This window comes from Mus musculus, chromosome 4 (genome assembly GCF_000001635.26).
Source record: "Mus musculus strain C57BL/6J chromosome 4, GRCm38.p6 C57BL/6J".
NCBI lineage: Eukaryota > Metazoa > Chordata > Mammalia > Rodentia > Muridae > Mus > Mus musculus.
The window spans coordinates 4,053,199-4,110,436 of NC_000070.6; the positions used below are offsets into that span (position 1 = coordinate 4,053,199).

General features: G+C 39.1%; 1 protein-coding gene and 1 long non-coding RNA gene across 3 annotated transcripts; one reads left to right on the forward strand and one right to left on the reverse strand.

The window, feature by feature from the left end:
* The first annotated feature begins 2,332 nt into the window (after positions 1-2,332).
* On the forward strand, positions 2,333-3,768 carry Gm52721. The gene is made up of 3 exons (XR_003955365.1): positions 2,333-2,429; positions 2,764-2,855; positions 3,613-3,768. It is a non-coding gene; the product is annotated as a predicted gene, 52721 (long non-coding RNA).
* Positions 2,728-24,316, reverse strand: Sdr16c6 (short chain dehydrogenase/reductase family 16C, member 6). 2 transcript variants are annotated; one of them, NM_001080710.2, is made up of 7 exons: positions 24,226-24,316; positions 23,379-23,725; positions 16,688-16,819; positions 10,023-10,122; positions 9,421-9,565; positions 5,563-5,688; positions 3,467-3,706 (listed from the first exon to the last, which is right to left on the reverse strand). In NM_001080710.2, exons 2-7 carry the CDS (start codon positions 23,697-23,699, stop codon positions 3,580-3,582), a joined length of 951 nt encoding a protein of 316 aa, NP_001074179.1. In that variant the 5' UTR covers positions 23,700-23,725; positions 24,226-24,316; the 3' UTR covers positions 3,467-3,579. The 2 variants fall into 2 exon arrangements, with proteins under 2 accessions (XP_017175682.1, NP_001074179.1); XM_017320193.2 differs by lacking the exons at positions 23,379-23,725; positions 24,226-24,316 and adding an exon at positions 22,162-22,605 and having other exon boundaries at positions 2,728-3,706.
* Between the last annotated feature and the right edge of the window lie 32,922 nt (positions 24,317-57,238).

Genomic DNA, 57,238 nt, shown 5'->3' on the forward strand with positions numbered 1-57,238 from the left:
TTAATAGCTGAGTAGTACTCCATTGTGTAAATGTACCACATTTTCTGTATCCATTCCTCTGTTGAGGGGCATCTGGGTTCTTTCCAGCTTCTGGCTATTATAAATAGGGCTGCTATGAACATAGTGGAGCATGTGTCCTTCTTACCGGTTGGGACCTCTTCTGGATATATGCCCAGGAGAGGTATTGCGGGATCCTCCGGTAGTACTATGTCCAATTTTCTGAGGAACCGCCAGACTGATTTCCAGAACCCACACACCTATGGTCACTTGATCTTCGACAAGGGAGCTAAAACCATCCAGTGGAAGAAAAGACAGCATTTTCAACAAATGGTGTTGGCACAACTGGCGGTTAACATGTAGAAGAATGCGAATTGATCCATTCCTATCTCCTTGTACTCAGGTCAAATCTAAGTCGATCAAGGAACTCCACATAAAACCAGAGACACTGAAACTTATAGAGGAGAAAGTGGGGAAAAGCCTCGAAGATATGGGCACTGGGGAAAAATTCCCAAATAGAACAGCAATGGTTTGTGCTGTAAGATTGAGAATCGAAAAATGGGACCTCATGAAACTGCAAAGCTTCTGCATGGCAAAAGACACTGTCAATAAGACAAAAAGGCCACCAACAGATTGGGCAAGGATCTTTACCAATCCTAAATCAGATAGGGGACTAATATCCAATCTATATTAAGAACTCAAGAAGGTGGACTCCAGAAAATCAAATAACCCCATTAAAAATGGGGCTCAGAGCTAAACAAAGAATTCTCACCTGAGGAATACCGAATGGCTGAAAAGCAGCTGAAAAAATGTTCAACATCCTTAATCATCAGAGAAATGCAAATCAAAACAACCCTGAGATTCTACCTCACATCATTCAGAATGGCTAATATCAAAAATTCAGGTGACAGGAGATGCTGGTGAGGATGTGGAGAAAGAGGAACACCCCTCCATTGCTGGTGGGATTGCAAGCTTGTACAACCACACAGAATATTTTAAGTACACTTACTTACTTTTTGAGAAGTTGATAGGAAAAAAAAATCACGTGACCAAGTTTCAGGCCCACTCAATTCAGTGTTGATGAACTTGTTAGATTTCAAGGTCAAATGTAAAACTTTGGGAAACATTACCCATGTGCCTGCCATCCATAGTTGGCCCTTCTATTTCAAAAGTAAATACCTTGAGACAAAATTGATTTGGAAAAGAAGGTTCCAGAAGCCCAAAGGGTGAAACTTTAGTTTACCACATTTGAATACTCTGCTTACTTCACACTGGGGTGATGAAGCCTTGTATTAGGTATTAGTGTTCCTCTGGAGATAGTTTAAGACACATGGGAGGATGTTAATGGATCATATACAAATGCAACTGTGACTGCACCCCTCCACTCCCACATCCACACCCAGTTGAAGCATCCTTGGATTTTATTCATGGCCTCCTCTACCAATCCTAGATGAGTTACAATGGACATTGTACTACAAACACTTAAGAATATTGTAATAGGGAGGAAGAACACAATGGCTTTTGAAGATTCTTATGTTTAACACAATATTCAATTGCAAAATCAAGACCTAAGGAGAGTTGGCTCCAAGGGTTGGGTTAGCGTCACTATTGTTGTGTGGTGACAGCTCTCCTCCTGCATCCTCTATTCCTCCCCCTTGGCCAGGTTCTAGGACCAGCAACAGTCCATGCAGAAGTCAGCAGAGAGGTCAGACACATTTTCCTCTCAGCTTGGAATGGGGCACATGTGATGTCTGTCTTATATCCTCACAGACTCAATAATTCCACAGATATACACTACACATTCCAAGTGAGCAGAATCCTTGAGCTCCAGGAAGCCCAGAGTATGATGTCACTCCTTAATGATATTGTCCATTTATCACTCCTGTCAGTTGCACACTACCAACCAGGGGTTCTTAGAAGCAATGTTTCTTAGAAACAGGTATGGCATAATACTTCCTGGGTTACCAGGGCAATAGAATTAGGAACTTGAGTCAATTCTTGTGCAGAGAGGTAAATGTTCTGTAAACTTGTTTTATCCCAAATATGTCAATGCAAATAAAAAGCAGGAGAACAGACTGTGCAGTTTTTAAATACTTTAAGCTTACAATATTGACCCACAATATTGACCAGTAAAAGGGCAGAAGCAAACCAAACCAAAGTCTCTGTGTGGTTAGTGGCACCTGGAAAGCTTTTGTCCTATATTTAGTGACTGTCTTTTTCACCTATCTGTAGTATCGTAGATTGAAGGTATTTGGTAAATATAGGCTGACCTAGTGGATCAAAAGACTCTCCCATAAGTACACATGAATGAAAAACAGGTCCAGTTTCTACTCACAAAACTGTCAAACATCTTATTGCCTTACTGGTGCTCTTCTTAGGACTGCTTTATTCTTCTATCTGTACAACTACTCCCTTCTTTTTTCTGACTCAAGGTAAACTATGCTTTAGTTGCATTAATGTATAAGGATCATGTTCCCAATAGCAGAATAGGCCATAGTAATAAGCTCTGTCAGTAACAGAAGGCATATTGTAATGCAGTAGAAATGTAGATTTCTGCTCTCACTATCACTAGTCCTTTGATGTAAGAGAGGGTAATGGGCTCAGTATGAGGTCCCCAGAAGTGCCAGTGTTAGGACTGCTTGTGAAATGGCCAGACATGAAGAACACGTTCCCATGTTACAAGTGTTTGAAGAATACGTTGAATTGAGATATATTAATTAAAACAACATTCTTGATGTTATTATAAAAACAAGTTTTATTTACAAGCCCGCAGAGTATAGAAAGGCTAAATTGCTTATTTTCCTTATGAAGTAAAAGAGTGAAGAATTTTTCAACACATTGGGATGCAAACAAAACTGGTAAGTTACAGATTTCTTTAATTCAATAAGCATGTTTAGTTTTAGTTGCACTAACAGTCTTCATATAGTCATCTAAACCTAGTAGGAGTTAGTTAATAGGCAACACAAATTAGCCTTCATTTTGCGAAGTAAACACTTTTAACTAAGAGTTATCAGTCCACAGCACTGATTTGCAAGCTCATTACTTATAATTACTTCTTTTTTGGAAATATTTATTTTTAAATGAGATTTGGGCCAATTTGCATTAATGTTTTATAACTATAGGATCTATATGACACTATAGATCATTGGATCTATTATAGGATCCTATAGTCTTTTTAGAATTCTCTGAAAAGATTGCAACATTTTTTATTTACCAAGCTTAAGAATTATTTGGAAATCTGGAAAGATAATATAAATGTTTAGAACAATATCAGTATGCCTGAGAAATGTGATAAATGCATTCAAATCCAGCCCTTAAAGACTGAGGCAGGATTATGAAAGGCCAGTCTAGACAGTATATTGAGACCCTTTTTGAGAGAGAGAGAAAAAAAAACAAGGAGAGAGAAGAGATAAAGAGAAAGAGTCATGTGCAAACTGTCTCCTGAGAAGACAAACTGCAAAACTGCATATTTCCCAATGCCTGGATGACCCTAGGTTATGCTGGCATGCTGCAACCATTACAGGGATTCCCAACAGTGTACTGTCTCATCTGTACATGTGATTATCATGGTCAATGGCTGAGCTATTGCTCTTTCCTTTTTGTTTCCATCTGCAGCTCCTCTGCTTTGACTCTCCCTGTGAACGAAGTCATACATGTGTCCACACCAAGGTACTCGCCCAGGGCAATCATCATTTTTGGAGATATTATTCTAGAGAAAAGGAGAGAAAAGTTATGATTCTTTACAACTCTTAAAGTCACCAAAGGGACTACTTGGAAAGGACTAAATGAAGATCCACACTCATGTTGTGCATCTATCATTCTATGGGAGGGCTGAATGGAAGCATACCACCATATTGAAGTTAGGACCATCAGCATTATGGATGATGATGGGTCATTTTGGCTTTCCCTTTACCCTATAATCATTCCCAAAGCTTTGAAAAATCCCACTTTCTCCACTTGCTATATTCACTGGCACTTTGGAGAGATCAGATGGCTCTTATTTACTTAGTATATATTTATTTACTAGACAACAGTTAACAAGAATGAGAATAAAAGCATACCAATTTAGGTTGTGTATGACACAGTAGTTTTAAGTATGAGGATGGTTCTAACGTGCATCTGAGACTAAGTGCTATTGCTTAGATCAAGGATAATGCTGGGTTTAAGATCACTTCTGCTTGGATCATCCTAGTTTTACCCAATTCAAGTGAGCAAATCTTTTTGCATGCTTATTCTTTCTCAGGTCCTGTCCTGGGTGTAAGCATTAGACCAGGAAAGAGTTTAGAAGTTGTGGCCTCAGAGAGCACACAAACTGAAAGGTGTCTAGTGTGTTAGGTGCTGAAAGTCAGAGACACGTGTGATGAGTCATACAAAGAGGATGTTGGCTTTCCTAGGCAATTAGGGCAGCAAGGAAGAATAGGTAATGTAACTAGTAGGTAAAAGTAGTAAAGAATGTACTGTATTTCCCAGTAACACTATCCTCATGGTCTAGGATCCAGAGCTTTCAGAGAACCAACATGATGCCATGAGAGGAAAACGCCACATGTGACATATGACAAGTCACAATAAAAGCACTTCTCCAGATGACCTTTGGATCATGTGTAAGCATGCAGGAAACACATGGATGACCAGTTTAGACTCTGTCTTCAAGATACCTCATTATATATAAACTAATCTAAGATGTAATAAACCTGAAGCCCCAAATACTTCTAAATATAAGGACTATTCACAAGGAAAATACAACTTGTGCATTGAAACAGAGCAGGAGGAGGCCCTGATGTGAAAGCTTTAGTTCCATTTAATCTTAAAGAATTATCTATCCTCTCTAGACTCCAGATGTACTATGCTGGCAAGCTTCCTTTACAGCCATCAGGACTGTAGGCAACACACAGAAGACAATACCTACATACTGGATGTGGGCCTGTGAGAATCTACCCACAAATACCTCAGAAGACATTGTATTGGCCTTCAAAAAGTTGCAGGAACTCTTTTACTAAGTGAAATGAAGAAATAACCAAATACCTTAGTGTTTCCCCAGAAACATCTCCTATTTTTGTTCATTATTGTAAAAATGTAACTGCATTATACAAATTAAACTGATTAAAAATAAAGACATAGAAATAACAATAAAAAAACCTGGATGTGGTGTTGCATACAGTAATCAGAAAGAAGAGGCAAGAGTATTGGGAGTCTGAATTATCCAACATGATAGTATCCCAATAATCCCCAGTAAGTGAGTGAAAACACACACACAAGCATCAATAACAACTCTAATACAACAAAATCACAGGAAGCAACTTCAAAACTTCTCCAAAGCCTCCCTTAGAATTTGTGTGCCTTTTGTTTCTGTGTAGGAACAGATGCCTCTTGAGAGGCCCACATGATGGCTCAATTTAATTAATAGCAGAAGTAACAAAGACATGGTTCACTAAAGCCCAATAAATCCTTCTTGTGCAGTATTAGAATTCTTTGTCATCATTTTAAATAACAGTGGAGTTACCTTCTAGATAAAAAACTAGCAATGATCAGACAATTTGTTCACAACCAACCCAAAGGCCAACTTACTGTTTGAGAAACAATGCAACATATGCAAACTTGGGTATGATGAGGTAAACTTGTTCCTCTAAAATAGCATTGAAAATTTTTTGAGCCACATACTCCTGCTCCAGGAGAGGTAAGAGAAGTGGATACCTGGAATGACAACACAGAGGTTCTGTCAATAGACTGGACTTTCCTGTGGTAACTAGTATTGAGTGTTGTTGAGTTTCTTTTGTTTTGATTTATAATTGCATTCAATTTTAGCTAGAAAGTATACTTTATATGACTTTATTATTTTAAATTTTATTGGTGGTACTTTATGATCAAGAAGATAATTTCTTTTGAGCAGTATTTGAACCATGTTCAATATGAAGGTGCACTCTTTTATCATTGAGCAGAGTGACTGTCAAAGTCTATTAGATCTACTTGATTTGGTCTTTTGACCTCAAGGGCATCCTTCAGTATCTTAAAATTTTATTTCTAAAGCTATTTGCTAACTAGCTTTTTAAAGGTTATATCTAGCAGAATCTACTTTAGATATATACCACCTTAATTTGAGTATGATATAGAAATTTTGTTTCTACATAGGTATATTACTTTTTCTTCCTCTATGCCATAATATTATTATAGAACTATTATAATATATAATTACATATATTACACATTGTGCTTATTACTTTATAATTTCTGTATTTTAAGGAGGCTGAAGGGACAAAGGACAACTGGTATATATTACAGAGTCCTTTCATACTGGCTCTTTCTATCTGCTGTCATTTTTGAAGACTAATGTAGCTGCATTCCCACTCATCTCATTTGAACTTTCAACAATATTATTATGTACACATTGTGTATCACACTGTGTTCATAATTAGTTCAAGAAAGGAAAAGAAATTTATATTTATACCACAGTTATCTACTTTTATTAAATCTTGATGGTTTTTATTATGTGAATTCTTATTCTCTGGTGTCACTTGTTTCATCCTGAAGAACTTTCTGTTTCTTTAGGTTGGAGCAACAGAATGAACTCTGACTATCGTGGTCTTCCTTTTTTTAAGATTTTGTTATTAAGATTTATTTACTTATGTATACTAGTGTTTTATTTGCATGTATGCCTGCATGACAAGAAGAAGGCATCTGATCCCATTACAGATGGTTATGATACATCATGTGGTTGCTGGGAATTGAACTCAGAACTTCTGGAAGAGCAGCTGGTGCTCTTAACTACTGAGCCATCTCTCCAGCCATATGGCCTCCATTTTTGCAACATGGTTTTGCTGGGAAATATTCTTGGTTGATTTCTTGAGTATGCCATCTGAAGTCTTCTTGGCCTTCCTTTTTTCTGTTGAATGTTCAACTGTTAATCACACCTGAGTTGAGTTGTTCATGGTGAGACATTTTTCTTCTTGCTGCTTGTAGGATTATTAATTTTTGTCTTTCAATATTTTGATGATGCCATGGGCACATGGAATACCAAGTATTCATCTTTCTTGGAGCTTTCTGAGGTTTTAGAAAATTTCTAATGAAGTTTATTAGCATGATTAAAATTTACTTGAATAATCACTAAGATTTGTAGATATGAAAACATCATAGTGGCAATATGTTAAAACCAACATTTGGAATCAAATGGATAGCTATGTTGTCCATCTTCATTTTTTAAAATAAAATCCATTTATTGGTTCTATAATAACACTATTCTATCCAGGAACCAGTTTATTATTTTTTTTTCAAATAACTTTAAAATACATCTTCAATTGTAATGGAAGACTGACAGGCAGTGGTTGAGGTAAACATTGATGAAAACCCAGAGTTTCTCCCCTGAGAAAACTACTCATTTTATATACTACAAGGAAATAATTAGTATTTTATTCCACTCTATTCCCCTTTTTTCCATTTTAACCCAACACTAGCTAGGAAAGAAAAAATGATACAGAAGAAAGGGGGTGACATAATTGTTAGACTACTTTCTGCACATTAGGGGCATTGAGTTCCTTGGGGCAAGTTTGATCTTTGCTGACAGGATATCTAATTTCTTCTTGCTTCTTTTTTGCATGTAATCAACAGCAATCAACCAACAATCAATCAATGATCAACCAATGATCAAAAAACAACACACCAACAGCCTCTCAACTCTCAAGGCCCTGGCATTTATATACCCTTTGAAGTTCACAGAATTCCAAATGTCACACAGCTGAAGAAACTATCTGTAACTGGCAAAATCATGCCCATGCTAGAGCATGAGGCAAATCATAGTCAGCTGCTGTGGACAGTCTGAAGCATCTTCATATCCCACAACTGGGGTTAAAATGAAAACATATTCTTACAATATTTCTGTGTTTCTCAAAGAAACTAATATTCCCAAACTGTCACCACAGCTGTTCTCCTTGCCAAAGGCCTCTCCAGAGCTGCCTCACTCAGGAGCAAGCCCTGTCTGAATGAGGCTTCTCGTTCAGGGTACTTCCATCTCTAGGCAGAGCTGCTGAAAGCAGGTTTGATAAGGACTCCCCACTGTCAGCATGTGGAGAACAGCTCTTCTGTACTGGGAGCTGAGGAAAGGGGGGAATCCTCACTTAGTTCCCATGCCCACTGAAGTGGCTACCACATAGAGACTAGTGTAGTATGAAAACTGTAACGTCAGTTACAGTTCTGACAGTAACAGTCTTTCAAGGACTGGGACTTTCAAAAAGTTAGAATTGGGAAAAAACACCCATGGAAGGAGTTACAGAGACAAAATTTGGAGCTGTGACGAAAGAATGGACCATCTAGAGACTGCCATATCCGGTGATCCGTCCCATACTTAGCCTCCAAATGCTGACACCATTGCATACACTAGCAAGAGTTTGCTGAAAGGATCCTGATATAGCTGTCTCTTGTGAGACTATGCCGGGGCCTAGCAAACACAGAAGTGGATGCTCACAGTCAGCTAATGGATGGATCACAGGGCCCCCAATGTAGGAGATAGAAAGTACCCAAGGAGCTAAAGGGATCTGCAACCCTATAGGTGGAACAATATTATGAACTAACCAGTACCCTGGAGCTCTTGACTCTAGCTGCATATGTATCAAAAGATGGCCTAGTCGGCCAAAACTGGAAAGAGAGGCCCATTGGACTTGCAAACTTTATATGTCCCAGTACAGGGGAACGTCAGGGTCAAAAAGTGGGAGTGGGTGGGTAGGGGAGTGGGGGTGGGTGGGTATGGGGGACTTTTGGGATAGCATTGGAAATGTAAATGAGGAAAATACCTAATTTAAAAAAAAGTTCTTTGAACAGTTTTCTCAATTTCAGCATATTCTTTGATCAGTCTCTAGAAATTTTAAATGCTGTCCTTATGACTTTCAGCCATGCAATAGACAATCTTTCCCTGTACATCCAAACAATGCTTTTTCATCTGTGTGAATTTTTTTTTTTTTTACTTAAAAACATTAAACTTAGTTTTATAGCTTCAATGAACTCAAACTATTATAAGGGTCTTTCTGTTGGCTCCCTGTCTTTCTCCAAACGTTGCTGACTTGTGTGATATAAATTACTTCAGTTAATTTCCCTAACAATGATAAGATCTGCATAGTCCTTACATCAAGGTCACCGTAGTCCACTGCTCCCTGTGCAAAAGTCTTTCATTAGCACTCTAGTGATTCAAATCGTTCTAGATAATTTTTTATTTTTATATAAATAAAGATAAATTTTATCTTTATATAAAATCACTTCACAACATTTCCTATATATATTAACAAAGGTCACAAAATATTTTATATTAGGGATATTTATACTCTTATATTTTATATAGGAAGCAAATTATTTTCTCAATTAAACTATGATATTTTAATATATTCTCATTGTTAACTTCTGTTCTATCTTAGCATTATAAGAGTAGAGGAAGAGCTCACTTACTTGGTTGTACAGCCTTCAAACATTCCAGTTTTGATGAAATAGGGGCAAACGATGGTACTTTTAACTTTAGTTTTCATTATCATAGTTAATTCAAGGAAGAGAGACTCGGCAAAGCCAAAGGCTGCAAATTTGCTTGAAGAATAATCTGAAATAAAGTGAAGGGTTACTAGTGATATAGCTTGGAAAATTCTCATAATTATTTATTAAAAAACAATCTCCTTTTCTTTTCTTCTGGTTTATCCTTGAGGACAGAGTATCTCCTCCCAGTGTGGACAAATAAAAACACTAATGTTGTTTCAATTTCTCTTAATACAAGAATATCAATGAATCAACAGGCAGGCACACACAAACACACACACACACACACACACACACACACACACACACACACACACACACACATTATTTTATGTATCTTTTTTTTCAAAAGGAGGGTATGTTTCCCAGTGCAATTGTGAAAAGAGATGTGCGGGGTTGGGGAGGTGAAGCTTCTGGGTGGAATGTTGTAGGATTTCCCTGTGGGGCAGAAAGAGCCTCTCTGCATTCTGGAAGGGCCCTCTTTCTGGGGGATAAAAGAAAGTATAGAAAAGAGAAATAGATACCTGACAGTCCATTAATACCAACGAGTCCTGCTATGCTTGAAATACAGACCAGGTGACCATGGTTAGCTTTAACCATGGCAGGAAGGAAGGCCTTACAAGTCTAGGAGATATAAACACATTTTGCCATTAATTAATTAGTTACTTTCATTATTCTGTAAGCATTTTTTGAGTTTATTAACTCACTTAGTGAATTTCTATGTAATACTCACGGTGTGTTAAATTCTAAGGTAGCAGGAAAGTAGGAAGTATACAGCCACTTTGAGTTTATTTTCTCAGATATACGAAACAGTGTATACTTTCTTTGACCTTTGAAATTTAACCAGAACTTTTTTATACTCATTGTCTTGATATAATTGTAGAAACTTTAAAAAGTGCTCCGAGTTCTTTATATAACTTTGACAATGTGCGATAAAATCAATCACAGTTACATTCCAGACTTTACTATCAGTACAAATTTCCTTCACTTTCAGGAATTAGCAGAAATGGAAGAAATTGCTAGAGGAAGATGGATTTAGTGCAAACTCTGTATTGCATGATAAGAAGGGTGCTTTGAAATTGTCTACCCTGACTAACATTTTTGGTATGCTTTGGTAAACTCCGTTTATTTATCTGTAAATGATATCATAAGTTCCCATGCCACAAATGCCCTATCCCTTTTCTCAGTCCTGCTCTTCTCTCAGGGAAGTTTCACAGTATTTACTGAAAATTCAGTCACATGCTCTCTTTCTCTAAACCTTGTTCATAGGCAGTTTGGAAAAACTGTAGAAATAGGGCAGAGATAATGGCACACCGTGTAGCATACCAGAATGTTTTCTTTAAAAAGATCTTTAAGTTTATTTATTTGTATTTGTTTGTGTGTGTGTGTCTCCATGGCTGCCCCATTTGCTTTCTATTGCTGTGCTAAGCATAATAACTAAAAACAATATGCTGTGTTTCCTTTTACTGCTCACCTGAGAGTCAAAACCAGGGCAGGGATATTATTTATGTGATCTTTTCCTTATTACTATCTAAGTCCAAGTTTCTCATGTCGCTATTTTGTCAGGTCTGACATTCTGCTGGCTTAGGACAAGAGTTTAGTATGTTCTAAAGACTGGCCTGATCTGATCTGTCCTATCATTCATCACTGTTCCTACGAGGTATGTGAGTTTGACAGTGTCATATTTTCACAGTGGAGCTTCTGAGAGACTGCACAAATCTAACACAGAGAGGCCACTGCACCTAAAACAGCATCGTAGTTTCATTTTGTTTTGTTAACCTTGTTCTGTGGCTGCTATACTAATGCCCAAATTTCTGCTTCGTTGATGACAATTGTGTTCTTTTGTCATTTCATGCTAATGTACAGTGTCAATGAAAGGATCTGTCCCTTGTAGCTATGGCGTCTGTCCCTTTAAATGACTGAAATCTCGTCATGACTGTAAGCTGGCTGGTAGTGGCAAGATCCAGTTATTGTCTTTCAGCTCAAAAGCCTGAAGGATCTAATTGAGTCCTATAGGTATTTTCTATGTTGCCACCCATTAGTCTTTGTGAAATTCAGGGTCTAGAAACCTAGGTAGAGGTTCCACCATGATACCAGTTTTGTATCTGAGAGCTTATGCAATTTTCAAGAAAGGGAAGTGAATAAAATGTTGATGATGTGGGTCAGTTCCACTTTGTTATGGAATTGTAGGCACTGAGGCAGAGAAAGTTCCCAGGTGTGACTGAGAGAATGTTGATGTCTGTAACAGCCTGCAGAATAGCCAGTCACTGCTGGGACGAATAGTCCAGGGGCATCTGTAAGCCACGCACGGAGGTCTAACTGTTTTCGGAGTTTTATTTTGTGCTGGGGTTGGATTTTCTTCTAATTTTCTATATTTTCAGTCGAAGACAAAATTTTCTGGGCACTTACAGGAGCCCTCACCCCATATCCAGAAAGGATGGATTTTTAAGACCCTTGTTAATTCTGAAGTCTTTGCAAATATTAAATCATATGTGTGGGATGCATTTTCCCATGCATAGCTACATGGTTATGATAAAGTTTAATTTATAAACTAAGCAAGTAGATAAACAACAGTGACTAATAACCTAAAACAAATATAATAATATACTGTGACAAAGTTATATTAATGTGACATCTCTTTGTTCAAAATACCTTAGTGTATTATGAATATTAGCAACTTTAGCATATGATTTTTTCCTAGTAAAAGGAAATTCTTTGGCATACAAAAATTGACAAAAACATTGATCTTGTACTTTGAGGCCATTTTAAGTGAAATAAGAGTTCTCTGAGCACTGGCTGAGCGGCACCATAACAGTTGATTTTGAGAGAGTGACCGAGTGATTAATGGGCAGGGGCCATGTATTGCAGATACATTGACAAGGAAATGACCCACTGGGCTGGGATGGTATGTCTAAGAGTTCACCATCTCACTCAGAATAGCACGTAATTTAAAGGCTGGAAAAGCCTGTCTGGGACTTTACTCATACTGTATTGATGGGGACTTCTTAAAGGATGTTTTGAAGATGAATTAATGATAGAAATACATAATTTACACTCTTTCCATGGGTATTATTAAGAAAAGAAAAGAAATACAGAGAAGTGTTCATTTAGCAATAATTTGTCAAGAATGCTCTTTAATTTTGTGAAATATTTTTTGTGTGCTTATGTATATGTGTAGGGTATTGTTTGTGTGTGTGTGTGTGTGTGTGTTGTGTATATGTAGAGTTACAGGTTGATGTTAGTTGTCTCTTGAGTTTGCTCTCTGCCTTACACTATTGAGATAGAGTCTCTAAACTGAACTCAGAGCTCACCAATCTGACTTATCCAGCTAGGTAGTTTGCCATTGTCTCCTGACTCTGCTTCTCATGAGCTGGGATTACAGGCTGGCTGTCAAGCTTGCCTGGCACTAATGTAGATTCTGGGGATGAGAACTCTGGCTTTCATACTTGGAAAGCACTTTTACCCACTGAGCCATTTCCTCAGCCCATGAAGTATTTTTAATAATGGCAATTAACAAGAGATTACACTGGGTATAGGTTGTTATTATCTATATTAAAATAACTGTGTAAACAAATTATAATTGTTCTATAAAAAGCTGTGCCTTTTTTTCCAATTTTTTATGTGTAGGTTGTGATGTAAAGAACCATTAAATTCACTTGATTTTATTTTATTGCAGTTATTCAAGTGTTTGTTTTCTATGAGAAACACCTATTGAATGATCTTACTGAGTGTTTCCACACTTTTACAGGTATGAAAAATTATTTCTATTTTCATGGAATATCTATTCATTCAAATCAAAAGTGATCTTTTTACTACCAAAAACAAAGTTGGTAGTGCTGAATTTCTTTTCGACTTACATGTGTGGATTATCCTTTACACATTTTAAGTTTACCTCTTTGACAACCTTTTGGCATCACCAGAGATCATACTGATGCACAGACAGTGTCAATTTCAATGACTTGAAGTTTCGGGAGTTGCATTAGTTGGGTAACTATATGAGAATTTTATCCGTAAAATTTTAAAAGAAGTAAAAATTCATAGTGTATCAGGGCCCCAGAACTTAGTAGGCCTTCAGACCTTAGCACAACTGACCCCTTCATGGAGATACCATTCAGCCAATAACACTCAGCAAGCAGATAGCACCATCTGTCAAAATGAGAACAAAGGCCTAATCCACCAAAGTCCATAGTTCTCGGTAAGTCTCTGAATTATGAACCTTGCTTTTTTGCTTCTGTAGTTATGTTTCTAGTTAACTGCTCTTATTAACTAAAGTATGTCGACCCAAAATAATGATTTTTGTGCTTAAAAGCTCACCCTGAGAAAGGCCAGATGCTACCGTGGTATCCTGAACACCCAGTAGAGTTGCTGGCTGACTAGAAAAGACTTTCTACTGGTTTAACGCCATGTCTGAGCAGTCTTCTCTGGTGGGTACCCCACAGAAAGAGTAGGTAAGTATTGAATCATCAAATACATTTTGACCTTTTAAAATGAACTATTAATTAAGATCATGATTTCAATGTTGTATGTACCTTATATTCTAAGAGAATGATAAGATTAATTATTTGTTAAGATTATATTGAAAGATTAAAAATGGTACCCTCATAGAAACAAGGGGAGAAGAGATGGGATAGGGGATTTTTGGAGGGGAAACCAGGAAAAGGCATAACATTTGAAATGTAAATAAAGAAAATATCAATAAAAAAAAGAAAAATGGTATCTTATAGTTATACTGTACAGCAGTTAACTCAAAACTAGTGGCTATGGAGAAGTATACTCTGAACAGGTCTTGGAGAAACGTTAGATCCCAGATGCCAATAGATAACAAAATTCAAGGTTATAGAGGCCCCTTATATAGCATGATATAGTGTTTGTGTATAATCTACAAACTTTCTTTTGCAAATTTTAAGTCATGTCTGTTACTTATAGCATATAATTCAATGTCAGTGCTATATGTATATATATATACATTGTTTATATATATATTGTTTTATACTGTATTGTTAAAGGAATAATAGCAAGAAAGTGTTTATACTTGTTCTCTCTAGATGCAACATCATTTTTCAAATATTTTCAGTTAGGGATTGATTGAATCTGTAGGTATGAAGGAAAGGCTGTGAAGGGCTAGTGAGGGATACTTATGGTAAATACCGTTTTATTTTCTGCTGAGTATATTGATAGGTGTATGGGAAAGCACTTTACCTTTATTCTTGACTTATTTCTTTAAAAATTATTGCATATACTAAATTTATGTAAGGACATTTTTTGGATGAGATTGAAATCTCAGTTTATTTATAATACTATACTCCTTTATTTAGCATGCAAGCTAGAGTCAAATTCTTTGTGTGGTATTATTAGAATCAAGGGAAAAATATTTGTGCATAATAAGGAATGGCAGTTTTTCACAGATTAGCAAGCTTAACATTTTGGAGAAAAGAATTCTCTCACTAGGAGTGCTATACGTGCAGCGTTTGGAGAGATCTATGATGAATTTGGCCATCAAGCTTTGGAGCAGGTGAATCTAGTGCAAGGAAGCAATATATGAATTTTGAATCTCTCAAATTTTAGATATGAGTAATTCTGTAATTTTTGGATGGAAGTGGATGCCCTGGTTTTATTGGTTGCTCAGAATAATGCCTAAATTTGCTGACATATACCACAAGGGCTTATGTGCATTTATTGAATCTTTTTACTGTTAATTGTGTAAATAATTAAGGTCACAACTGTACTTAGACATGATGTAAAATGCAGGCTCAATGACAACAGTAAGCCAGAAGGATGAGAGTCAGGAGGAAGAATTTGTCAGAGAATACAGCTCATGCCAAGACCCTCTGAGGACGTTTTGACATAGTAGGGTTTAGTGAGGATTTCTGGAAGAAATTGAACATGAGTAAGAAGTAAGGAAAAAGAGAGTTTGGAGATAGATAAAAGAAGCTAATTCCATGTCATGATAGGGTTTACAAGCTATGCTATGAAACCCTACTCCACTCTCTATGCGATGTGCTTGGGACCCTCTGAATGAGGACTGTTTGATTCTTACATCAATTGAGATTGTTTGAGCAATACAGTGGAAATATCACCATACTTCCTTATGAAGATCAGGTAGAAGGCATCAGGATTGAAGATGGAAAGCCATGATAAACTGTCAGTAAATGAAAGAGGTGGCTTGAACAGCTGGTGTCAAAGATGGAGGGACATATACTTGGGCAAGGCTTGCTTGGCAGGCAGGACAGTGTTTTTATAAAGGAGAAAATCAAGGTAATTTCTATGCGTATGATATGATTCCTGGTGTGTGGATCTTGGCCCACCTACCAACATGAATGGCATTTACCATCATCCAGGAAAAAAGCTTAAGAGGAAATGAACAGGGAAGGAAAGTAAGAGCATGTAGGAATGTTTATAGGAGATCTAAAGTACACAAGCATTGTGTTAATTGCTCTATTAGTATTGACTGAAAGAAAATTCTGTTCTCCAGTGTGATTTCACACCACTTCCTGGTGACCAAGGATGAAGACAACGGTGTGAAGATGATGAAGATTGTGAAAATTTTGAGTTGCAGTAAGTAAGAATTAGGAGACCTGAAACAAATCCATTCCCAGGTCTTCCAGAGACAAAACACTAATGTCTGTTACTCTTTGACAGTCTCCATATCACCTATGACCCTGGCTGCCGTCATTTGGATATACTACACCCTGCACTAACTACCATTTACTGGTGATTATTTTCTTTCACAAGCATATTCCCTCCCAATGGAAAGAATTTTTGTAGTCCCAGATCCTTCAATCTCTTACCTTCTCTGTAGAGTGGCACTTTCCAAAGCCTTAGCCTCTAGGCATTGGTGGCTAATTAAATGTACACTAATTGTTATCCATTATATATTATTATTAAAGAATATAAAAATAAGAATTTAGCTCTTCATTCTCACCAGTCATGTTTCCAGTAATTAGCATCTTAGGAAGAAGAGAGAGAACATTTTCATTGTCAAAGGCAGTTAGAGATGTCACTGAGACTTTGGGGTAGGGCAAGAGCAGGGAAAACTAATCTAGGCCACATATAGCAGAACCTGGTGAGGTGAGACTCGAATATCAACAGAAAACAGACAAATGGTATATTTCTTGGCAAATAACTGAACAGTTGTTTCTGGAAATGCAGAGAATTCTGATGCTCACTAGTAAACATGAGAGAGACTTACCCAGAAGTGAGAAATGGCATTGACAAGAAATGATTTTTCCACCAAGTGATCCGGAGTATTGAGGAATGACTTTCCTGTCACAACACCTGCATTATTAATAAGAATTGTGACATCACCGACTTCTTCTTTAACCTACCCAGAAATGAGAGACACATGGCATTGATTAAAATGTTGAATTTTTGACATTTATTTTCCTAAGTCTCATTTCCATGTGTTTTACTTAAGTGTAGTTGTGGAGTACACAGCATGTCAATGACAGATAGAGGTAATGTTAAGATTAAATTGCCTACTGACACTTAGCTACATTTGCTTATGTAAGGAGACTCTACGATGTTCCCACTACTATGAAATCACTTAGTGATATGAACACACCTCCACTGTTCAACCATACTTTCCTATCATTTCCTTTAAAGTATTTAATTTGTTTTGTCTCTTCATGAAGAAGTTAGTCAATTTAAAAGTTATACTGGGATACTTTTTGAAACAAATATTTCAATGTGGAAATTTTGCTTAAAGTACACAGTTTCTTCTTGAGGACAACCAAGGACATGTCAGCAGCTTATATGGTTTTGAGAGTCTCTTGGATTCCTCTGATGAACAACCTAAATGGAAGTTTCTCAGGTCTGGTACCAGTGTTTTGATCAGAGACTCTATCTTGCTGGGAGCATTGTCAGCCTACATAACTTCATTTAAACAGTATATGTTTATATACACTTATATGTGCTATCTATAATATTACATAAACAAAAAATAATCTGATTTTTAAGTCTCTCCCAAACATCCTTTGTGTTATATTTTTTCCTTCCTCCCATCTTCCATCACTGCAGCCAAATTAAGTCATCCCCAATTTTGACCATTTCCTTCTTAATATCTCTTGTATATTCTTTGTGAAGACACAATGCACCCTGGACATAGCCCCCTGAAATGTCGCCTTCCCAAGGACCATCGTACATAGTACTGGAAGGCACTTTGAAAGCTGCCAAGGGAGAGGGCACCAATAGGGAATTCTCACCTGTTGTGATGCCTATAGGCCACAATAATGACCACCAGGGAAAAATATCCCTTAAGGGTGCAATATTGCCACTCACATCTTAACCAAAAACTGTCTAATTGAATTTAAGGCCCGCTTAACAGGAAGAAGATCATTCCAGGTACTGGAAATCTAGCCAATTACAGGGGTTGTTGAGATCATGGATCTTAGAGAATAACCCACTACCTCTACTCTACTGTCAGTGTAATATCTAATGGCATTCTAAACGTTTTTCCTTATATTCACAGGTAAGTGTAGTTCCCTTCCCTCATCAAAGAAACTTTTTGCAACAGATGGAGACCATTACAGAAACTATAACTAGTCAAAATACAGAGAACTTCTGATGGTGGGGTACCTAGCCCAATTGATATTTTACAATCCTATACTTCTAAACAAAAACAACTAAGGACTGCTGAAAGAGGGAGAACTAGTCTTCCCTAGGAATCTGGCCTCTAGTTGGTTGTTTTGGTAAATATGTAGTGTGTGTGTGTGTGTGTGTGTGTGTGTGTGTATAAAACATTGAAAGAGAAAGAGAGCATGAATTTGAAAAGAAGCAAGGAAAGGGAAGAGGAAATAATATTATTATATTTACCTCTAGAAAAAAAATACACAAAAGAGCAAAAACTCTTACTGTGTTTTTAACCATATATGGTATTACAAATATGTACTATTGAAGTATTTAATTGGATGAATTTAGTAAATTCATATACCCATGTGATGTCTACGTCAAAGAATATAAAATACTTTCCTAAGACTTTGTACATCTTCCTTCTTGCATGGTATATTTCAGACCTGGAAAGTTCCCCCAAGGCTTGGTATCCAGTTTTGTGTTTTTGGTAGTTTTGGGATGTGGGATCTAGCAGAAAGTTTCGGTCGTTGAAAGAATTCTCAGTGGGGATTGTGGGCTATAGCATTGCTTTATTCCACTCCTGGCCTTGTGGTAAGCAGGCACATTGCCATGCCCTGTGCCCCCTGTGATGAAGTAAGTGCTGCTTCTCCTGATTGGCTTCAATGGTTCAGGTTACCATGGCCTGAAAACATAAGCCATAATAAATCTGTTCTCTTGGTTAAAAATAATGATTTCCATAAGGAGATGACCTGCTGTGTAAGGGTAATATCCCCTCTCTCTTCCTCCCTCCCTCCTCCCTCCTTCCCTTCCTTTCATTTTTGATAATAGAGAGAAACCCTGGATCTTGTGCATGCTAGGCAAGCATCCTACTAGGAAATTGTTTCACTAGCCCTCTCCTTTGCTTCAGACTTCAGTAAGTTGCTTAGATGCTTATATAGGTGTTGCTCTTGTTCTATAGCCCAGGCAGGACTTGAGCTTGGGATCCTCCCACCTTAGCTTCCTGCATTGTTGGGAAAAGAGCTGGCCCCAGCATGACCTGTTTCCTGACTTGCATCTCTCTATTGCTCTGGTGTTCTCTCCTGATGGTCTTTAGTGCCAGCAAAGTGTGAAGACATTCCTGCCTGGGTGTTTCTGAGAATATTTCTTCTTACAGCCATTAAGGTTTACTGTGAGCATGTGGGTGCGTGATGGCTAATTTCTATAGTAGTCAATTCCCTGATTACTGTTTGGCTAGGGTAAGTCATGGTTGGATTGAAGACCTCCCAAACAATGGTGTATTTGTTCCAGTGCCCAGAGACTTTTGTGACCCTTTGTAAACTGCTAAAAAGACTAGTTCTAATCTGAACATAATCTTCCAGTAGGATTTTTACAAGCTTCACAGCTATCTCATCTCTTCATTTTCACATGGTCCACTTCTGCTGCTTGCATAGTCAACTAAACATCATGAGTCTTGTTTGGAGTAAACCATACTCAGGAATATTAAATAAAGTGTGTCTCTCTCCTGCCATTTTGTCTCAGATTGTACTTCTGTAGGTCACAGTGATAAAGCTGATTCTGGGGCAGAGTAATAAACAGGCGAACCAATGATGTGAAAATGAGAGAGGGGGAGAGAGAGAGAGAGAGAGAGAGAGAGAGAGAGAGAGAGAGGAGAGGAGAGAGATAGAAGAGAGAGAGAGAAGAGAAGAGAGAGGAGAGAAGTGAGAGAAGAGAAGAGAAGAGAAGAGAGAGAGAGAGAGAGAGAGAGAGAGAGAGAGAGAGAGAGAGAAATTCCAAATCTTCTGAAAGATACAACTACTCTTTCTTTCCTCTAGACAAGAAGCATTGCCTATCCTGACCTATCCTGACTTTTCTAATTCCTGGTCAATGCTATGTGCTGAACCTACCAGTTGGAGAAACTTTGAATATGTATCTATCTATCTGCTGTTGATATAGGTAAGTGAGTTAATATGGGCTGGTCTTGAGATTAGACCTCTCTGCTTTGGAGAAATGTTAGGTCCAAGGAAAACATTCACAAAAGACCAAGTTGAAAGGATATCTTACTGGTTTGGTAAGACAATCAGTGTAAAGAAGGGCTCAATCTCACACTACAGAGGGATACCTGGTCAAAAAAATGGGGAAAAGAAGGTAGAGCCTTTCATATAAAATCATTAAACATCTTAGAGAATGAATGGCCATTGGTGTCACTCCAAGAGGAAGTCCTACATCTGAGAGTCACTACAGCAGGAGGAGTTATTATCTAGATTGTGGAATTTAATTTTCACTCTACTTAGAGTGGACATTTAAGGAAGACATTATTCTAGCTCATGGGTGAGGAAACAGGCTATGGGACATTAATAACCTGCCAAAAGACTCACCACTTCTGAGAGGACACACATATCTGTAGTGGCATACAATACTTGCTCTTACACAAATTTTCCCTTGTTTTAATTATATATTTTCTTTATTTACATTTCAAATGTTATCCCCTATCCTAGTTTCCCCTCCAAAAATCCCCTACCAGCCCCCCTCAACTCACCAACCTATCCACTTCCTGGCCCTGGCATTCCCATATACTGGGACATAGAACCTTCATAGGGCCAAGGGCCTCTCCTCCCATTGATGACCGACTAGGCCATCCTCTGCTACATATGCAGCTAGAGCCATAAGTCACACCATGTGTTTTCTTTAGTTGGTGGTTTAGTACCAGGGAGCTCTGGGGGTACTGGTTAGTTCATATTGTTGTTCCTCCTATGGGGCTGCAAACCCCTTCAGCTCCTTGGGTATTTTCTCTAGCTTGTTCATTGGGGACCCTGTTCTCTGTCCAATGGATGGCTGCGAGCATCCACTTCTGGCTCCACCTGGGGATCCATCCCATATACAACCACCAAACTCAGACACTATTCTGGATGCCAACAAGAGCTTGCTGACAGGAGCCTGATACAGCTGTCTCCTGAGAGGCTCTGCCAGTGCCTGACAAATTTGCTATTCTTAATCATCAAGACTATAGCCTCAGTTCTCCTGGAATTTGCAATTTTCCTGCCTTACCCTTCCCAAAGTTTGGATTACAGTTATGTGTCACTATGTTTGACTGTATTTGTTGACTTTGCATGCTGGAAATGAAAATTCTTTCTTTCTCTGCTTATGGAAAGCTAATTACTCTGCCCTTTGGAATGCTGCCACACTAACTGGTTCTCCATCCATTTCAAGGGTGAGGATGATGTCTGCCATTTGTTAAAGTCTTACAGGTAAAGTATTTGGGTTTCCCAGTACTTAAGAACTAACTACAATTAAGCCAAAAAGATGATAGAGGGGTAAACCTGGAAACACGATAATTATAAGATAGTGGCCAAAAAGAAACCTTTTGGATATATTTCAATGGCAAATATTTCTAATTTTTTAGAATCTTTTTCTTTCAGACACCAAGGAAATTTCAACCAGAACAGAATGCTTTGTAGGGAGACAAGGATGGTGGTATAGAAGGTGATGATATGTTTCAGCATAGGGAAAGGTTCAGGGATGCTCACATTGCTCACAACTCACTGATGATGCTCCTGGGATAAGGTAGCAGGGGTTCTAGGGCCACTTTAGAGCCATTGGATTCCTGATCTATGACCTGGCTAAATTCCTTCAACTCTCACTGTCTCTATTTCATAATGGACAAAGTAGCAAAATGATAGTTCCTGTTTCACTGTGAAGTTTGTATATGATCAGAGACAGTAGCAAAGGTTTTTCTGGGCACCCTGAACTGGTTGATGCCTGGTTCTGGGACAGAATCCCGCACTCATCAAATTACATTAAGTTCACCCGAAATCCGTTCTGCTGGAAGCTCTTTCTGCCATGTTTCTTTCCCTTTTGATTTCCCCTGTTCTGTACCAAAATGGACCCAGGGAGCTATAATGGCCACATTGTTATCTGCCAGGGAGTTACAAAAGTTCAAAACCTGCGGATCCTCAATCAAGGAAAGAGGGAGAGGAAAGTAAGGAAGTATGAAGCAAGAGGTTCAGGTGGTATCACGGCTACTCAGTATTAATTTTAAATAAATACAAAGTTGAATTGCACATAGAGAAACTGGATTACAAAGAAATCTCTTGGGGTTCTGTGTCAAACTGTATGTACCTGTGACTCCCAGCTACCTGCCATGACTCTGTCTCTTGCCAGTTTCTGCCTTGTGATCTTGGGTAAACTACAAGGTCAGTGCTCCATGGCTTCTTCCTCTGTTTAACAGGAATGATGACAGCAAAATACATTTCATAAGGCCAAGGTGTAGTGATGAATTGGTTTATGAGGTGCACATTTGCTGAAAAGAGTAACACAGATAAAAATAATAGAGTTGCTAGTTTTATATATTCTTTTTCTTTGGCTTGTTTGTTCAAATATTTTGAATCAGCCTTGAGACTCTGACTAGAGGCTGGTACATTAGTCTTTTTTTGAGAAAGCCATTAATCCCATATGTCCAATTCCTTCCTCTGATAGGGTTACTGCAGTCTAGGTTACTAATATGTCTATTTCAATCATGCCTGAGTCATAGAGCTGAAAACCAAGATGTTCCTATGTTCTAGATCCCTTTGAAATCACACAAATTATACAGTTATTAAATAGCCTGTTCTTTTCTGTGGAAACAGCAATAACGATGTCTGCCTATAGTTTCTCTTCCTTCCTGCCTCACTGATGTTTCCTTTGTTGATCTCCTATGTGCTGTGTTGTGCTGTGTCTGCCAAGGGAACCATGGCTAAGGTGAAACATCTCACCCAAAGTTAGACAATACCAATAGGTAAACTGTGAGAACTTTTGTACACTGAGTGATTTCCCCTTTATACTCCTTATAATGTTTTCAAAAAACACAATGTGGCAATAGGTTTGCCATAGGCCTGGGTGTGATTTAATTGTCATCAAAGTTATGGGACAATGGGTAGTTAAAGTTGCACAGCATGAACTTGCCAACCACTCACTTCACAGATATGCAGGTGTGTGTCGCAAGGCGACATTGTTAAAGTTGCACAACAAAATCAGGAGATCTGGGGCTTGGCAGAGTGTCTACCAACCACAGGTGAATCCCTAAGCAAAGCTGCCAGACAGGACTGGGTTCTGAAGTGGGTAGGTCACTCAGCAAAGCAGTCAGGAGCATTGGGCTCTGAAGTCAGGACAAGTCCTACTAGGCTATGCCGCTTTTTGTCTTAAATATAAAGTCATATTTAAGATGAACAGAATTAAACTGTAGATACACAGCAATCTTTGGGGGAACCTATAATAAATCCCTTCCCCCTTGTAGTATTAAAAATGCAGGTTAGAAGCAGTTTTCCCAGAATTGTAGCAAAGAGCATTGATAAACTCACCTGATCAGCAACTCTGTAGACCTCTATCCTGCTGCTGCAATCACACTTATAGGCAAAGACTTTCACATCACCTTTTTGTTTGACCAGTCTACAGGTTTCCATATTGCCTTCTTGATTAATGTCCCAGAGAACTAAAGTGGCCCCGTGGCTGGCAAAATGTATGGCCAGTAGCCTTCCAAGTCCACTTCCAGCTCCTGTTATAAGTACAATCTCTCCAGAAACATCCTTTTTCCTTTTAGGAATTACTTTGAAAACTAAAGATTCTAAAAAGTAATATAGAAACTTTCCAAAAAAGATAGCTGTGTCTGCCACTGAATTCATGTTGATTGATTGAAGAAAGCAACGTCCTAATAAGGGGGAAAGTAACTGGTAAGTCTATTTTATTACAACAGCTGCAGTGTATCATTTAGTACAAGGGCTTTATATCTGAGACAGTATTTTCAAATTATAGCTTTAGTAGAAATTGTCATAACTGATGAGTAGTAAATTATATAAACAATGAGCATGATAACACTTATGTCAACAAGAAACATCTTAATTATTAAATTGCATAAACACTGATTATGAGAACACTTTATGTTAATAAGAAACATCTTAATTTATAGAACACCCATTTTCAGATACTGTGATTGATAGGTAGGCTATAGATGATAAGAATAGCTTTGTAGTTAGGGACATACAATCTTAACTTGTATGTCTTAACTCACTCAGTCTTATATGATAAGCAAACTAAGACTTGGGACACTTGGTCTAGCCACTTTTCTACTGCTTTGTCTTAGTTTGTTTTCTATTGCTGTGATAAAGGTCACAAGCAAAAGGAACTTAGGGAAGAAAAGGTTTAATTTACCTTACAGGTTACAGTCCGTCATGAAGGGAAGTCAAGAAAGGAGTTAAAGGTAGGAATCTGAGGCAGAAAGTGAAGCAGAGACCGTGGACGAGTACTGCTGACTGGCTTGTTCTGCCAGTTTTCTTATACAGTCCATGACCACCTGCTCAGGGGTGGCACCATTCACAGTGAGCTGGGCCCTCCCACATCTACCACCTGTTGGCCTTTGCCTGCAGGCCAATGTGATAGAGGCAGTTTTCTCAACTGAGGTTCACTTTTCTCAGATGATACTGGCTTTTGTCAAGTTGACAAAACAAAACAAGACAACAACACCCCCCCCAACCCTAGACAACACACATGAGTCATCTTAATGATCTAATAGATAATGCTCTTCTATTTGGTGACTGTTTAATAATAATATAGAAATCATATTATACTACACATAAATCCTCTATATATTTTCACCTGATTCATATAATTACTTTTGGGAGGGATAAGTTAAGTATAGTATTGCTAATTTATACTGAAACAGAAAATCTTCAGTTATTTCATTGGGCAGTCACATAGCTAGCTATTCAAAAGCAGAAGTCTCCGTAACTGTCACTCAGGTCTTTACAACTAGAACAGCTGTTCTTGGAACTAATGGGTCCTTTACCCATAGCCATTTTTTAAAAAAGTATTATTAATTTTATGTATGCGAGAACACTGTAGCTGTCTTAACACACACCAGAAGAGGGCATCAGATCCTATTACAGAGGGTTGTGAGCCACCATGTGGTTGCTGGGAATTGAACTCGGGACCTCTGGAAGAACAGGTAGTGCTCTTAACTGCTGAGCCATCTCTTCAGCCCCCACATTTAAAAAAATAGATGATTTATAATATTTGGTCACATTTTTCTGGTTTCTGATAGTTTTCATCTGTTATACTTTAACAACCCTACATGAGCACCTTATATTATTAGATGTAGAACCGTAAAGTTTGCACTTAAGCCCAAGTACCTCAACGGTCCCCACTAAAATCATAAAAATGATATCATACCCATTGTAATTGAAGCTGTGAAAATTCACATACTAGGCAACTCTGAAATGCTCAGCTGGCATGACAGCATTTAAGTTTTACAAGGGTGCCCATCTTACTGATGTAAGTGGTCATTAAGCGGCTAAGCAAACCCCAGTTAGTAATAGTGAGGACAGAAGTTTACAGCACATCAGGACTTCAGTGTCTATGTTCTTAAATTCTAAGTGCTAGTGCATACTTCCCCATTCTCTTCAAAAGACAAGAGTTAAGTCTGATAAAAAGAATTGCCTTTCAAGACCTTTCATTTTAAATCAGTCAAGAAGTAACTTAGATGTCATACTGAGAATGCTAAAAGACCCAAGGTGTTGTTACCTTGCTGTTAGCCCTATCCTGCCAGTGATTTCCACTTGGAGAAGATATAAAGAGAAAAATTCTGTCCTTAAATCATTACTGTAATTATGTGGACTTCAGAAGGGAAGAAATAAAAAGAAGAAAGTTAGGTTCAAATAATCAAAAGTTGGTTTTCAAAGATGCTGAGTCATAGTCTCTAGTATTGAGGAAGACAGTGTAGCTCTGAGACAAGAAAGCTAAACATGTTGAAAGACTCAAGGAGTGGGCAGCACTTGAATCCATGCCTGCACATATGAACCTGTGAATACCAGGCTCAACATCCGCGAGAAGGTACCAATGTCTATCCCAGTCTCACAACTTGCCCTTAGCACATGTATAAAAAAATAGAGGAAGGCCCTCATGAGTTAAAGCCCAGTTTATTGACAGTTATTTCTGAACATTGTCTTTGTAACAGCCAAAGAAGGAAGAGTTTTGCCATCATGGAGTCTGGGCTACAATCCAAATCTACTCATGCACATAGCAATCCTCGGCCAGCTGTATACCCACATGAGCTTCCTTGTTAACTTTCTGGAATACAGAGCGTTAAATGTATGCTTGGCACAAGAATGAAGTAGTGACAGCTGGCACTTGAGTATTTACTCACTGTAACGCTTCATGACAGAGTTCTTGGTAGCTCCAAGTGTCCAAGCACTTACTTGGGAACAAAAATTGTTATGGCCAACACTAACTACATCAGGGTTTGAGAGTATTAAATTGTATGCTTCTAGTGGTCTGAAAATACAGTTCAGTGGACATTTAAATAGTGGCTGCTGCCTTAAAAATGCATACCCACCTGGGGATCCATCCCATAAACAACCACCAAACCCAGACACCATGGCAGATGCCAACAAGAGCCTGCTGACAGGAGCCTGATATAGCTGTCTCCTGAGAGGCTCTGCCAGTTCCTGTCAAATACAGAAGTAGATGCTCACAGTCATCCATTAGATGGAGCACAGGGTCTCCAATGAAGGAGCTAGAGAAAGGACCCAAGGAGCTGAAGGGTTTGCAGCCCCATAGGAGGAACAACAATATGAACTAACTAGTAACCCCAGAGCTCCCTGGGACTAAACCACCAATCAAAGAAAACACACAGAGGGACTTGTGGTTCTAGCTGCATATGTAGTGGAGGATGGCCTAGTCGGTCATCGATGGGAGGAGAGGCCCTTAGTCCTTTGAAGGTTCTATATCCCAGTATAGGAGAATGCCAGGGGCAGGAAGCAGGAGTGGGTGGGTTGGTGAGCAGTGGGAGTGAAGAGGAGATAGGGGGTTTTCAGAGGGGAAACCAGGAAAGGGAATAACATTTGAAATGTAATTTAAGAAAATATAATAATAATAATAATAATAATAATAATAATAATAATGATAATGATAATGCTGCATATCCCTTATTCTCTAAGTAGTTCCAAACATAGTATGTTGCTGAAGCATAATGATTTTTGCAGCAAGATAAACTGAATTCACCCAAGTCACATTTTCTATGCTGTTTGTTGGTAAGTCTAAGATCCTCTTAAGGGGCCAAATATAGGTTCTTGCATACATATGTTGTGACATACATGAGCCAAGTGCTGGTACCCATGGGGGTGTCCTTCAGCACACTTCCCCTTTCTCCATGGGCAGTTCCTTTCTTCCTTCCTCACACATTCTTTTTAACCTGATAAAGCCACAGAAAGCAAGGAAAATGTACTAGAAAGGAATAATAATGAGCCTCTGGAGATAGTACATTAATTCATGGCCCCATCTAGGAAACATACTCAGTTATTATCAGAAAAAACAAACAAACAGATCTTAACAATGTTATACAGTATATTCTGAGGTACCAGAGTATCTAATTAGACCTAAATAGTTATTGCATTCAGATCATGTGCTGGCTAGTTTTATGCCAACATGACAGAAGCTAAAGTTCTTTTGCAAGAGGAATCATAATTGAAAAAAATTACCCCACCAGATTATACTTTGGTGGATTTTCTTGGTTAATGAACAATGTCGAGGGCTTAGTTTGCTGTGGGTGGTCCTATTCCTGGGCTGGTGATCCTGAGCACTATAAGGAAGCAGGCTTAGCAAGCCATAAAGAGCAAGCCGGTAAGCAGTCTCTCCTTTGCTTCTGTACCAGCTCCTGCCTCCAGGATCCTACCCTGATTTCTTTCAGTGATAGACTGTGATGTGGAAGTCTAATCAAAATAAGCCCTTTCCTCCCCAAGTTGATAATGGTTGTAGTGTTTCATCACAGCAATGTAAACCTTAACTAAGACAAGATGACAAAAGTGTTCTCACCTTTGTGAGGTGACTTGACATGTGTCAGCAGCTAGAAGCTGTGTCACATGTGAATTTGTTTGATGTGTCCTCCCACATCTTTCTCATCCACCTAGGTACCTGACACAGATCCCATGGGATTGCCTATTGCATCCTCCATATTTGCAGTGGAGTAATGTATAGCCCGTATCTTGCAAATTCAGCTGTCAAAATGGCCTGGGGTTAGAGATGTGCTTTTGTGTTTGTGGATGAACTCTTGTCCAATAAATAAAAATGTATGTTGAATCTTTATTGAGCTGTAGAGACATTGTGAAAGGATACCTCACATTCTCTGCTTGATTAGCTTTTCCCATGGTATCATTTTACCATGGGCATCAGCCCTTCTTGTGTTCCCCAAACCATGTCTACATAGAACACAAATACTTCTTTGGCTTAGTAAGATAAATATGTAATAAAGTTACTAACTTATTTGAGTAATTTGATGGTTGGGTACTTTTTGCCCCAATTTTCAATGAAAATTTTCTAGCACTCCCAAACCCCAAGGGGAAAAAAAACACATAAACATTCCAAGAACACACACTTAGCTCGGCCAACCAGAGCCAACATTTTACTGCATCTGTGCTTCTTTTCCATCTTGGGCAGAATCACTTGTAAGTAGTCTTCAGAAGTTGTGGTGCTAACCTGAATGTAGTCAGGTCTCTTCTAACAAGTAGCCAAGTCACACAGGCCTGGTAAATTATTAGTCGTAATAAAATTAAGCACACATCAACGTCTGCTGGTTTCCCACATTCAGGTTTCTCCACTTGACCTGGATACTCAAATGCACTGCATTTGGCTAAATCTTTAACACCTTGGGCTCTGCCCCAATGAATTACAGTTTACTAAGGTTTCTCTATTGCAAAGTTCAACTTTCCATTATTTAATTATTAGAATTCAGGAGAATTGTTTTTGGGTATTAGGCACTACCTTGCTCCCTACAATCATTTAATCTTTAAAGTGTTTAGTTTTAGAAGTTGTTTTAAGCCAATGGACAAATTGTTCAGCCTGTGTTGTCCCTTTTGGCTCCAACTCCTACCATGGGTATTTTAACAGCACAATGGAGTACTGACATGGCTATGTGTAAGGCACTGTCATTCCAGTCGACTTACACTGAGGCTCGGCCTCAGTATGGTTTGCTTCTATGGTGATGACATAGTTAATAACATAGTGTGTTCGTTATGACTATATAATGCAGAATGTTCTCATATCTGTGTTCTTCATGTCCCTCCTGTCTTCCTCATAATTATATCAAGCAATAATCCTGCTCTTTCCAGAGGGTTGATGTTTCTGGAATGTCAATATACAGTCTTTTAAATGGCCTTCTTTCATATAATGCTATGTATTTAACATTCTTAATATGATGAGTGATGGTTTCTCCTTGGTTCTTGTTTTCTCAATGGAAAGGAGTCTGCCAAGACACATGGACAGTCTAATCAAAAGTTATTATGCAAAACAAAGCATACTCTAGAAAGAGACAGGAGCAGTTCACTGAAAAGAGTATTGTGCTATCCTGAATTCTTTGCATGTTTTTTTGGAGGCATTTTATAGAATATTTTATAGGGTAGATAGTATATTCATGGTGATACAGTGACCCTTTTACAACTCCAAACTGTGGAGACAGGATCAACCTTTTCTGGAATTTTATTCCACAAGTTCACATAAAATCCCAGTTAGGCCCACTAAAATCAGGGACTAGACAAGGCTGCCCACTTTCTCCCTACCTCTTCAACATAGTACTTGAAGTCCTAGCCAGAGCAATTCAACAACAAAAGGAGATCAAGGGGATACAAATTGGAAAAGATGAAGTAAAAATATCACTTTTTGCAGATGATATGATAGTATATATAAGTGACCCTAAAAATTTCACCAGAGAACTCCTAAACCTGATAAATAGCTTCGGTGAAGTAGCTGGATATAAAATTAACTCAAACAAGTCAATGGCCTTTCTCTACACAAAGAATAAACAGGCTGAGAAAGAAATTAGGGAAACAACACCCTTCTCAATAGTCACAAATAATATAAAATAGCTTGGCGTGACTCTAAGGAAGTGAAAGATCTGTATGATAAGAACTTCAAGTCTCTAAAGAAAGAAATTAAAGAAGATCTCAGAAGATGGAAAGATCTCCCATGCTCATGGATTGGCAGGATCAACATTGTAAAAATGGCTATCTTGCCAAAAGCAATCTACAGATTCAATGCAATCCCCATCAAAATTCCAACTCAATTCTTCAACGAATTAGAAAGAGCAATCTGCAAATTCATCTGGAATAACAAAAAACCTAGGATAGCAAAAGCTCTTCTCAAGGATAAAAGTACCTCTGGTGGAATCATCATGCCTGACCTAAAGATATACTACAGAGCAATTGTGATCAAAACTGCATGGTACAGGTATAGTGACAGACAAGTAGACCAATGGAATAGAATTGAAGTCCCAGAAATGAACCCACACACATATGGTCACTTGATCTTTGACAAGGGAGCTAAAACCATCCAGTGGAAAAAAGACAGCATTTTCAACAAATGGTGCTGGCACAACTGGTTGTTATCATGTAGAAGAATGCAAATCGACCCATTCCTCTCTCCTTGTACTAAGGTCAAATCTAAGTGGATCAAGGAACTTCACATAAAACCAGTGACACTGAAACTTATAGAGGAGAAAGTGGGGAAAAGTCTCAAAGATATGGGCACAGGGAAAAAATTCCTGAATAGAACAGTAATGGCTTGTGCTTTAAGATCGAGGTTTGACAAATGGGACCTCATGAAACTGCAAAGCTTCTGCAAGGCAAAAGACACCGTCAATAAGACAAAAAGACCACCAACAGATTGGGAAAGGATCTTTACCTATCTTAAATCAGATAGGGGACTAATATCCAATATATATAAAGAACTCAAGAGGGTGGACTCCAGAAAATCAAATAGCTCCCTTAAAAGATGGGGCTCAGAGCTGAACAAAGAATTCTCACCCGAGGAATACCGAAAGGCTGAGAAACACCTGAAAAAATGTTCAACATCCTTAATCATCAGAGAAATGCAAATCAAAACAACCCTGAGATTCCATCTCACACCAGTCAGAGTGGCTAAGATCAAAAATTCAGGTGACAGGAGATGCTGGTGAGGATGTGGAGAAAGGGGAACACTCCTCCATTGTTGGTGGGATTGCAAGCTTGTACAACCACTCTGGAAATCAGTCTGGCGGTTCCTCAGATAATTGCACATAGTACTACCGGAGGATCCCGCAATACCTCTCCTGGGCATATATCCAGAAGATGTCCCAACCGGTAAGAAGGACACATGCTCCACTATGTTCATAGCAGCCTTGTTTATAATAGCCAGAAGCTGGAAAGAACCCAGTTGTCCCTCAACAGAGGAATGGATACAAAAATGTGGTACATTTACACAATGGAGTACTACTCAGCTATTAAAAAGAATGAATTCACGAAATTCCTAGGCAAATGGTTGGACCTGGAGGGCATCATCCTGAGTGAGGTAACCCAATCACAAAAGAACTCAAATGAAATGTACTCACTGATAAGTGGATATTAGCCCAGAAACTTAGTATAGCGAGATATAAGGTACAATATGTAAAACATATGAAACTGAAGAAGAACGAAGACCAAAGTGTGGACACTTTGCTCATTCTTAGAATTGGAAACAATCACCCATGGAAGGAGTTACAGAGACAAAGTTTGGAGCTGAGACAAAAGGATGGTCCATCTAGAGACTGCCATATCCAGGGATCCATCCCATAATTAGCCTCCAAGCGATGACACTGTTGCATACACTAGCAAGCCTTTGTTGCAAGGACGGTGATATAGCTGTCCCTTGTGAGACTAGGCCGGGGCCTAGCAAACACAGAAGTGGATGCTCACAGTCAACTATTGGATGGATCACAGGGTCCCCAATGGAGGATCTAGAGAAAGTATCCAAGGAGCTAAAGAGATCTGCAACCCTATCGGAGGAACATTATGAACTAACCAGTACCCCAGAGCTCTTGACTCTAGCTGCATATGTATCAAAAGATGACCTAGTCGGCCATCACTGGAAAGAGAGGCCCATTGGTCAGGCAAACGTTATATGCCCCAGTATAGGGGAATGCCAGGGCCAAAAAATGGGAATGGGTGGGTAGGGGAGTGGGGGGTGGGGAGGGGGGACTTTTGGGATAGCATTGGAAATGTAATTGAAGAAAATACGTAATAAAAAAAATAAAATAAAATCTTAAAAAAATATCCCAGTTAGGGGAAGGCTAAAACTTTAATTCAAATAACACTATAACAAATCTGGGATCTTTTGAGTAGTTGGACCGTTACAACATTGAATTTTTGTGTTTTTCTTTAGTTCTTTATGTATTCTAAATACTGGCGCTCTAGGAGATGTATAGTTGATGGCTTTTCCCATTCTGTAGGTTGCTGCTTTACTTGAATGATGGTGTTGTTTGCTGTACAGAAGCTGCTAAGCTTTTTGAGGTCCCGTTTGCTATTTGTTGGTGTTGATGCCTGTGCTACTATGCCTTGTTCTTTCCTATACTATTGTGTTCAAGATTGCTTCACACTTTCTCTGTGATCAGATTCAAGGTATGTGGTTTTATGTTCAGGTCACTGAACCACTTGAAGTTGTGTTTTGTGCAGGGTGACAAAAATGTATCTATGTGCATTTTTTCTACATTCAGACATCCACTTTGATGAGCACCACTTTGCTGAAGATGAGGTCTTTTATCCAGTGTATGCTTCTGGCCTCTTTATCAAAATTCAGGTGTCCTTTATCAAAAATAGGTATATGGATTTAAGTCTGGGTTTTCATTTAGATTCCATTGATCAACCCCATTTTTGTCTCTCATTAGTAAACAAACAGGCTTCTAAGACATACTAATAATATAATAAATTATAATAAGAGAAAACAAAAACTAACACACCAGAATAGAACACAAAGAACAAAAAGGAAGAGAAGAGCCCCCAAATAGCATAAGAAACAAGTATAGTCTCAAAGACTAACTTACTCACATAGTCAGAAATCCTATAAAAACCCTAATCTAGAAGCCATAGTATATACCCAAATGAACTATAGAGTAAAAAAAGCAAAAATAAAATAAAATACGATATATATCCTGCACCATATAACAACTCTCCAACATACCAGTGAGTTCATTTTCTGTTGACCATCTATTGCTGGGCATGCAGCCTACCCTTTTATAGTAGTTCGTTCCCCAGTGAGACTTCCTTGGAGAAAACAAAATTTTCATTTGCTGTCAATTGGAGACAGCTCCTCAGTTGTTGATAGGGTCATGTGTCTACAATTTCAATGAGTTGTGTAGGTGATGTGTTCAGCAATGGGGTCTTCTTTTAGCTCTAGGACCCCATCTTTTGCAGACAGTGAAGGCTTTTTGCATGCTGCCTCAAATTCTGTGAATTCATATGTGCAAGATCCTGTTGATTAGGTGTGCCTTGTTTTCTTGATGTCCCTCCATTCCTTCAGCTCTTAAATTTTTTCCACTGGCTTTTCCACAGGGTTCCCTGATCCCTGATGGGAGGGATCTGTTGGAGACATTTCATTTATGGCTGAATATTCCAAGGCCTCTCACTCACTGCATATTGTCTGAGTATGTGTATCTGTTTTTGTTCCCTTCTGCTTCAGAAGGAAGCTTCTATGCAGATGGCCAAATAAGGCACTGATCTGTGAATACAGCAGAATGTTATTAGTAGGGATTTTTTTGCTACTTTTCTTTAATAGAACAATAATATTTTGTTTTACCTTAGCTTCCTAGTCTATTTAGTCTCAGGTTCTTGGCCACCCAAGCAGTGTCAGGTATGGGTTCCATCTTGTGAAGTAGGTATTGGGTCAAATCAGGTAGTGGAATGGTTAACTTAGAGCTTTGTGTCACCACTGCACTAGCTTACTCTACAGGCAGGTCACTACTGTTGATCAAAGGATTTGAGGTGGGTTAATATTTACCGTTTTCCTTTGGTAGTATGCAGAGTACCTACTTGAAGCAAAAGTGCTAGCATGTATGTGTGTAGGGTCTATATAGGCACCAGTATAACTTCTCCATGTTCAATGGTTGTGTAGGTGATGTTTTCAGCAATGGGGCTTTCCTGTCAGTTTGTGGAAAGCTACAGTAATGGCAACAAAAGCCTGGGTTGATTGGGGATTCCTTCTGCCAACAGCTCAATTTAGATGTAATCTAATCCTGTTACTAAAAGCTTTATTTGGTGACAAGAAATATCCAGTTGAGACTTTATCTTCCTCATTGTTCTGTGATTCCATTTAGATCACTTTCATATATGTAAATATTTTAAGGAGTTGTTAAGATGTTGAAACTTGGTTATCATTGACTTTACAGATAATATCCACATATGCAAGTACATACCATATGTACATTTTTGGGTTTGGGATACTTCATTCAGGATGATTTCTTTCTAGTTCCTTCCATTAACCTGTGAATTTCATGATTTTTTTCTTTTTTTTAAATTGAAAATAGATTCTTCTTTCACATAGTAATCCAGTTTCCCCTTCCTCCCTTCCTCCCCTTCCTCCCCTCCTCCTAGCTCTCCCAACTTCCCTTCCCTCCCAGATCTATTCCCCTTTTCTTTTCTCTTCAGAAAAGATCAGATCTCCAAGAGATGACAGCCAGAAAGGACAAAACAAGATACAATCATACTGAGGCTGGGCAAGGCACCTTAATAGGAGGTAAAGAGTCTCAAGAGCAGGAAAATGAATCAGAAGCATATTCACTCCCACTCATAGTAGTCTCATAAGAACACTAAGATAACAGCCAAAACATTTATCCAGAGGACCTTGTGCAGATTCATGCAGTCCCCATGTTTGCCATCTGTCTCTGTGAGCCGATGTGAGCTCTGCTTTGTTGATTTGGTTGATTATATTATCCTGGTGTTCTCCATTCCCTCTGACTTCCACAGTTTCCCTCACCCTTCTTCTGTAGGGTTCTCTGATCACTGAGAGGAGACACCTGATAGAGACCTCCAATTTAGATACCCTTTTCTTATAATGTTTAACCCACTTCCACTTGCTGCCAGAAGAATCCTCTCTGATGATGACTAGACAAAGCACTGATCTATGAGTATAGCAGAATGTCATTAGAAATCATCCTAGCTCTCTGGTCTATCCAGTCTCTGGTTCTTGGCTATCCAGGCAGTACAGGGCATGGGTTCTCTCTCATGGTGTGGACTTCAAGTTAACCCAAACATTGATTGGCCACTCCCACATGTTTTCTGCCACCATTGCCCCAGCACATATTGAAGGCAAGACAGATTGTAGGTGGATGGTTTTATGGCTTGGTTGGGTTCTATATTTCTTTTTCTGTAGTGTGCAGAGTACCTTCTCTGTGAAAGAGACTAGAACATAGGGTGAAGGCTCCAAGCTCATACTAGGATAACCTCTCAACATCCAATGAGCTGAATGAAAGTTCTCCTTGGAAATGAAGTTTTCAGAGGGAGTATTCCATTGAATCACAAGCCTGTGTTGGCTAGAAATCTCCACAGGTCCTCTTTGGCCAACAACTAAAGCAAATATAACCCAGTCCCACCTCTGGAAGCCTTGCCTGTCTACAAAAGATGGTGGAGTGATAAATATGGATCTAATTGTATTTTTCTAACATGCAGATATCCAGTTTGCAGCACTATTTGTTGAAGTTGCTACTTTTTTTTTTCTACTGTGTATTTCTGGCTCATTTATCAGGTGTCCTATGTGTATGAATTTATGTTTGGGTCTTCAATTTGATTCTATTGATCAATGTCTATTTTTATGCCAACATTGTGCAGTTTTAACTACTATAGCTTTCTAGTACCACTTGATATCAGGGATGGTGATACAACCAGCCGTTCTTTTATTGTTCAGGATTATTTATTGTTCAGGTTTTTTGCTTTTCCATATGAAGTTAAGAATTGTCCTTCCAAGGTCTGTAAAGAATTTTGATTCATTGGAATTTTGATGGGGATTGAATTAAATCTTTAGATTGTTTTTTGGCAGAATGGCCATTCTTATTATGTTAACCCTACCAATCCAGGAGCATGGGAGAACTTTCCATTTACTGATATCTTCTTCAATTTCTTTTTCAAAGATTTAAATTTATGTCATAAAACTCTCTTCCTTCCTTTGTTAGAGTTACCCCATGATGTTTTACATTATTTGAGGCTATTGTGAAGTGTGTTGTTTTCCTGAGTTCTTTGTTTGTTTGTTTATAGGAGGGCTACTAGTTTTTGTTTGTTTGTTTGTTGTTATTTGTTTTAGGTTTTTTTGTTGTTAATCTTAGATCCAGCTACTTTGCTGAAGATATTTTTCAGCTCTGGGAATTTTCTAGAATTTTCTAGAAGTATTTTGGGGTCACTATGTGTAGTATCATATCATCTGCTATTAACCATACTTTTACTTCTTCCTATGCAATTTGTATCTCTTTGATCTCTTTCAGTTGTTTTATTGCTCTAGCTAAAAATTCAAGTACTATATTGAATAGATATGAATAGAGTGGACAACCTTGTATTGTTCCTGGTTTTAGTGGAATTATTTTTCGTTTCTCTTCATTTAATTTGATGTTGGCTATAGGCTTGCTGTAAATTGCCTTTATTATGTTTAGATATGTCGCTCATATCCCTAATCTTTCTAGTACCTTCATCACAAAGGGGTGTTGGGTTTCTGTCAAAGGCTTTCTTTGGCATTTAATGAAATGCTCATGTGGACTTTTTCTTTCAGTTTATTTATATGGTGGGTTATATTGACTGATTTTGGTATGTTGAACCATCCCTGCATCCTGGGATATGCTTACTTGATCATGGTGGATAATCTTTTTGATGTGTTCTTGGTTTCAAATAAAATAGTTGCAAGTATTTTGTTGAGCATTTTTGCTTCTGTGTTTATAAGGGGAATTAGTCTGTAATTCTCTTTCTTTGTTGAGTATGTAGTTGGGAAACCAGGGTAATTGTGGTATCCTAAAATGAATTGGGCAATGTTCCTTCTGTTTTTTGAGAGTCTAGTAGAATTCTGCATTAAAACTGTCTTAGTCAGAGTTTCTATTCTTGCACAAACTTCATGACCAAGAAGCAAATTGGGGAGGAAAGGGTTTACTCAGCTTACACTTTCCACATTGCTGTTGATCAACAAAGGAAGTCAGGACTGAAACTCAAGCAGGTCAGGAAACAGGAGCTGATGCAGAGGCCATGGAGGGATGTTTCTTACTGGCTTGCTTCCCCTGGCTTGCTCAGCTTACTTTCTTTTAGAATTCAAGACTACCAGCCCAGAGATGGTATCACCCACAAGGGGCCCTCCCTCCTTGATCACTAATTGATAAAATACCCACAGCTGGATCTCATGGAGGCACTTTCCTAACTGAAGCTCTTTTCTCTGTGATAACTCCAGTCTGTGTCAAGTTGACACACAAATCCAGGTAGTACAACTGTGGGCTCTTTTTCTTCTCCCTGTCCCTGTCCCTGTCCCTGTCCCTGTCCCTGTCCCTGTCCCTGTCCCTGTCCCTGTCCCTGTCCCTGTCCCTGTCCCTGTCCCTCTCCCTCTCCCTCTCCCTCTCCCTCTCCCTCTCCCTCTCCCTCTCCCTCTCCCTCCCTTTTTGGTTGGAAGAATTAATGATAGCTTCTATTGTACTAGAGGCAATATGTATATTTAAATGGTTTATCTCATCTTGATTTAATTTTACTATGTTGTACCTATTGCAGAAATTATCCATTTCTTTCTTTTTTTTTTAATTAGGTATTTTCCTCGTTTACATTTTCAATGCTATCCCAAAGGTCCCCCATACCCAACCGCCCCAATCCCCTACCCACCCACTCCCCCTTTTTGGCCCTGGCATTCCCCTGTACTGGGGCATATAAAGTTTGCAACTCCAATGGGCCTCTCTTTGCAGTGATGGTCGACTAGGCCATCTTTTGATACATATGCAGCTAAAGACAAGAGCTCTCGGGTACTGGTTAGTTCATATTGTTGTTCCACCTATAGGGTTGCAGTTCCCTTTAGCTCCTTGGGTAATTTCTCTAGCTCCTCCATTGGGGGCCGTGTGACCCATCCAATACCTGACTGTGATCATCCACTTCTGTGTTTGCTAGGCCCTGGCATAGTCTCACAAGAGACAGCTATATCTGGGTCCTTTCAGCACAATCTTGCTAGTGTATGCAATGGTGTCAGCATTTGGAAGCTGATTATGGGATGGATCCCTGCATATGGCAATCACTAGATGGTCCATCCTTTCCTCACAGCTCCAAATTTTGTCTCTGTAACTCCTTCCATGGGTGTTTTGTTCCCATTTCTAAGAAAGGGTAAAGTGTCCACACTTTGGTCTTCATTCTTCTTGAATTTCATGTGTTTGGCAAGTTGTATCTTATATCTTGGGTATCCTAAGGTTCTGGGCTAATATCCACTTATCAGTAAGTACATATTGTGCGAGTTCCTTTGTGATTGGGTTACCTCACTCAGGATGATACCCTCCAGGTCCATCCATTTGCCTAGGAATTTCATAAATTCATTTTTTAATAGTTGAGTAGTATTCTATTGTGTAAATGTACCACATTTTCTGTATCCATTCCTCTGTTGAGGAGCATCTGGGTTCTTTCCAGCTTCTGGCTATTATAAACAAGGCTGCTATGAACATAGTGGAGCATGTGTCCTTCTTACCGGTTGGGACATCTTCTGGATATATGCCCAGGAGTGGTATTGCGGGAGCCTCCGGTAGTACTATGTGCAATTTTCTGAGTAACCGCCAGACTGATTTCCAGAGTGGTTGTACAAGCTTGCAATCCCACCAACAATGGAGGAATGTTCCTCTTTCTCCACATCCTTTCCAGCATCTACTGTCACCTGAATTTTTTATCTTAGCCATTCTGATTGGAGTGAAGTGGAATCTCAGTGTTGTTTTGATTTGCATTTCCCTGATGATTAAGGATGTTGAACATTTTTTCAGGTGCTTCTCGGCCATTCAGTATTCCTCAGGTGAGAATTCTTTGTTCAGCTCTGAGCCCCATTTTTTAATGGGGTTATTTGATTTTCTGGAGTCCACCTTCTTAAGTTCTTTATATATATTGGATATTAGTCCCCTATCCTATTTGGGATAGGTAAAGATCCTTTCCCAATCTGTTGGTGGCCTTTTTGTCTTATTGACGGTGTCTTTTGCTTTGCAGAAGCTTTGCAATTTTATGAGGTCCCATTTATCAATTCTTGATCTTACAGCACAAGCCATTGCTGTTCTATTCAGGAATTTTTCCCCTGTACCCATATCTTCGAGGCTTTTCCCTACTTTCTCCTCTATAAGTTTCAGTGTCTCTGGTTTTATGTGGAGTTCCTTAATCCACTTAGATTTGACCTGAGTACAAGGAGATAGAAATGGATCAATTCGCATTCTTCTACATGATAACAACCAGTTGTGCCAGCACCATTTGTTGAAAATGCTGTCTTTTTTCCACTGGATGGTTTTAGCTCCCTTGTCAAAGATCAAGTGACCATAGGTGTGTGAATTCATCTCTGGGTCTTCAATTCTGTTCCATTGGTCTACTTGTCTGTCACTATACCAGTACCATGCAGTTTTGATCACAATTGCTCTGTAGTACAGTTTTAGGTCCGGCATGGTGATCCCGCCAGAGGTTCTTTTATCCTTGAGAAGAGTTTTTGCTATCCTCGGTTTTTTGTTATTCCAGATGAATCTGCTGATTGCCCTTTCTAATTCATTGAAGAATTGAGTTGGAATTTTGATGGGGATTGCATTGAATCTGTAGATTGCTTTTGGCAAGATAGCCATTTTTACAATGTTGATCATGCCAATCCATGAGCATGGGAGATCTTTCCATCTTCTGAGATCTTCTTTAATTTCTTTCTTTAGAGACTTGAAGTTCTTATCATACAGATCTTTCACTTCCTTAGTTAGAGTCACGCCAAGGTATTTTATATTATTTGTGACTATTGAGAAGGGTGTTATTTCCCTAATTTCTTTTTCAGCCTGTTTATCCTTTGTGTACAGAAAGGTCATTGACTAGTTTGAGTTAATTTTGAATCCAGCTACTTCATTGAAGCTGCTTATCAGGCTTAGGAGTTCTCTGGTGGAATTTTTAGGGTCACTTATATATACTATCATATCATCTTCAAAAAGTGATACTTTGACTTCTTCCTTTCCAATTTCTATCCCCTTGATCTCCTTTTGTTGTCTAATTGCTCTGGCTAGGACTTCAAGTACAATGTTGAATAGGTAGGGCAAGAGTGGACAGCCTTGTCTAGTCCCTGATTTTAGTGGGATTGCTTCCAACTTCTCACCATTTACTTTTATGTTGGCTATTGGTTTGCTTTAGGTTGCTTTTATCATGTTTAGGTATGGGCCTTGAATTCCTGATCTTTCCAAGACTTTTATCATGAATGGGTGTTGGATTTTGTCAAATGCTTTCTCAGCATCTAACGAGATGATCATGTGGTTTTTATCTTTGAGTTTGTTTATATAATGGATTACATTGATGGATTTTCGTATATTAAGCCATCCCTGCATCCCTGGAATAAAACCTACTTGGTCAGGATGGATGATTGCTTTAATATGTTCTTTGATTCAGTTAGCGAGAATTTTATTGAGGATTTTTGCATCGATATTCATAAGAGAAATTGGTCTGAAGTTCTCTATCTTTGTTGGGTCTTTCTGTGGTTTAGGTATCAGAGTAATAGTGGCTTCATAAAATGAGTTGGGTAGAGTACCTTCTACTTCTATTTTGTGAAATAGTTTGTGCAGAACTGGAATTAGATCTTCTTTGAAGGTCTGATAGAACTCTGCACTAAACCCATCTGGTCCTGGGCTTTTTTTGGCTGGGAGACTATTAATGACTGCTTCTATTTCTTTAGGGGATATAGGACTGTTGAGATCATTAACCTGATCTTGATTTAGCTTTGGTACCTGGTATCTGTCTAGAAACTTGTCCATTTCATCCAGGTTTTCCAGTTTTGTTGAGTATAGCCTTTTGTAGAAGGATCTGATGGTGTTTTGGATTTCTTCAGGATCTGTTGTTATGTCTCCCTTTTCATTTCTGATTTTGTTAATTAGGATTTTGTCCGTGTGCCCTTTAGTGAGTCTAGCTAAGGGTTTATCTATCTTGTTGATTTTCTCAAAGAACCAACTCCTTGTTTGGTTAATTCTTTGAATAGTTCTTCTTGTTTCCACTTGGTTGATTTCACCCCTGAGTTTGATTATTTCCTGCTGTCTACTCCTCTTGGGTGAATTTGCTTCCTTTTTTTCTAGAGCTTTTAGATGTGTTGTCAAGCTGCTAGTATGTGCTGTCTCCCGTTTCTTCTTGGAGGCACTCAGAGCTATGAGTTTCCCTCTTAGAAATGCTTTCATTGTGTCCCATAGGTTTGGGTACGTTGTGGCTTCATTTTCTTTAAACTCTAAAAAGTCTTTAATTTCTTTCTTTATTCCTTCCTTGACCAAGGTATCATTGAGAAGAGTGTTATTCAGTTTCCATGTGAATGTTGGTTTTCCATTATTTATGTTGTTATTGAAGATCAGTCTTAGGCCATGGTGGTCTGATAGGATACATGGGACAATTTCAATATTTTTGTATCTGTTGAGGCCTGTTTTGTGACCAATTATATGGTCAATTTTGGAGAAGGTCCCGTGAGGTGCTGAGAAGAAGGTATATCCTTTTGTTTTAGGATAAAATGTTCTGTAGATATCTGTCAGGTCCATTTGTTTCATAACTTCTGTTAGTTTCACTGTGTCCCTGTTTAGTTTCTGTTTCCATGATCTGTCCATTGGTGAAAGTGGTGTGTTGAAGTCTCCCACTATTATTGTGTGAGGTGCAATGTGTGCTTTGAGATTTACTAAAGTGTCTTTAATGAATGTGGCTGCCCTTGCATTTGGAGCATAGATATTCAGAATTGAGAGTTCCTCTTGGAGGATTTTACCTTTGATGAGTATGAAGTGCCTGTCCTTGTCTTTTTTGATTATTTTGGGTTTGAAGTCGATTTTGTTAGATATTAGAATGGCTACTCCAGCTTGTTTCTTCATACCATTTGCTTGGAAAATTGTTTTCCAGCCTTTCATTCTGAGGTAGTGTCTATCTTTTTCTCTGAGATGAGTTTCCTGTAAGCAGCAAAATGTTGGGTCTTTTTTGTGTAGCCAGTTTGTTAGTCTATGTCTTTTTATTGGGGAGTTGAGTCCATTGATATTAAGATATATTAAGGAAAAGTAATTGTTGCTTCCTGTTATTTTTGTTGTTAAAGTTGGCATTCTGTTCTTGTGGCTGTCTTCTTTTAGTTTTGTTGAGGGATTACCTTCTTGTTTTTTCTAGGGCGTGGTTCCCGTCCTTGTATTGGTTTTTTTTCTGTTATTATCCTTTGAAGTGCTGGATTCGTGGAGAGATAATGGGTGAATTTAGTTTTGTCGTGGAATACTTTGGTTTCTCCATCTATGGTAATTGAGAGTTTGGCTGGGTATAGTAGCCTGGGCTGGAATTTGTGTTCTCTTAGTGGCTGTATAACATCTGTCCAGGTTCTTCTGGCTTTCATAGTCTCTGGTGAAAAATCTGGTGTAATTCTGATAGGCTTGCCTTTATATGTTACTTGACCTTTTTCCCTTACTGCTTTTAGTATTCTATCTTTATTTAGTGCGTTTGATGTTCTGATTATTATGTTTCGAGAGGAATTTCTTTTCTGGTCCAGTCTATTTGGAGTTCTGTAGGCTTCTTGTATGTTCATGGGCACCTCTTTCTTTAGATTTGGGAAGTTTTCTTCAATAATTTTGTTGAAGATGTTTGCTGGTCCTTTGAGTTGAAAATCTTCATTCTCATCCACTCCTATTATGGGTAGGTTTGGTCTTCTCATTGTGTCCTGGATTTCCTGGATGTTTTGAGTTAGGATCTTTTTGCATTTACCATTTTCTTTGATTGTTGTGTCGATGTTCTCTATGGAATCTTCTGCACCTGAGATTCTCTTCTATCTATTGTATTCTGTTGCTGATGCTGGCATCTATGGTTCCAGATTTCTTTCCTAGGGTTTCTATCTCCAGCGATGCCTCACTTTGGGTTTTCTTTATTGTGTTTACTTCCCTTTTTAGGTCTAGTATGGTTTTGTTCATTTCCATCACCTGTTTGGATGTGTTTTCCTGCTTTTCTATAAGGACTTCTACCTGTTTGGTTGTGTTTTCCTGTTTTTCTTTAAGGACTTGTAACTCTTTAGCAGTGTTCTCCTGTATTTCTTTAAGTGAGTTATTAAAGTCCTTCTTTATGTCCTCTACCATCATCATGAGATATGCTTTTAAATCCAGGTCTACCTTTTCAGGTGTGTTAGGGTGCCTTGGATTCTGGCGTTCTGGGTTCTGATGATGGTGAGTGGTCCTGGTTTCTGTTAGTAGGAATCTTATGTTTACCTTTCGCAATCTGGCAACCCCTGGAGTTAGTTGTTATAGTTGTCTTTGTTTAGAGATTGTTCCTCTGGTGATTTTGTTACCCTCTATCAGCAGACGTGGGAGACTAGCTCTCTCCTCTGAGTGTCAGTGGTCAGAGCAGTCTCTGCAGGCAAGCTCTCCTCTTTCAGGGAAGGTGCACAGTTATCTGGTGTTTGACCTCCTCCTGGCTGAAGATGAAGGTCCAAATCAGGATCTTTCCCAGAAGCTGTGTTGCTTTGGCCAGGAAGGTGGCCAGTTGTCTGGAGCCGAAGATGGCGCCGCCTCAGAAGCTCTGTGGCTCTCGCCTGTTCCAGAAACTGCTGGCCTCTGTATTCCACACCCTCACCCATGCAGCCTGCCCTCCGCGGAGTCCCGGAGCCAAGGTGGCTTCCACGGAGCTTGAGGCAGAAACCGCTCGGGCCGGGTGGACCCCTGTGCTCTCACTAGGAAGGTGGCCGGTTGTCCGAAATTATCCATTTCTTTTAGATCTTCCCATTTGATGGAGTGCAGTGCTGGGAATGAGACTTGGATATTTGATCTGAAGGAAAGGAAGATCTATAGTCATCCTATCTGTTTCCCTGGTAGATGTGGACTGTGAGTTAGTAGTGGGTGCCTATTATATTAGGGGGATAGGATAAAGCAACTAGTTGGTGGAAGGAAGTTAGGAGAGAAGGTCTCTGAGATTCACAGAAGATGCAGACAGAGGGGAAAGGAAGACTTCAGCAGGTGTTCTGTTGTAGAAATGAGGATGAGACTGGGAGATTTGATTTGGGAGAGAAGAGGGTGTGTTGAAGATGGTCAGTTAGCTTACATGTTTCCCAGGCCCGCTCAGCTATTCCCAGGAAATGCTTGTTGGTGTTGGAACCTGGGATAATGGCATGAGTAGAAGGAAGGAAGATGGGAAAAGAAGGTCTTTGTGATTTGTTTGGCATGAGGTCAGAGAGGAAAGAAAGACTGCATCAGGTGTTCTGTTACAGGGCTGGGGAATGAAACTAGGAGATAGACCTGGAAACAAGGGGAGGTTAAGATCTTCAGTCAGCCCACTTGCTTCCATTGCAGGAGTGATCTGTGGGCTAGCAAGGAGTACCTGTTGGATTTGGGGGCTGAGATAAAGCATCAAGTAAAGAGGGGGGGGGACTAGGAGGTAAAGATTGGTTGGATTTACTAGAAATGCAGGGAGGGCTGCTACAGGTGTTCTGTTGCAAAACCAAGGATGAGACTGGAGGATTGCATCTGGGGGAATAGATGGAGAGGTAAAAATCTGGTAACCTGGCAGGGATGCATTCCTTGCTACTTTTAATATTCTCTCAGTGTTTTGTACTTTTAGTGTTTTGATTGTTATGTGTTGTCGGGACTTTATTTTCTAGTCTGGTCTATTTGGCATTTCTTTTACCTTAATAGTTATCTTCTTCTGTAAGTTGGGGAAATTTTTTCTACGACTTTATTTTTCATTTCTAGTTTCTCTCCGATTTTTAATTTTTAATTTTTAAAAAAAATTTTATTTCCACTTTCAGATTTTGAGCTGTACTATCCACTTCATTCTGCTGTTTGTGTTCCCATGTATTTCTTTAAGGGATTCATTCATTTCTTCTTAAGGACCTTACTCATATTTGTGAAGGGTATTTTATGGTTCCCTTCCTGTTCTTCAGCTATATAGCATTTCTTCAGGCCACCTGTGTTAGTGTTACTGGGCTGTTGTGGAGACTTATTGTCCTGGCTGTGACTGATGGTGTTTTTACCTTATCGTCTATGCATCTAGGTTTGGTATTATTATAATTCTAGATGCTGATATCTGGTCTTGTCTTTTTTTTTTATGGTCTTGTCTTTGTTGAGCTGGTATTTTTTCCTTGGTTTCACTGAAGAGAATGAATATCTTTTTTTTGATATTTTCTTTATTTACATTTCAAATGCTATACTGAAAGTTCCCTGTACCCTCCCCCTGCCCTGCTCCCCTACCCACCCACTCCCATTTCTGGGCCCTGGCGATTCCTGTACTGGGGCATATAAAGTTTGTAAGACCAAGGGGCCTCTCTACCCAATAATGGCCAACTAGCCACCTTCTGCTCCATATGCAGCTAAAGACACACGAGCTCTGAGGGTACTGGTTAGTTCATATTGTTGTTCCACCTATAGGGTTGCTGACACCTTTAGCTCCTTGGGTACTTTCTCTAGCTCCTCCACTGGGGGCTCTGTGTTCCATCCAATAGATGACTGTGAGCCTCCACTTCTGTATTTGCCAGGCACTGGCATAGGCTCACAGGAGACATTTATATCAGAGTCCTTTCAGCGAAATCTTGCTGGCATATGCAATAGTGTCTGGGTTTGGTGGCTGATTATGGGATGGATCCCCGGGTGGGGTAGTTTCTGGATGGTACATCCGCTCATCTTAGATCCAAACTTTGTCTCTGTAACTCCTTCCATAGGTATTTTGTTCCCTATTCTAAGGAGGAATGAAGTATCCACAAGTTGGTCTTCTTGATTTTCTTGTGTTTTGCAAATTGTATCTTGGGTATTCTAAGTTTCTGGGCTAATATCCACTTATCAATGAGTGATTCTTTTGTGATTGGATTACCTCACTCAGGATGATATCCTCCAGATACATCTCTTTGCCCAAGAATTTCATAAATTCATTGTTTTTAATAGCTGAGTAGTACTCCATTGTGTAAATGTACCATATTTTCTGTATCCTTTTCTCTTTTGAGGGACATCTGGGTTCTTTCCAGCTTCTGGCTATTATAAACAAGGCTGCTATGAACATAGTGGAGCATGTGTCCTTATTACCAGTTGGAACATCCTCTGAGTATATGCTCAGGAAAGGTATTGCTGGTTTTTCCAGTAGTACTATGTCTAATTTTCTGAGGAACTTCCAGACTGACTTGCAGAGTGGTTGTACAAGTTTGCAATCCCACTAGCAATGGAGGAGTGTTCCTCTTTCTCCACATCCTCACCAGCATCTGCTGTCACCTTTTTTATCTTAGCCATTCTGACTGGTGTGAGGTGGAATCTCAGGGTTGTTTTGATTTGCGTTTCCCTGATGATTAATGATGTTGAACATTTTTTTTTCAGGTGCTTCACAGCCCTTCGCTATTCCTCAGGTGAGAATTCTTTGTTTAGCTCTGTACCCCATTTTTATTGGGGTTATTTGAATTTCTGGAATCCAGCTTCTTGAACTCTTTGTATATAATGGATATTAATCTGTTGGTGGCCTTTTCGTCTTATTGACAGTGTCTTTTGCCTTACAGAAGCTTTGCAATTTTATGAGGTCCCATTTGTCAATTCTTGATCTTACAGCACAAGTCATTGCTGTTCTGTTTAGGAATTTTTCCCCTGTGCCTGTATCTTTGAGGCTTTTCCCCAATTAATCCTCTATAAATTTCAGTGTGTCTGTTTTTATGTGGGGTTCTTTGATCCACTTAGACTTGAGCTTTGTACAAGGAGATAAGAATTGATCAATTAGCATTCTTCTACATGATAACTGCCAGTTGTGCTAGCACCATTTGTTGAAAATGCTGTCTTTTTTTCCAATGGATGGTTTTAGCTCCCTTGTCAAAGAACAAGTGGCCATAGGTGTGTGGATTTATTTCTGCATCTTCATTTCTAGTCCATTGATCCACCTGCCTGTCGCTGTACCAGTACCATGCAGTTTTTATCACAATTGCTCTGTAATACAGCTTGAGGTCAGGCATGGTGATTCCACCAGAGGCCTTTTATTGCTGGGAATAGTTTTTGCTATCATAGGTTTTTTTTTTTTTTGTTATTCCAGATAAATTTGCAAATTGCCCTTTCTAACATGATGAAGAATTGAGTTGGAAATTTATTGAGGATTGCATTGAATCTGTAGGTTGCTTTCATTAGGATAGCCATTTGGACTATATTAATCCTGCCAATCCATGAGCATGGGAGATCTTTCCATCTTCTGAGATCTTCTTCAATTTCTTTCTTCAGAGACTTGAAGTTCTTGTAATACAGATCTTTCACTTCCTTAGTTAGAGTCACACCACGGTATTTTATATTATTTGTGACTATTGTGAAGGGTGTTGTTTCCCCAATTTATTTCTCAGCCCATTTATCCTTTGTGTAGAGAAATGCCATTGATTTGTTTGAGTTAATTTTATATCCAGCTACTGCACTGAAGCTGTTTATCAGGTTTAGGAGTTCTCTGGTAGAATTTTTAGGGTCACTTATATATATTATCATATCATCTGCAAATAGTGATATTTTGACTTCTTCCTTTCCAATTTGTGTCCCCTTGATCTCCTTTTGTTGTCTAATTGCTCTGGCTAGGACTTCAGTACTATATTGAATAGATAGGGAGAGAGTGGGTAACCTTATCTAGTCCCTGATTTTAGTGGGATTGCTTCAAGTTTCTCTCCATTTAGTTTTATGTGGTTTAGGTCTCAGAATAATTGTGGCTTCATAGAATGAATTGGGTAGAGTACCTTCTGTTTCTATTTTGTGGAATAGTTTGAGGAGAGTTGGAATTAGGTCTTCTTTGAAGGTCTAATAGAACTCTGCACTAAACCCATCTGATTCTGGGCCTTTTTTGGCTGGGAGACTATTGATGACTGCTTCTATTTTTTTTTTTAGGGGAAATGGGACTGTTTAGATCATTAATCTGATCCTGATTTAACTTTGGTACCTGGTATCTGTCTAGGAAGTTGTCCATTTCATCCAGGTTTTCTAGTTTTGTTGAGTATAGCCTTTTGTAGTAGGATCTGATGATGTTCTGCATTTCCTCATGTTCTGTAGTTATGTCTCCTTTTTCATTTCTGATTTTGTTAATTAGGATGCTCTCCCTGTGCCCTCTAGTGAGTCTGGCTAAGGGTGTATCTATCTTTTTGACTTTCTCAAAGAACCAGCTTCTGGTTTGGTTGATTCTTTGAATAGTTCTTTGTTTCCACTTGGTTGATTTCAGCCCTGAGTTTGATTATTTCCTGCCATCTACTCCTCTTTGGAGAATTTGCTTCCTTTAATTCTAGAGTTACTAAGTGTTCTGTCAGGCTGCTAGTGTATGCTCTCTGTAGTTTCTTTTTGGAGGCACTCACTCAGGGTTATGAGTTTTCCTCTTAAGACTACTTTCAGTGTGTCCCACATGTTTGGTTATGTTGTGCCTTCATTTTTATTAAACTTTAAAAAGTCTTTAATTTCTTTCTTTCTTTCATCCTTGACCTAGGTACTGTTGGGTAGAGTTTTGTTAAGTTTCCATGTGAATGTTGGCTGTCCATTATTTATGCTGTTATTGAAGATCAGCCTTAGTTCGTGGTGATCTGATAGGATGCACCACAGGGATAATTTAAATATTTTTGTATCTGTTGAGGCCTGTTTTGTAATCAATTATATGGTCAGTTTTGGAGGAGGTGCATGAGGTGGTGAGAAGAAGGTATACCCTTTTCTTTTAGGATAAAATGTTCTGTAGATATCTATTAAATCCATTTGTTTCATAACTTCTGTTAGTGTCCATGTGTCTCTGTTTATTTTCTGTTTCCAGGATCTGTCCATTGGTAAGAGTGGGGTGTTGAAGTCTCCCACTATTTTTGTGTGAGGTGCAATGTGTGCTTTAAGCTTTACTAAAGTTTCTTTAATTAATGTGGCTTGCATTTGGAGCATAGATATTCACAATTGAGAGTTAATCTTGGTATATTTTACCTTTGATGAGCATGAAGTGCCCCTCCTTGTCTTTTTTGATAACTTTGGGTTCAAAGTCAATTTTATTCAATATTAGAATGGCTCCTCCAGCTTGTTTCTTCGGACCATTTGCATGGAAAATTGTTTTACAGCCTTTCACTCTGAGGTAGTGCCTGTCTTTTTCCCTGAGGTGGGTTTCCTGTAAACAGCAAAATGTTGGGTCCTGTTTGTGTAGCCAGTCTATTAGTCTATGTCTTTTTATTGGGGAATTGAGTCCATTGATGTTAAGAGAAATTAAAGAAAAGTAATTGTTGCTTCCTGTTATTTTTGTTGTTAGAGTTGGGATTCTGTTCTTGCGGTTGTCTTCTTTTAGGTTTGTTGAAGGATTACTTTTTTGCTTTTTCAGGGTGCAGTTTCCATCCTTGTGTTGGTGTTTTCCCTTTATTATCATTTGAAGGGCTGGATTCATTAAAAGATATTGTGTGAATTTGGTTTTATCATGGAATACTTTGGTTTCTCCATCTATGGTAATTGAGAGTTTTGCTGGGTATAGTAGCCTGGGCTGGCATTTGTGTTCTCTTAGGGTCTGCATAAGATTTTTCCAGGATCTTCTGGCTTTCATAGTCTCTGGTGAGTAGTTTGGTGTAATTCTAATAGGTCTGCCTTTATATGTTACTTGACTTTTTTCCCTTACTGCTTTTAATATTCTATCTTTATTTAGTGCATTTGTTGTTCTGATTATTATATGTTGGGAGGAATTTCCTTCTGGTCCAGTCTATTTGGAGTTCTGTAGGCCTCTTGTTTGTTCATGGGCATCTCTTTCTTTAGGTTTGGGGAGTTTTCTTGTATAATTTTGTTGAAGATATTTGCTGGCCCTTTAAGTTGAAAATCTTCATTCTCATCTACTCCTATTATCTGTAGGTTTGGTCTTCTCATCTCATTGTGTCCTGGATTTCCTGGATGTTTTGAGTTAGGATCTTTTTGCATTTTGCATTTTCTTTGATTGTTGTGCCCATGTTCTTTATGGAATCTTCTGCACCTGAGATTCTCTCTTCCATCTCTTGTATTCTGTTGCTGATGCTTACATTTGTGGTTCCTAATTTCTTTCCTATGGTTCCTATTTCTAGCGTTGTCTCACTTTGGGTTTTCTTTATTGTTTCTACTTCCCTTTTTAGGTCTTGGATGATTTTGTTCAATTCTATTGCCTATTTGGTTGTGTTTTCATGTAATTCTTTAAGGGATTTTTGTGTTCCCTCTTTAAGAACTTCTACCTATTTAACAGTGTTCTCCTGTATTTCTTTGAGTGTGTTATTAATGCCCTTTTTAAAGTCCTCTACCAGCATCATGAGATATGATTTTAAATCTGAATCTTGCTTTTCAGTTGTGTTGGGGTATCCAGGACTGGCTGAGGTGGAAGTGCTGATTTCTGATGATGGTGAGTTGTCTTGGTTTCTGTTAGTAAGATTATTATGTTTGTCTTTCACCATCTGATAGTCTGTGGAGTTAGTTGTTATAGTTTTCTCTGGCTGGAGCTTGTTCCTCCTGTGATTCTGTTAGCCTCTGTCAGTAGTTCTGGGAATCTGGCTCTCTCCTGAGTCTCAGTGGTCAGAGTTCTATCTGCAGGCAAGCTCTCCTCTTGCAGTGAAGATGCACAGAGGAATGCGTTCAGACCTGCCTCCTAGCTGAAGATGAAGGCTCGAAATAGGGCCTGTCCCAGAAGATGTGTTTCCTCCGAAGTCTGGGAGCTCACCTGCACAGACTGGTCTCTGAGATACTTCGGACACAAGATGGGTCCCTCACCTGCTCTGGAGGTCAGAGCCCTCCCAGGGTGCCACCTCTCCTTTGGCTGGGAAGGTGCCTGGATGTCTGGAGCCTGAAAAGGGATCTGTCCCAGAAGCAGTGTGGCTTCTGCAGTCTACTTCCTCACCCTCTGCAGCCCATGCGTTCACCTGCGCCGACTCCGACTGATGGTCCCTTCACCTGTTCTGGTAGTCAGATCCCTCCCAGGTGGCCACCTTTCCTCTTGCGGGGAAGGTGCTGGATATCTGGAGCCCAGAACGTGGCCTGTCCCAGAAGCTGTGTTGCTTCCCACTCACCTGCACAGACTGGTCTCTGAGGGATCTGGGACACAAGATAGAGAATAAATATCTTCTACCTGCTTCCCTGGCTGACATGGCTGACTGGTTCTTAGGGAATGCCTGTAGGATTTGGTGGCTGACACAAAGAGATGGGATGGCGAGAAAGGCTGCAGGATTAAGATCTGTATGGTATGTTGGAAAGGAGGCAGAGAGAAAGGAAAGGGGGCAGGAGGTGGTCTGTAACAGAGCCTGCAGTGAGATTCAAGATTGGATTTGGAGATTAGGAGAGAAAGTGAAGCTCTTTTGTAGTCTTTGGTATCCTTTCTTAGTTTTAGACATGTAGCATTTTGATTATGTGCCATGGGTAATTTATTTTCTGATTCCGTCTATTTGGGCTTCTATATGCCTCTTGTACCTTGATAGACATTTCTTTCCTTAGATTAGAGAAAATTTCTTCTATGATTTTATTAGAATAGTTTTGATCTATATATATATATAATGTGGTATGAGTGAATAAAGATAATTGATATGATATATTTTATGTGCCTTTGACCTAGAGTTCATCTCCTTCTTCTATACCTATCTTTTGTAATTTTTTTCATAGTGTCTCAAATTTCCTAGACTTTTTTCCTATGGATTTACTGATATTCAATATTTTCTTTGAGTAAACTATTCATTTCATCTACCTTATCTTTAAGACCTGACATTCTCTCAAATATTTTTTACTATGTTGTTCAGTATTACCTCTGAAATTTTTGTTTGGCATTCAGACGTTTACATTTATAGGTTTGTTTCTATTTGGATTTCCTGTAGTGATTCTCTTTCTTTGTTAAATTCTGATTTCATGCCTTGAGTAGTTTAACATTTCCTTCTACTGTTTATGCTTTCAGGATTGCCCATAAAGCATGTATTTGTATCCTCTTTATGGTACAAAATATACACAATTGTTATTTTGAAATCCTTGTCTTGTGCCTCAACTCAACAGCTTTTCTCAAGGCCTGCTGCAACAGTGTTGCTGGATTCTAGAGGAAGCATGCTGTCTTTGTTGTTCATATTTTTAATTCTGTGCTGTGATCCAGGCACCCAGAGTAATGGTGTTTGATGTGTTTCTTGGTGTAGATACTGGTCTCATTTTTGTTACATGTGTGTTCTGTTCTTTGGTTGCGGTTTTTTACTTTAGGTCCAAGGCAAGTACAGAGGCTAAAGGGCACCCAAGCCCCAGCCAAGTGTGCTGGCTGTGGTGTCCCTGGCAGAGAGCTTGTTAGGTGGGTTTGGGGAGTCGCAAAGAAATGGAGATGGCTAGATGAAAATGTTTGAGGGGAGCAGTGGGGAAGAACTAGGAGGACCGTTAGTACCAAGAGTCCGAATCCTAAGGGATTATGGGTGGACTGGGAGGATGGGCTCAGGCAAGTGGGCTGCCTCAGGGCTAAGTGAGTGGAATGTAAGACAGAAAAGGTTGCCTACCTGGGTCCCAGCCTAGTGTTGAGGCTGTGGGCTTCTAGTAGAGAGTGTTTTTTTTTTTGTTTTGTTTTGTTTTAATTTTAATTTTGGCAGAAGTGTGGGGGGTGTTGGCAGAATCACAGGGGAATAGAGGTGGGCTAGAAAAAAGTCTGAAAGTCCACAGGGAAGAACTAAGGGGGCTATGAGCCTACACAAGAGGCCTGTGACCTAAGGGCTTGTTTGACCAATTTAATCTGGACTATTGTTAAAATTAATTTATTTGGCATCTAAGATCTTGTATGGAAGTTGGTCACCTAGATTTCTTTGCTTTAATTGCTGTAGTATAGCATAGTCAGCCAGTTTACTGTAGATGAGGCAAGATGTTTATATACCAACTCTGAGCCTTGCTGAGACTATTCCCAGGCTGGAACAACCTATTTCTCTACTGTCAACCCACTGACAAGCCAGTGGACAGTGCATAGAGAGACAGGATGTGGCTCTTCCCTGTATTGTACTACTGAAATGAAGAAATGCCAAGTAGAGATAACAAAATACCTGAGCAGAACTATGCACACCTTTATGTATGCAACTCTCATACTTGGAAGGCTAATACAAAACAATTGTAAGATTCAGACATGCCTGAGCTATGTTGTAAGATCCTAACTCAAAAACCAAATCGAACTGAACCAGTCTGAACCAAACCAAACTAAACCAAACCAAACCAAGCCAAACCAGAGTGAACAGGACTGTGGCTTCAAGTTTATGTTTGGTAAGTCACATTTCTAGCCCTTCAATATGAGTTTGATAGCGAGTGCCACCCACACCTATTAGATTTATAAAAGGGAATGAACAGTGTTTGCTCTCCAGTGAGTGTTTTATAAGAAGATTGGCTTACTGCTTGTACTTGAGGCCGATGTCTAGGTAAGATTTGTAAGATGTGTAAGATTTGGTTTTGCGAGTCCCAGCCTGATTCTCTATCCTTAGTCCTGGGATGGGCTATGTCCCATCATTGCTTCTCTTTGACTCAGTGTGCAGTGATGCTTTTTTATGGAATTATCTGGTCTGTTACTTCTTGCTTCTTTTGATAATTAACTTCAATCATGTATGTTTTCCTCCCCAACAAGGCTTAATTTTTAAGCCATTCATCTTATTCAACAAATATTTTTTCAATTGCTTGTTCCATTGAGTCTTGTGTGCTAGGTGCCAGGTGCACAGAGGAACATGTGTAAGACTGTTTTCCTTCTTAGAAGATTTGGTGGATGTTATAAAACAGCTAATAGATCATGGATATATATTTAATATTAGTGATGGGTGTGACAGGCAGACATGTACAGGAAAATCTAAAGTAGATATCCTCTGGGAAGATGGTTGTATTTTGCTATCTGGTAATACTTATGCATGATTTCACATTGGAGATATATGACATTAATTGATTAATGGGAAGACTGACATGTCATTTTTCATATCATGTGGCTAACATTGATAATAGATGAAAAATAAACACAATAATATTTTATTCTTAATAATGTATAATAATTTGGTTTTTTTTTATCTTCTGGAATTTTCTGAACTACATCCCACTGTTCTGAAATAGAGTTGAAGAACAGTAAAAGGTCTTTTAAAATTATCTGCTTTCCAGAATTTTGACATTAGTCTCAAATTAAATGATCAAGTCATTCACAACAAAACTGCATTGGCCTAAGAAGCCCTGGACGTCTTCATAGAACACTTACTATCTTGGACTGTTGTGAAACTTCCCTGACTGTGCAAATCCCTTTGAAAATTTTATATCATATTAGGGGAGAAGAGCAATCAGCAGTCCTATGCATCTGTAAAGCCTACGAAGCACAGCACTGATCTGAATGGTGAGCCCTCCCTATGGTGCAATAGCAGCATTTATAGTTGGGGGTAACCCACAGTTCTCTGATTAGACTCAAAGCATGCTCAAAACGAAGGAACCCATGCCTAGTGCTATAAATCTAGCCAGATCCATCTTCTCAGATTCAGCCACATCCTCAAGTACAGCTCCAGGCTCCGCTAACTGACTCTGAGGTACCCAGATGGAATGCTCCTTTCACACTCTGAGAGGTGCTGCTTTGAGGTCCACACCCTATTTGACAAGTTTCCATCTCCTGTTCTCACTACTAGAGGTTTTTATTCCTCAGCTATGGCAAAATAAGGGACCTGATGTCCAGGAAGGTCACACATACAGCATAAAGTTCATGCATAGCTAGACCTCTCACTTGGAACTTACTCCTGTTTACATCACACCACATCTGGAAAAGACTTAAATATTGTAGTCCTCCATTGTAGACATGGTCAGGAACTCCCATGGCTGCCTCTGACCAGGACAGCATCAAATTCTGCACAATCATTTCTCCAAGCTATTGTAAGGTATAGTAATACAAACATTATTATATAATCACAAAATAGAATAGTTAAAATAACATACTATACCAGAAGCAATGTGGACGTGGTCATTCTTTTGAAAATTCAAGGCCAACGATATTAAGTTTTTCAGTTTACAGTTTGCTGTGGATAACTGAAACTATGTAAAGTGAGTCTGCAGATGAGGAGCTATGGCTGTATGAGACTGAAATCATATATAGATTAAAAACTTCAAGGGTACAAAATCTACTTAAGAGAAACTGAACTTATAGGCAATGTCATCAGTCATTAGCTGTCATTAGTTCTTTGCCTAGGGATGAGACACTGTGAGATTTCGTCCTTCCAGATTACCATGTCTACTGATACTGCCACTGTTCAGGTCTCGCTCTTGCAGTTTTGTTTTTGTGGTGTCGTGGGTGGAATTTCTCTTTATCTCCAACAAATAGTCTCACAGCAGAATCCCTGTTCTTCTGGCTCTTACAGTCTTTCCACTCTCCTATGATGTGCAGGAGATGGTAAATGCATCCATTGAGGCTGGGCATCACACAATCTTTGCAATATATTCAGTTGTGGTTTTCCATAGTTGTTTCTGGTTTGTTGCAAAAAGAAGTTTCTTTGGTGAGGCATGCAAGTTATGCTTGTCTGTTGGCATAAGATACACCCAGAAGATGCTCCAACATATAATAAGGACACATGCTCCACTATGTTCATAGCAGCCTTATTTATAATATCCAGGAGCCAGAAAGAACCCAGATGTCCCTCAACAGAGGAATGGATACAGAAAATGTGGTACATTTACACAATGGAGTACTACACAGCTATTAAAAACAGTGAATTTATGAAATTCTTAGGCAAATGGATGGGTCTGGAAGATATCATCCTGAGTCACGTAACACAATCACAAAAGAGCACACATTATATGCACTCACTAACAAGTGGATATTAGCACAGAAGTTCAGAATACCCAAGACACAATTTGCAAAACACATGAAACTCAAGAAGAAGGAAGACTAAAGCTTGGATACTTTGATTCGTCTTAGAAGGGGGAACAAAATACCCATGGAAGGAGTTACAGAGAAAAAGGGTGGAGCAGAAACTGAAGGAATGACCATCCAGAAACTGCACCACCTGAGGATCCATCCCATATACAACCACCAAACCTAGACACTATTGTGGATGCCAACAAGAGCTTGCTGACATGAGCCCGATAAACAGTGTACTGAGAGGCTCTGCCAGTGCCTGACAAATACAGAAGTGGATGCTCACAGTCATCCATTAGATGGAGCACAGAGTCCCCAATGAACGAGCCAGAGAAAATACCCAAGGAGCTGAAGGGGTTGTAGCCCCATAGGAGGAACAACAATATGAACTAACCAGTACCCCCAGAGCTTCCTGGGACTAAACCACCAACCAAAGAAAACACATGGTGGGACTCTTATCTCTAGCTGCATATGTAGCAGAGGATGACCTAGTTGGCCATCAATGGGAGGAGAGGCCCTTGGTCCTGTGAAAGTTGTATGTCCCAGTATAGGGGAATGTCATGGCCAGGAAGTGGGAGTGGATGGGTTGGTGAGCAGGAGGAGGGAAGAAGGAATAGGGGGTTTTCGGAGAAGAAACCAGGAAAGGGGATAACATTTGAAATGTAAATAAAGAAAATATCTAATAAAAAATAAAACAATCAAACAAACAGAACAAAACAAACAAACAAACAAAATATATACAGTTCTCTGCATAATAAGAAATACTGCCCAGAGTAAATGTATCTTTAAAGTGTTCTGTAGCTTAAAAATATATTATGGTTAAAGAAAAAAAAATTAAGTGGTTCTAGTAAAGTGGTGGTAGTAGGAACAATTTCCCTCCTGTTGAGTAGGCCATAAATCTAATTGGACAGCTGTTGATTACCAAGAAGTTCTGTGCAATCCCAGTTTTGAAAGAGCCGTGAAAACGCCAGCTGTAGTAGACAACCTGGGCTGACCCTAGGAGACAGGTATACTGTGGCTCTGTTTTTCTGTGAGATTTTCTTTTGTTCATCACACACATTAGGTCCCTTCAGTCGTATTGTTAGAATTGCAGCAGGAAACACTAAATGTTGGGTGATTCAAGTAGCAATAAAACTACTACTTACAGAGATATGGGCAGGGCATGAATGAGCTGCATGGGAGGTATGATCAACCCAGGGTTGCTGACAGCAGATTGCTTTGCCACTTCTGGGTCGGAGGGAGCATTACCAGAGCGTAAGACAGAAAGGCAGAATGAAGAAGACTGCCTCTTGGAATGTAGTTAATCCCAGTGCCCATGTAGCCAGTTGCAATCTTCAGTAAGGGGATTGGAGATACGAAAAATCTAGTTACTGACTGCAGAGTCCCCTGCTTAGGGAAAGCTAGCAGGGTGCCAGGGAGCAAAGCAGCCACATGATGTTATCTGAATAGGTAGAGTCCCCTGGTTA

Coding starts and splice junctions, on each gene's coding strand:
- Sdr16c6 (NM_001080710.2), bottom strand. CDS start 23,699: ATGAATTCAGTGGCAGACACAGCTATCTTTTTTGGAAAGTTTCTATAT. Junction 9,566..10,022: donor TGGTATTAATGGACTGTCAG/GTATCTATTTCT, acceptor ACTTTATTTCAG/ATTATTCTTCAAGCAAATTT. Junction 3,707..5,562: donor GTTGCATTGTTTCTCAAACA/GTAAGTTGGCCT, acceptor CCTTTTCTCTAG/AATAATATCTCCAAAAATGA.